Genomic DNA, 55,570 nt, shown 5'->3' with positions numbered 1-55,570 from the left:
ACTAAACATTCAAGTATAGAACTCTTCCACACTATCTTGGAGTCATATTTGTTACCTACTCCAGGTTCTAACAATTTGTATTTATCTCCAGGGGTCTGAATCCTTTTCGGAGTAGAAAGTCGCCTGGAGGACCTCAGGCGTGAAGAAAGTCTGATCAGTGGGCCCCAACCATTTCCATTGATCCTGTAACCTAAAAGCCTTTCCTTTAGCTTGTCCCCCTCTGTGTGTAAATAACTGAACCACTACAGGAACAATTGATTGATAACAAAGTCAGGTTATAGGCAAATACTAACATTTATGTGGAATTGTAATTAACTTCCCCTTCCCATGAAAAGAAACAGTGTGAAAGTGAAATAAAAAAAAAAAAAAAAAATTAACACCTCACCACAAATCAGTTAAATGCAATACATACAGTGAAAAGTGAAATAAATAGTAAGGGTATTTCAAAACATTCAAAGTGCGATAAAAAACAGTGGAAAGTGAAATAAATAATAAAGACTATTGTGGTTCCATGCCATATGGTAGCAGAAACCAGCTACATTTTGGTAGCTAAGAAAGAAAGAAAGAAAGAAAGAAGGCATAAAACACAAAACAAAACAAAAACATTACACAGCCGCTTATTTTGACGTTGGATTATTGCCTCATTAGATACTTCAATTTTGCAACTAAACGTAACTGTGCAATGTGTTGAGATTCAATATAATATTATTGTCTTTTTTATATTATACGTATGTGTCTACACAGTTATGAAAACATCTTATTAGGTTAATTGAAAGTTATCGACATGACACTAGGACCAAGCTTGAAGAAAAAGAGGTAAGAATAAAACATGCCTATTGTTGATTTCATATGAGGAATTTGCAGGGGAAAAACAATAAGAATTTCTGCTCGATTTAAATAGATATATATATGTTTTATTACTTTTGTTTAATGCTATTAGCCAATCTAACTGTTATTTAGCATACTGACCACATTTTTTCAATTCAATTTCCATTTTGGCTGCAGTATAGTAATAAAAGTGACAACCATGAAATTAAATCAGGTGCTACCAAATTTTTTTCAATTAGAAATACCTGAACTATGGAATATTAGGATATTTTATTTATAGGCTAGTTATTTACAATTAATTAATCATTCAGCCCAGATGTTACTGTTAGAACAGTAGCCTATCCCAGTGTTATATTTTATAAATACATAGCCTAGATTGTTTTTATTCACTAAGTTATAACCTTATTAATTTTTGTACTGGAATTTGAAACACATATGACATAATTTGGCTTAAGTAGTTATATCGAGGATTCTTTACTCTTAAATATCGATGATTCCATTTCAAATCAACAGGTAGAGTACGTTGCGCGGACCCGATTTTTATATTCCTTATTACAATCATCAATGGTAATTATCATATTAACCGCCGGGGCGGAAAAAATACGAGTTTTGCGTTCTTAACTTATTGGAATCGTCCTATATAAAAAAAAGTATACGGTTTGATAGGGTGGAAATGAGAAATAACGAAGTTCTAGAAAATAAAAAATTAAATAACTTTCCAGTAATATCTCCATGTTCTACATCCACGTCTAGCGTCACGTGACCTTTTGTGGCCAATGATTGAACCTCGTGATGACGTCATCGGTTTGCGCCGCCATCTTTGCAAACGTAAATGAGAAATTACAGAAATGAGCAGAATTTTTATCAAAATTAATAATGTTTTTCTTAATTTCGAGAAAAAAATTAATTACAAGTGCCTCCGGCCATCAGCGCGGGGCAGCACCGACGGTGCTGCCCCGCGCTGATGTCAATAAAAGAAAAACATCCCTCGAGATAGTACCTATCAGTAAAATATAAAATTCTAGAGGGGCTGATCAAAAATATAAATTGAAATGTAATGCAAAGGCAATTATGTAAAGTTTAAAAACTAAATAAATCATGAAAAACTCAAATATATAGATGGATATTAACAGAGAACACTTACCATTAGTGTGTTGGCGGATATAGCTAAACAGCAGCAACAAAAAAAGTGGTCTATCACAACGAAACGACACAGTCTCCCGGTTTAAAAACACCACTCGACCGCACGACGAACAAATACACTCATTTTTAAAAATGCCCTGTTCTATTAAAAAAGAGATAATTTCGTTTCGGTTAAAACGTAAGCTCTTTACGTGCCCTACGAAACACTCCGACACACACAATTCACTAGGGTTGGTTGAACTAGTGGATGGTTGATTCATCATTGTAAACTCACTCACTCAATCCGACCTACTGAACACGATATCTTGTGTAGAACTGACCTATGCCCCGGACAACTCAGATAACAGGTATGCTATCAGGCTGCTATCAGTCCCGGCCGCAGATAATATTCAAGTAAACAGATTATCCAGACACAGCACACAAACTGAACATTAAAACATTAGAAACTTTACCACTTATCAATATACCCCCTAAAATCATGTTATTTGTCATTTGCACCCCCTAGTACTATATATATTTTTTGTTCAGGAGGGTGAGCAGAATACGTTGGTAACGTCAAATTCGTGATTTGCCGCCCGGCGTTTAATCTTACTGGTACCTCATCAATACTTATATATATATATCAAATAACAGGACTATCAGTCGATATCAACATATCTGAACTGCTGAATTAAAGTCACATGTTTCAAATTAATAGAAATAGTTTAAACAATTATGTAATAATAAAGGGACCATAACCATTAATCAAACGAAAAAACAAAGACAGGTAATAAGAAAACTTAACAACAAAACAAACATCTTGAAACCGAGAAAGACACAGTAAATCATCTTTTAGTGTAATTTGGTATAGTTAGTTTGTATAGTTATTTAGTTTCTAAAGTTAACTATAGTTACAGAACAAATTGTGTTTAGAATATGAAAATGGGTGCAGATGATTTAGTTATTGTTCAAATTAAGTGGTTTATTATATCGATGGGTATATAATAATTAAATATCGTTTGATAAAATCAATATAAAAAACTGGGTCCGCCTATTGTACTCTCTACCCAAATCAACCTATGAAAAACTGATTTTGGACCTTGAACTCTCAGATTTTGGTGATTTATTTATATGAAAGTTGTAGCCTACATACCAAGACTAGTTAAAATGTCAAATTTTACGTTTTTCTGCCTTTTGAGTTACAGGCTTTTAAAAAATCCACAAAAAGGCATTTTAGTTGTGTCTCAGTGTTTTCCAAACACCAATTAAAAACCTATAAAAGCTAAAGAGCTCAAATTTTAAGTATTCTTTTCCATTTTAAGTGCTCTTTAATTTGGTATGTCACATTACTAGCCTAGGTTTTTATAAGAATTTTTTTGAAATCTCCCAAAAATGGCTTTAAAAAAAATCAAAAATACATTCCCTTCCATTCTTTTTTGAAAAGAATATATGTTATTCACACTAGAACTGACTAGATATACGCTAAATTTCAGAATGTAAAATAGCTTATCAGGTACTCACAGAACACTCAGATTTGTTACTGGGAGCAGGTATCGCTGAAAATCATAGATATCAAGCTGCACAATACAGAAATATAACCACAAATTTACATTTAAATTATTCAAAAACAGTTATTAGTGATTTCCACCCCCTAAAACCATAGATATTTTTATTTAGAAGGATGAGCAGAATACGTTAAGAAAGTTGAAATTTTGATTGACTATTCCGTTTGTTATCTTCACTATTACCAATCATTTGTATGGTATTTAACTAATAACAAAAGTTTATCCTTCAAAATATTAAAAATTAACTAAATATTACACTGTTTTGTTCATAACATTTTATAAAACACATACTCTAAATAGCTTTTTATTCATTATAAAATGGTTACTTTTTTGTGTATAAAAATATGAACTAGATATATTGAAATATGAAATACCTTTAACGTAATTTAGTTTGTTTTGGTAGCTTAGATTTATAACCATGAATATTGATGTTTAAATTGAGGTGGTGGTTGCTTATTACACTGAAACCTAAATTTTAGGTTAAAAATAACAAAAACTTGCCTAACAATAGGCCTATGTGTAAGTAACGTATTAAAAAATATAACAGAACTAGGCCTATAGACGATTGAACAAAAATAAGTGGCTACCTTATTTTATTGATGTATTGTTTTATTATTTCATCTTATTGTAATGAGCAAAGGTTATTTCAAGGGCAACCTGCCAGGGTGGCAGATTGGCCTTCAGATAGAATAGGTTGGAATGTCATAATTGAGGTGAAGGAAACAAAAAAAGTGCATGTTTTAGAGTTAGTGAAGTTAACACACAACACGGCGGTTGTGATTCCTGACATGCTATGGTGGAACAAAGGGACCTATGGAGGATAAAAGAAGAATTACTCCTGAAAAGATTTTCAAAAATGTACCAGGAATACAACCTAAGCAAAAGAGAAAAAATTACGCAAGATATAAGAAACAAATTATTAAAATACAGAGACAACTTTGCTCTCATTGATTTGAAGAGTGGCAACTTTCTTATTGGGGACCCTAACAAGAATTACCAGTGCGGCTTTGACGGAGCACATTTTGTAGATCTAACAAAGGGTGAACAATCAAAATTTTCCGCTGCCTCTAACGCTAGTGTAATTAATGACCTAATATTGGTATCTGATGACACACTACTAATGAATGACCTTAAATTATACAATAGTACAAAAAATACCAAGATCGATAACACATACTCTTCCAAGGCTAGGTTTAACTTAGTGCAAGGTGTGCCAGGATGTGGGAAAACATCCTTCATCTTGAAGAACTTCAAAATAGGAGACTTGGTCTTATATCCCACAAAAGAAGGAGCTACTGAATTCTCAAACCGGCTAAAGACAAGCCATCCTGAACTTCAAGATGATGTGAAGAACTACTGTAGAACTGTGCACTCATTTTTAATAAACTCGACAAACCACTTGAAAAATGGAGGAACTTATAACCGCTTGATAGTAGATGAAGCACTCATGGTGCATGCTGGCGAAATCTTATACGCAGTCGAACTTTCACAAGCCAAAGAGGTCATGATGGTGGGCGACATGAACCAAATCCCCTATATTAATCGGGTCACAGGCCACTCAACCCAGTTCCATGACATTACAAAAATCACTGAGATCTCACAGTATTTAAGTCACTCCTACAGATGTACGATGACAGTTGCCTGCATTCTTTCCAAATATTATTCAGAAGGTATGACAACAAGCAGCAATGTAAAAAGAGAGCTTGTAAAACATGTTTTTGACAACATCAATAGTATACCAGTCATGGTAAAAGACACCAAAATGCTGGTTTTTAAACAAACTGAAAAAGCACAACTTTTGAAATTAGGCCATAACGTCTCTACCATTCACGAATATCAAGGGAAGCAGGCTCCACACATCGTAGTAGTGAGGACATCATCCAACAACGAAGACATCTACAACTCAGTACCACACTGTCTTGTCGCCATATCTCGTCACACTCAGTCTTTCACGTACATTGCTCCAACTCAAGAGGATATCCTGACTAAATGGATACGTTATGGTCAGCAGTGTTCTGAAGTAGATCTTGCAAAACATCACAAAGAAATGGAAACAACCTGTAAAGAAAACAATTCTATAGGAAAGTATCCATTCCTACCTCACAGAAGCATGGAAAGGAAAGATGCTACGAAACTACCAAATAAAAGTGACATAGGTGGAGCCAGCCAAACCACCTCAACAAAAAAACTGAATTCTAATTTCATGACAGGTGGAGACAGTCAAACCACCTCAACAAAAAAACTGAATTCCAATTTCATGACAGGTGGAGACAGTCAAACCACCTCAACAAAAAAACTGAATTCCAATTTCATGACAGGTGGAGACAGTCAAACCACCTCAACAAAAAAACTGAATTCTAATTTCATGACAGGTGGAGACAGTCAAACCACCTCAACAAAAAAACTGAATTCCAATTTCATGACAGGTGAAGACAGTCAAACCACCTCAACAAAAAAACTGAATTCCAATTTCATGACAGGTGAAGACAGTCAAACCACCTCAACAAAAAAACTGAATTCCAATTTCATGACAGGTGGAGACAGTCAAACCACCTCAACAAAAAAACTGAATACTAACGCCATGACAGGTGGAGACAGTCAAACCACCTCAACAAAAAAACTGAATACTAACGCCATGACAGGTGGAGACAGCCAAACCACCTCAACAAAAAAACTGAATACTAATGACATGACAGGTGGAGACAACTATTTTTTAGGGTTGAGAGAGAAGCGAAGGCCCAAAACCTAAATTGCTGTTGCAAAACAATGGACAGGAAGGAAAATCTAAAAAAAAGGTAGCAAATTTGTAATCTACCATCAAAACATTGACAGAGTTCGAAATAAAATTGACACACTAAAACCACTTCCTACACTTTTCAAAACCTGACATACTTGTACTTACTGAGCATGGCCTCAGTGCTGTTTTATTGAAAAATGTCCGATTAATTAGCTATGTACTTATTGCAGAATATAGTAGGGAAATTGCACCAAAAAGGTGGTGTTGCAATATTCAAGAGAGTTAATCTGGACAATGAGGTGGAAAGTGTAAATCTTGATAGCAAAAGCATTGAACTTGTTTGTGAGATGACCGCTGTTAAAATCAATATAAACAAAAAAAAAATCATGTTTACATTCTGGGTGTATACCGACCACCAAGAAGCCACTGGATCATGCTCTTGAATTACTAAACTCGTCACTAGAAGAACTCCCCATAAACAATTCTGCAATTTGCAAATTGTTGGTGATCTCAATATTGACTGGCTCAGCACACTGATGGAAAGAGAAAACAATAAATTAAAACAACCTCCTATCTGAGTATAACCTGAATCGATGCCTCCTACCTGCTACCAGGATAACCCCTACAAGTGCTACATCAATTGATGTTTTTTGCACCAACTTGGCACCACATAGCTTCAATTTCGAAATCATTGAAAACGGCTCTCAGACCACACCGGACAACTTTACTTCATGGATTTCCCCTCCACATCAAGTAAACAATCTTCATCAAATGGAAGACGTCTCAGTCCAGATAACATCTCAAATTTAAAGGGGCTTATTGAAATTCAATCATGGGATCGGGTATACAACTCTCCAAGTGCAGAGGATGCCTACTCAAACTTCATTGGAACTCTGACTGCAGCATTAGACATTACATGCCCCCATACAACATCAAGAAAACAGATCCAGGAACCGAACTCAAGAATTTAACAACCCTGAAGTAAACATACTGCGGATGTCTTTCATACAAGCCCACGAGCGCTACTTAGCCAGTGGACAAATTGAGGCTAAAGAGGATGCTGCCCAGAAGAAAGAAATCCTACGACTTAAAACTAAAAAGTCTTAGAAGGGAAACAAACTCCAACTTCATCGCCGAAGCAAGCAACAAGAGCCAAAGCAGTCTGGAGCGTCATTAATAGCGAAAGAGCACCAAAGAGAGAAGCTTCAGAATCCACGTGGAAATTAAAAAATACTGACGATGACACCTACCTAGACGACATTTTTACCATAGCTGAACATTTTAATACCTATTTTACAACAATTGCAGAAGTAACTCTCGGTCATAACAATGCTCCTAGCGCCAAAGACGTTAACTTATGTTCAAACTTCACAGGAACAGGACTTAACATGTTCAATACTTACATCTAATGAGGAAGTATTCAACACTATAAATTCTCTAAAATCCTCTTCCTCCTCAGGCTATGATGACATTTCTTCAAAAATACTGAAGTATTGCAGCTCTGTAACCTGCCAACCCTTAACGGATATAATCAACAAGTCTCTGACTCAGGGATTATTTCCCTCAAAATTAAAAATGTCAAAGGTATATCCACTGCATAAGCAAGGGAGTAAGCACGACATCAAGAACTATAGACCAATCTCCCTTGTGCCCACTGTATCAAAAGTTTTGGAAAAAATAGTTCTCTCGAGACTGTTAGAGCACCTTCAGCGTAACAATCTGCTGCCAAAAGGACAACATGGGTTCATCCCGGGCAAATCGACTATCACCGCCCTTGCTGAGCTCATTGAGTGTATAATTGATTAATATTGAGTCTGAAAATACTGTAACAACTGTTTTTCTCGATATGAGTAAAGCAGCATTTGACTCACTGTATCATAAGCTTATTTTATACAAAATCAGAACCTTGGGTGTCAGCGGTATAGCCTGAAATGGTTCGAAAGCTACCTCTCTGGGCGACAGCAAATAGTTGAGCTGAAACACACAGCTAAGGGCTTGACGAAGGCTCTTCATTCACTTCCACAGTATGTTAGAAGAGGAGTTCCGCAAGGATCTGTGTTGGGACCCGTCCTATTCATTTTATTCACTAGTGATCTAGGTAAAAACACTCGAGGCTTTTAGTCATCCTGTATCATACGCAGATGACACAGCTCTTATCACCAGCAGTTCAACAGCGGAGTCACTAGAAATCAACACGTATATATCTGTTAGCATGGCCCAACAATATTGCCTAAATAACGACCTTGTTTTCAAACCCATCCAAAACAAAACTCCTTGCACTAGGCAGACATAAAGACCACATATCAGGCCCACCAGATCTAGAAAAAGTGGATGAGCTTAAACATTTAGGTATGATATTAGACCAAAATCTTACATGGAGTTGCCACATTGATTACCTTAGCTCAAAGCTCAGCTCTGCTCTCTTTGCTCTCAAAAGAATAAAAGCTACGGGCACAACATCTGCTCTAAAAATAGCCTACCACTTCTCTCTTTGAGAGCCATCTTCGGTATGGAATCATCCTTTGGGGGAGTTTCTTCAAATGGTAATCTCCAGAGGGTACTAATCTTGCAGAAGCGGGCCATAAGAATCATGGCCGACCTCTCTTCCCCGAGACAGCTGCAGAGAATCTTTTACTAAACTCGACATTCTCACTGTGACTTCAATCTACATCATCGAAGTCATCATATATGCTTCCAAGCAAAACTTCCCGAGAAACAGTGAGGTGCACAACTACTACACTAGACAGGCTCAAGCTCACCGTCTACCAGCTCATAGAACAACGCTCTCTTCACCAAAAAAAACCATCATTTGCTGGAATCAAGCTTCTGAACTCCCTTCCTGATGCCATCAAGACCGGAAACGCTAAAACTCTAAAAAGAAGACTACACAAGTGGCTGGTGAAGAACTCTATCTACAGTCTCGATGAGTTTTATGACATTCTCAACTCCTGACTTGTAATGTTTTTTGTTGTTAATTTTTGTTCTTTCCTTTCAATGTTATGTTTCATAACTTATTATTTTTTATTATTGATTGACAACTATTCTGTTCTTGATGATCATGAATAAAGCTTTCTGTATTCTGTATTCTATTCTGTATTGTATTCCCATAGGCGTGCTACAACACTTTGGTATGATTTGTATATTTTAACCTAGTTTGTAGTTGTGTATTTGGTTAGTTATTTACCTGAAGAAGAGATCAGATTGCAGATCTCGAAACGTAGTGTTACTGAATTTTTGTTCCACTGAACGATAACAAATGTCCGGAAAAATCCTGTTTCCTTCACAATCCTTCCATCGTCAAAAATAAACTTCAAACAAAGAATAATTGAGGTAGCCTACTTATATTACGTAAGATCTTTTTTTTATTTCCATTATATTTGCTCAGGCCAGAATAGGCTTTTATTACTGATATAACAAGATATGTGTGTTAGAATTATTCTAATCTTTCGGTTGTAATAATTTTTTAAAGATTTTAAATAAACATGTGGTCCTGCCTGATTGCAATGATTAAAAACAGAGGGATATCATCTACAAATAATTTATTGTCATTGACTCTTTAATTTGAATAGTTTTAAACAATTACATAAAATTCATATTAATGTCTATATATTTACTACAATTTTGGATTTGTATCTTTTTTAGTGCCAATCCACAAGGTGCTCGCTGTCAGAAGTGTTTGGAACATGGTCATTGGACTTACGAGTGTAAAGGAAAACGGAAGATTGTTGTCAGAGAATCAAGGATGAGCATGCTTAAAAAGAGAATGAAAATGGCTGCAGAAAATGCAAATGTTCATAGTCAGTAAGTATAATAATAAATTAAATTGTGTATTGTAAAAAAAATGTACTTAACTTTTTAAGTAAAGTAGCGTAGTCAATAGTAGTGATCCACCACAGCATATTGTAATGAGAGCCATTTTTTATGGTAATGCAGCTTTAAATTAATATGTTTCTATATAAAAACACCTTCTTAATTTGTGCTTACTTTTTGGTCTAAACATGCATTCCCTGCTTATTTCTGAACAGTACTTATGCTTGTATAGAAAAAGGAACAATACTTCTAAATTAATAGAACCTGAACTTTGGTTTTTTTTTTAAAAATGTGTGGAGATGTCCCTGGAATGTCTATTTACTTGTAATTTATTCACATATGCAATCAAATAATTGTTAATAGACTTAAGCTTTTAACTTTTTTATACAACAGATAAGCTATTTCTTTGTGTACTCAAAATTTCTATCATGTTTGTATCATATTTATACTTTCTTATAATTTTTGGTTAAGCCTTTTACTTAATAAACAGAGTTCTTAGAAGAGTAAGGAAAGATGGAAAAATTATGATTTAGAGAAGATAAGATGTACAGCAAAAATAACATAGTTATATGAGAAGTTGCACTAGTTGATAAAAAAAGTATAATTTTTAAATGATCTAGAATGTTATAGATTTTATGCAAAAGTAATCTTTCAGAAAGGATTGTCCAAAAACTATAAATAATATTTTATTAGAAAACTTGTTTGATCATGCTTTTGAACTGATAATGATTTAATGTGTTGTAAATATTTATTAAATATCATTATAAAAGCAACCTTAATGAACAAAAGCTGTAAATATTTCACATAAGTTACTTAAACTGTTGAGCTATATAGACATTATTATATGGCATTCATACACTAGCTTAGAACACTAACATGCCTCAACAATCAATTCTTTCCTAGATTACAGTCCCAAAAAATTCAAAACCTTACAAACAGTTATTTTGAAATGTTGCATGAACTTGGTAAGGATTACTCCCTTATATTGGAAGTTTATAGTATTTTCTTCTAGAGCATAAAAGGCTTCTAAGTTCAACGTATTTATGTGTATATTTTTAATTGGGACAATAAGGCATACTCAACTATGGCATTAACAATATCTTGGACCAAAACAAGAAGCATTTTGACCAATGTAGGTTACCAAGAACTACATCTGTATATATTTGTTTGATTGGAATAACAAGACACATTCATCTGTGACACTGTGTTCAAATGGTAGGAAGTAGGCTTCTCAGTCCTACGTATATATTTATATTTTTCTTTATTGGGACACCAAAACAAAACTCTACCATGGCATTGGAAATATTTTTGACTGAAAGTCAACACTTTTGGATCAGGTGTAAGTTTCCAAGAGTTATAAATATATATAAATAAATAAATAAATAAATAAATAAATATATATATATATATATATATATATATATATATATATATATTCTTGACCGAAGCAATAAGACAAACTAAACAATGGCCAAGTAAGTGAATTTAAAGGCTGGAAATATCTTAGACCCGAGGTATATGACAAGGTCTAGAAAGAAATGCCTTTTGACCATAGTAGGTTTCTGAGACCTATTTGTACTTTCTTGATCGGGGCAAAAAAGGAAACAGCTGTGGTATCGGAAATATAAATAGTTCAAACTAGAAATGCAACCACACTTGCAGAACGTGATATGAGTCAGTTTAAACTCTGATCCTCTTACCATGAACACTGAAATAATATGGAGGCTACCTTATGTACACCTACATATGCCTGAAAAATTGTATAAGGCTCCATAGTATTACATCTTAAGTGCTTTTACTAAGTAGTAGGCTAATAAGGATTTCGATTTTGAAAATTGTGTGGGAAGCCGTGGGTTAGGGCTAGTACATATATATTCATTAAATTTTTATTAACGGCAATAGCCTGATTTAATTTCAATTAAGATTGATACACAAAAAATATTTGCTCCGCCGGGACTCGAATCCAGATCTCGCACAGTTAGCTGACTACACCACAGAGTCCTTACTTTTTACGACTAAATTATTTTGCAATTGACTGTTTCTGTCACATATGTTTTTATAAAACCAAACTAAAATATTATCGAAAGACCAAATACGTATTAAATGACTTTTTAGTCATGAAATTTGACCAAACGGCAATAGGCTGATTTAATTTTAATGAAGATTTATTCACAAAAAGTACTTGCTCTGCTGGGACCTTACATATATTATAAGGTTCCTAAGAAAAAAAAGAATATAGTAGAATGTTGAGTATTGAGATAATTAAAGATCATTTTGGATTTTTACAACATTGCAGAATTGGATGATATACTTATAAATCTTTTGACTCAGAGTTTGAATTATTTTAGATTATGAGTAAGATAAAAAAAATAGTAACCAAGTATGAAATCTCATTTGTATTTCATGGTTATTGAAAGGAAGAAAAGATTAATAATATGTTGTTTTAATAATAGTCTAGGATCTTCATGTAATAATTTCTGCTAAATATAAAGAATTCTTACTTTATTTTTGATTATAAGGTTTAAAATTCTAGATTTTCCATTTGTGTTTTCGTTGAAATGAAAAAAGAAAACTTTATGTAGTTTAAATTGTTTAAATATTGTACCCAACCGCTAGATTGATTAACAGGGACTTGATGACATTACTTGCTCTATATGGTCTCTATGTTCACCCTATCTGATGTCATCTATCTTGATCTTAGGGGTAACTTGTGTCAGATATCAGCTGATCTAATCAATTTAAAAAACAGGATTGAAACAGGATTTGCAGCAAATACTCCATAAATATTATCAATGTATAGGAAGAATTTGTCTATTGATTCAATGTTTGATGCTCACATTGAATATTTGTAGAATAAAAAAAAAACACTAATTTTCTTGAGTTGTTATTTCATATGGTGTACTATATAATTGTGAGTCAAATTCAATGAATGCTATAATTGAGGCGGTAGCTGCTAAAAGGGCGTATAAGCAGAAACAGTGTTTTGAGTCAAATGAATTTGAAATATATCTTTAGTTGTATATTTGATGTTTGAAACAAATTTAACTTATATTTAAACTTTTCTTATTGCAAATTTAATAAGGAATAAATACATGTAGGACTTACAAACATTAATAACTAACATTATATACAATATCGATTTGTGTAACTTCGTGCATACGCCCTTCTTGCATAGACCAACTTTTTTATATGCCCTTTTTACAAAGATAAGTTAGTACAAAATAATATTTTAAATACAAATGTACCAAGTCAAGTACATTAGCCATTACCTATTAACATTTCCATTTTTATTACGATTACCTCATTACTATTAGTAAATAATACCAGGCTAGGAAATAAAATGCTTTGTAGTGAATAAAATTAAATGTTTATTGATTACGTATCAAATACATAATGGCAACATAAATCAAATAAGCATTTAAAGCCACTTAACGCAATAAAATTCACAAAATTATAAGGCCTGTTTACTTAATAGTTATTGTCAATGCCATCATCAGAATAATGTGATTCTTGGTCATCATTGTTGTCATCATGGGTCTGTTCCGAAGTTGTTGGCAGTTGGGCTCCAGGAGATGACTGCTCTAGTTCTTCATCTACAGTCTTGAAGTAATCGTTGTAGAACTGACGGTTTTAAAGACTTAAATGAGGCATTAAAGACAAAACGTCTGCTACTTTATTTGTTTTGATTGCAACACGTGGTGCATGAGATACCTCAATGTCTTTAGGGCGAGTTTTCATGTATTTAAAAGGTTGCATTACCTCATGGTAGGAATGAGAGCACAAAAAAGTACCACAACTTTTGTATTTAATAATAACAAACTGTTGAATACCAAATTTGGAGTTTTTACTTGAAGGATGCTTTAGGAAATACGGCTCTAAAGCACTTTTCCAATCATATAAGTGCATCACTACCATCAACCAATATGAAAGGTCAGGGGATTTGAGGGCATAAACGAATGTTGTCCAAATATGCCTGAGGGGTTTCCACTACTACTTCCTTCTTTATCCCTGTTTTCATTAAACAGAATTTTCGGTCACATTGACCGAAGGAATGCCCTCGCAAGGGAAACATTTGAATAACTTGAAGATTGAAGGTATAGGCATACCAGGAACAAAATCTTAGCATGTTATCATTTTTATTTTGGCCTCCAGCCGCATCAAATAGGAGCACTATTTCTGTAACGTTAGGGGAATTTATTTTTGATTTTTTACAAACAATCGTATAAGAAAGACACTACAGAGTCAGGCCCTTTCTTTGCCTGGCCTACCAAAAATGTGCAGTAATATGAAGAATCATCATTATGCACATGTATGTAGAAAACATACAACCAAAGAAGGTGCTTGTAAAATTGTTTTGTTACACTTAATTTGGGTAAAGGAAGATTTTGGCAATAATCAAACTCAAGGACTAGTTGTTTATCACTTTCTTTACATTTCTTGATGTATTCTCTTTTCAAAGTATTATGTTTTTCAACTTTCTTTTTATGGACATTGTACCGTGAAATGCATTCATCTTGAGGATTAACAGCCAATATTTTATTACACTCTGTGCAAAAATCACAAACATCTGTTTTAATTTGAGCTACAGTTAAAGTTTCAGTGTAACTAAAAAAATGCTTGTCAGAGAGAAACCAAATTTTGTAGGGATACCAATGAATAAGCAAAGAAAAGAATAAAATGATCTCCGCAAAAAGGGCGTATAAATCTATACGCCCTTTTTGCAGCTACTGCCTCAATGCCTTAATACCTCAATATTCATTTGGAATCACAGTATACTAGTTTACAAGGTTATGTAATATTAGAAAAACCTTGTTCCTGAATCTGTTTTCTGAGAAAAGATATTTGTTTACTTGAAAACAAATATTTGGAGTTTGGTTGAGTTCTAGGAATCCATAGATTATTAAAGTACTGTACGAGATTAATAGATTAGATGTATACATGACAATAAAAAAGAAAATTAATGATTAATCATAATTATGTTTTTAATTTTATGAATGAATGGATATTTTTGAAGGTTTGTGCCTCTGTAATTACGTATTCAGCATTTTCGTATTTTAAAGTTATTTGTTGTAAGCTGTTAGTAATAAATACATATTTACTGTATAACTCTTTTACTTGTACACAATCATGCAGTTTTCTAAAAAAACTTGATTTTTATAGATCGGAAGTGAAAGAGTCTTCAAAGCAAAAGAAGAAAAAGAAGGAAGAATCTAGTTCTGATTCAAGTAATAGCAGTTCTTCTGATTCCTCTTCGTCTGATAGTGACTCATCATCGGCTGATTCCTCTGATGATGATGAATCTTCCTCCTCTTCATCTTCGTCATCATCATCTGATTAAGAATCATTAATTTGTTTGTTCTTTGTATATATTTTATGTTTATAAATAAATGTATTTACTTTTATAATGTAAGTGTTAATATACTTGTTTTCTTTCCTTCAGCTGTACCAAATTGCAAGTAGGCTAGACAAAAATTTCGTAATGATTAAATAAAAGAATTATTATTTCCATTGTGGGCTTTGAGATTGTTATAAATATCAATAAAAGTTGATTGAAACATTACATAAATGACAAAAAATTAATTTCTATACATTTTTATAGGATCCAAACATGGAAAGAATCAAGAAAGAACATAATCTAATTTTTTAATCTTATATTTCTCTTTATTCAGTGCTCTTTTGATGAAATTAATTATACCTGAATTTAATACTTTGGCTACCAAGGAACTCAGTGTTTCTACAATTATTTGCTACAGTAAAATATGGTAGGGAACACTTAATTTTATTCATTAGGACAAAAAGCTGAGGAAAAAACCGTCATTACACATAGTCCTAAAAGGATCAGCAGGTGATAGAATTTTCAGGATTATAAGGTTGGTAGTATGGGCCACTTCCTGTGGTGGTCACTTGTACTCCATGTAGTTGAACTGGGAGGTGTAAGCCGGCCAGAAGTGAACCCTGCTGGAGTAATATGTTAATCTAGTTTTTTTTTACATGGTTGAAATAGGAAAATTAATTTTCTGCTGCAAATTGTACAGTTTATTATTATGATATATTATATATACTTATATTACTCGTATTTTAAGTAATAAAGTAATGGTGCTTTGAAGCTATGAAATAAACGTAATCTACATCTACTAAAATAGTAAGAAGATGAAAACTAAAGAAATAGTATGCTTTTAAAGTTTTATAGTTATTTTTTTACTGAAATTGTGTTTAGCGTACAGAGAACATAAAAACACTTTTATGCTAATGATAACTTTAATTACAAGTTTTATGGTCCTTTGAGAAGGTCACTTTGGATTTTCAAGTTTGTTTTGCATTGCCATTATGTAAACAGTAAAATTGTGTCACAGATTCTTTAAGGAAGAGCTAAGCTTCCTTTTATAATTACCATTGTCTAATATTTCCATACAAATATGTCTTTCTTTACTATCCATTAAAATTAGTAGGAGTAAATTACATTATCTATAAATATTCACTTTTTGACATATTTTCTAACTCAACATTTGTTATATCTGGTGGGAAATACAATTTACTCGAACCAAAAGAGCTCATACACATGTAAAGATTACAATATTGTGTGTGAAATTGTGGATTAATGCTAGTATAATTTATTTCTGTTGGCAATAACTTCCTTGAGTCTACCTTTGTTTTTGAGTAAAATACTGTATTCAGAATAGCATTTATTGAGAGACTAATGCGAGGTTTAGTCTCTATTTACTTTAATAAATTTACCTTTGAACACCCTAATACCAATGTCAGAATGATCTGGTGGAAATTAGTTTAAAGTAAGAGATGATATTATTTATGACTAGTTTGAGTCATAGGTTATTGTCAAACAAATACATTGCTTTCCAACTTTTGGATGATTTCTTTGTCATTTTGATATTTTTGAATCGTGTTTCTTAGGTAATCTTCAAATGAAGATGGCCAGACAATAATGTTATTTTCCGTAAGGTTATTAAATTAAGCTCTATTCAACACAAACCCCGTAGTCATTTTTAATGCTTGATTTGCAGTTCTAACTGATTGTCCTTTTGGTTTATTCGTGTCCTGATGGCGTCTTATGTAGTTTAATCTTTGATTCGAATTTTCACAATAAGCTCCCTGAAAATTTATAGCATGCAAATTGTAACATTATAAGCCATTCCAATTTATTTTTGTCTTTAGTAATTTTTAGATCCAATACAGGTTCTACATTGGGTCACAATGAGGGTTCATAACTTTCAAAAGAAGGGCTGATCTTTTTGGTGGTGAACTACTACATGGCGGCTTCTCCTCATTGACATTAAAAACTGCAGTGATTTTCGATAGTGACAAAAACAATAGCATTACTAAATAATGTAAGTCAAATTACTAGGTAGTGGTTTTGCTCCTAGTGCCCAATTATGCCATCTGCTGCTTTTTTGTAGGATTGAACTTACTAACAGGTAGGTCTATTAACTTGTCCATTCCGTCATAGCTGTACTGTATATTAGTTTCAATTAAGGCATTCTTGAAATGTAATTAGCCATATGAGAGTAACTTGAAATTTAGGGGCTGAAACCAGAAATATACCGATGAAATTGTATATAAAATTTAAAATAGTATGGTTTATTTTCATAGAATCTCTTTTTGTCTAGCAGAAAGTGATTTGAAAGCCATTGAACTATTTGTATTGCCTTATTTTCCTTATAAAATTTGATTCGTACAAAATGAGTTTTACTGCATTGTTTACTGTGGTTTTAGTATGTTAATAATTATTCTATGGAAACAACATGGGTACATTTATTTCATCCTCTTCGAAACAACATGTGCCAAAGTGCATGCAATTTTTAAAAACCAAGATTATATAAAAAAAAAATTAGTAAATCATTTTCTTATAGTCTTCTGGACTATTCCAAGCCATTATGATGATTTCTTTGAGAATTCTAATTATAACATGCTCTCTGTTCATTGAATTCCTTATCACTTTAAAATCTTATATTCCTGTCCTACTCGGCTATATTAAAATTACAACAAATTTGAAATGTCTTTAAATTAAGGCAAATTTGGTCTATGCTGAAAAAATTAAATTTAGTTAACGTTGCTACAAAATTACTCTATCCTCCAAATTTGAGATAGATGTGCTTCTTCAAGCACAAAACCTAAAATATGGGACAGTTAAAAAAAATTAAAAATAAATATTGCCCACTAACGTTTAAAAATAGATATATGCATACTAACGTTTAAAAAAATAGATGAATGCCAACTAACTTTAAAAAGATCTTGGGTTTTCATAATATTAAATCTCAAGTGCTTTCACTAAGAAGACTACGGTCTTCGATTATGAAAATAGCTTGCGAAGCCGAGGGTAGCTTATAGAATAACGTAATTATAAAACCGCAACGAATATGTGAACCCCCTATATTCTAATCTTATAATGCTTCTGTCATGTCATGAACGTAGTAGCACGGGTATTCAGAAAAATTGAGTAAATTGTGCATTGTGTCAACAGGCTTCATAATTGAAACATTAAAATATGGGACCATAGCGGTAGCTACGCTTTCTGATCAAAGATAAACCACCCACTTGGCTGGAATCCGAGATAAAGTTTCGTTACTCCTTGAGACACTTGTCGGCATCACAGCTGCTGTAATTAGTGAAAAGTAGTTGATAGCGGTGCCTGATAAGTTAGAACATATCTAAATATAGAAAAAAGACGCCGCAAGATGGATGGTGATTGTTTTAGGCACAATTGCATCGACCTACCATGCATTAGTCTCTTTTGTTCATAGTTAATTCACGAAAAGCTCAGATGAATCGTATAGTATAGACTATGTATTATATAGACCAACTGTTTTTTTTGTGAAGAAAGTCATTAATAAAGTTTGTTTATTTTAAGAAGATTTAAGTGCAATATTTACGATGGTACAGTCAAGCAAAGGTAAGACCTACTAGGTTGTAAAACACCGAAGTAAGTTTGGTAAATATTGAAATATTTCGTAGATACCGTATTTGTTGTAGAGAGGTTGGTTTGGTTAGTAATATGTTATTTAAATGGGCAGAAACAACCAAAATAACAAAAATAGCTAGAATACATTTAAAAATGAAATAATGTATTGTCTGTATCGATATGAATGCGTAGTTTGGTATAAAATAATTAAATGTAGTAATTTAAAACTATAAATAAAATTATTAAAATACAAAACTAATACAAAGTATTAATTTAATTAACTTAATATTCATTTTTAAAGTGAACTATGAACTATTTAGAAAAACGTTAATAGGCAGATGCAATTATTAATACATTATGATAAAAACACAAAAATGTAAACAATTATACGTAAGTTTGTTTTGTATTAACCAATAATATAAAGTTTTAACTAAAGACGACTATGTAGTGTTAACATTGAACTAAAATAACAGTGCCCTACCGTATCTTTCAATGTAGACAAAGATTAGTTGAATTCGTTCACTCATCTTAATGTTTGTATTTCAAGACGGTGTTTGTTTAATTTAAATCAATGACTATATTGCAAACACTCTCGCCATGCTTCCTGTTCTAGTACATGACATTAGAAAGGGTATATTCTGTAAAGTAGTATTATACTCTATAGCTCTTGATCTGGCAAGACACAAAAATACATCATGATGCATATAACCTATATTCAACGCCTTGTCAACAGTGAAGCTCATATAATCTTGTCTAATTCATGCAGATTTGTTAACAATATAGAAATATTCCTAACTGGGTTTTACTGCAATGTTACTTACTCAAACTTTAAAATGATCTATCTACATTCTTAAAATAATTTATTGATATTCGTGTGGCGAATTTGCTATCGAAAACTGTTACTTTATATACATATCAAATATAACTCGAAAGCTCTTACGCACTAGATGTGCCTTTTGTGGATTCGAAATGCACCCGACTATATAGGGCGTTTGCCCACATGCATCCAAAGTTCTAATGTTAATCTCATGGGGTATATTTGCTTAGTTTAAAACAGCTGATTATTAGGACACACGTTGGTCATTTCATATTTTATACTATTTTGATACCCTTTCTTTCCAACCAAAATTAGCATGGCTGACGATCGATTTGTTTCTTCTTCTATCCATTTCAAGAAAACCCATGTTATCTCTAAATATAAACGGCAATGTCGTTTGATTCCGATTTAGTGGCTGTACAACATTTTTACAAATATCGAGTAACATTAAATCATTATAATGATTATGTTTACAAACATAATTTTTCATTTTAACCAAGCCAAGTAAAAGCTATTAGAAACAAATGTGGATGCTAATAACGATTTTCATCGTAAAGTTCCAAGGTGATGTAGTTTACAATCATTTGAGTGTTACTATAGCTTGTTAAGGCTGTCCATGCCTTCTTTGTCCCTTTTCATTCCTCCCCTCCTGCCTTTTACATCGACACTACTTGCATTTCTGGCAATACAAACATTAAATAAAAAAATAAATAGCAGTGCATTACTTCATGACGAGGCGGTTCTTAATATGACCGACATTAGCCCTTTAAAGACCATAAGAAATGCGGCATGAAAAAAAAGTTTTTATTCTTGTAAAACATATTGCAGTTATGTAATTAAACTATTTATTTGTATTTAAAATAATTAGTACACCTAGTTTATTATATATGACATGGGACAAATGTGTCCCTCCGGACGGTAACGGAACTTGACAAAGATGCTGCAATGGCATATATTTGTCCCAAGCGGACTGTAGTAAAACCTAGTAAATTGAGTAGTTCACTATATTTCTGTAATTTTACAAGTCTTTGTAGGTTTATTTAGGTGATTGAAGTAAATATTATTTAATAAAAAGTTGTTTTATTTACAAAATTATGAAATTACAAAACTTACTCATCAATATACATGTTTGAAAACGTGTCAGTTTATTATAAAAAATAACAATAGAACATTATTCTTATGTTGATTAGTGAAACTTTTCAAAGCAGATTCTTTCATTGGTAAAGCATAAATGAACCTGACATATTACACATATACAGTTTGTTCGGTTTTCTACTTTATTCTTGGCTCATTCAACACATCGAGGTCTGATATTTGTCTTTTTCATTATATGTTCTGGCTTCAATGAGAGTCTAATTTTAGATTTCCTTGACAATGGAGTATTAGGAAGTGAACGCATTCTATTTATGTAGTCACCAATTAGAAATCGTGCTATCATTTGTCGGTACTCAAGAGATGTAACAGCTTTTGAGCTCTCAAATTTCATCTTGTTTTATGTAAAATAAACGTTGACTAACAGAATCCATCTCACAAACTTCAATTAAATACCCTAACTAACTAGTAAGAAGAATAAAATGGCATAACCTCAAAATCTAATTTGCCAAACTGAAGGAAACTGTAGTCAGCTGTTCTCAATAAGGCTAGCCAACCTAATTCCCTCACAGTCCATAGGGACATATGTGTCCCAACGAAAAAAAGTGTAATTATGAGCAAATAAAAAATAATATTATCAGATTTTCTTCCTAAATATATTGGTCATGTTGTATTATGATAATACATCAAGCAATTCATAAAAATTTGCATTAAGAATGTTTGTGCAAAAATAATAAAACTAAGAAACACATTTATAATTATATTGCATAATTAGATATTTTTAATCAAACAAAGGAGACTTTGCTTTACAATGGGAATATTTTTTAAATGCATTTCTAAGCTTTTTGAATCGATAATAATTAATATTTATGAATATTAACTTGACTGGCATATAGAAAAAAAATTATTTATTCTGGGGACACATGTGTCCCTTGGTCCTTAAAGGGTTAACGGCTCCACGGTATCTCAATTACAAGTATGTGTGTATCATTTACAGGAAGAATAGACTGGGGGTACAATGACTTGAAGGATCTGGCCCAGTTAGGTCGTGCAATCATCTCGGAGTTCCTCGGGACCGCAATTTTAGTGTGGCTAGCCACCGCTACCTGTGCACAGTTTCCTGGAAATGGAGAAACAGTCCACGTCTCTCTCACAGTCGGCTTCACTGTCGCCACTGTCATTCAGGTATTGTGAACTCTGACAATTCCAAATTGTAACGCTGACATTTTTTAAAAGTCCTATGTGGAGGACGACGAAGGTCCATATCGCTATGTTCCTTAATCTATTTATGTACCAGTACAAATTATATCTCAAAGCCATTTATGAATGGAGGTAGTCTAAAGAGAGATACGAATTAAAAGATCTGCTTGGTCCATTGAATTCATTTTCCGGATATATGCAATGTTCAGTTATACAAGAAATCAGTAACACTAAGTTTCAAGATCTGCAATCTGATCTCTTCATAACACATAACACATAATCTAGTATTAATCTATATTGTTATAAATTTTGTATATCTTTAATGTGATGCTCTTCAATTATTTTCTCTTTAACGGTGATATAACTGTAAAATAGGTGCAATTATTAAATATGATTTTTTTCGTTCTCTTACATACTTATTTTTATTATTATTAGTTGGTATGCGCGACAGAAGCCGAAAAAATAAAATGTTAATTTATTACGGAAGACTACTAATTTAAGTTGTAATTATGTTATAATTAAATTACCAAAATAACCACCGAATACTGGCAAATGGTGGTTATTTGCCTTTTCCAAGTCGTCATCTTATTATGTAATATAAATGAAAAAGATGGAAATAAATATATTCTATTCTATTCTAATATTAACATCAATTGTAAAAATAAAAAAAAACTTTTCGAAAGTATTTCACTGCTTTCTTTGATCTTATGAACAGAAGATGTACGCAACACCAAACGCTAGAAGTTTGAGTCCAAATAAGGAGACATAACTCGTACTTATTAAATTGGGATGGAAGCTTACAGCTGATCGAGAGAAGGATAACAAAACATTGATCGAGAAGGAAACAGATTTTTTCAGGATATATACCATGTTCAGTTATACAAAAAATCAGTAACACTAAGTTTCAAGATCTGCAATCTGGTCTCTTCCTCTGGTGAATAACTAACCTAACACATAAACACAGTCTAGGAATAAACAAATCATACCAGAGTGTTGTAGCACGTATTAGTCAGGAATTACAATAACCATGTTAACTAGTATGTCAACTTTATGCCCACTATATGGCAATTAGAAAATAATTACTCGACTTTTTACAAGATCAGCCATAACTTATGAATAAATAATTAGCATTTTAATATTGCAATGAAAAAAAAGCAGAATAAAGTGTCCTCTACCTTTTGAAGTCAACATAAAAATTATTACTAATAAGGTCAACATAGTGTAAAGAAGAAAATGAATGTTACTTACATATAATACTCTGGGAACATTGGACTCATTTAACAAATGCAAGTCATCGATTATCTAGCAGGACATTCAAAAGTTCACCTTTGAGTAACATTTAAGCTCGTAGTTTAAAACACCATTAATTTTTATAGATGGAGATTGGCGTGGCCATTAAGACAAGTCCAATTTCTGTTCTAATAGCTATTTTCCCCGTTACTTTTTAAATTGTGAGGAATTTAGTCATGCTTTGGCTAGACAACATTCAGACTCAGTTATATTCATTCAGACCGTACAATACATATATAACGTGTCATAACACCCCAATAAATTGTCATCCAATGAAGAAATCATCATTTTCGAACTAGGAGAAGGAAGGAAGCCATATTTGAGTGACGTCACAGGGCACCACTTTCAAGACAGCCTCCACAAACCACTACCAGAGTGTTTGTTGTTTGTGTGTGTTGTGTGAGTCTTTGTTGGGTGGCCTGTCTTGTGTTTTGGTTTGTTCAATATCTATGTTACTTCTTTAGTATGAGTGCGTTACTTTTCACAATTCCATTTTCATGACAATCCACATGTATTTTGTAGCTTACGCAATGACCTGCTATTAGATGCAAAAACACTAAAAACAATACTAGTTTTCTTTTTCTGTGTATGTACTCTTTGTAATGTATTTGTATATGAAGTTGTTTGTTTTGTTAGACCCTGGCTCACGTGGGGGGATGCCACATCAATCCTGCAGTCACTCTCGGCTTCGTGATAATGGGTAAAACGTCCGCTCTGAGAGCACTTCTGTACGTCATTGTTCAGTTGGCTGGTGCAGTGGCAGGTACAGAAATATACAAGGTAAGCCTTTATCATAGTTAAGTATATTCTTGATAAATGAAAAAACAACGAGATATAATGCTCATATCTTTACCTCCAGTAAAGGATCCCATGAAAGAACCTCTTGTTTATAAGAATGATTATTATTTTTGTCATTGCTGTTTTAGGCTTAGTCATTTCGTTTACCGTCGTCGCTATTCCATGTCTATATGAAGTTTGAGGTTAGGTAATATTTTTATCCGGGGCCGTGCCCGATTACTTAGTCAGAGAGCTTCAAGATAAGAACAGAAAATAGTTGTGACATTGTGCTGTTAGATTATGCCACTCCATTATCCTAGAAACAAGAGTGCGAGTTTTTATCCCATTTTTAATTTTTATTACTGAGCGTTTGATTTCTACCTCCAAAACATGGATTCTGGCAAAGCTAAATTGAATTGCTCTACTTCGTTCCACCTCTAGGTGTTTAAGGTGGCGTAATAAATTTTCGGTTAAGACCATTTTTTGAATAAAACAGTATTCACAGCTCTTTAAAATTTCTTCTATGGAGATAGAACAATAATATACGTGACTCCCTGTGTAAGTTTTCTGTACGTACAATAAATAATATATAAATAAATAATATATATATATATATATATATATATATATATATATATATATATATATAAAAACTACTAAGTTGAGACCTTAATCATAAATATTCACAACTTTAATTTTTAAAGTTTTTATAAATCATATATTGAGCAAATGATAAGTCACTAATGTTCAAAATTTATACAGAACTTGGAGATATTGCCTAATTTATTTTCAAATAAATTTCAATTGATCACTATATCTTTAACTCTGAAATAAAGAACCACTTTGAGCTTGTCTTTCAGAGAACAGAACATAGATATTTGCTCTATTAGTATGTCAATAGGATGGAATAATAGAATCTTCAATGAAGCTTAGATTTCCAAGATGGCATTGGTTGTAAAATTAGCTAAATTTCATGTTTGGTTTATGAGGTCTCAATGTAAAGGAGCTTATATTAAAACATAAGATTTTGTTTGATTCGGTTTTAGATGTTTGGAAGATATGTAAAGCTTCTAAAATATGCTAAAAGAAATTTATGGAAAAATGATGATAGGTTTTTTGGTACAGGATTGTATCCGTGCACAGAAAATGATTTTTTATTTTTTATGAAGTTTTAGATTTTTTAAATTAATTTTAGACTTTAAATCTTAAAATGAAATGTTTTATTCATTTACTGAACGCTCAAACCATTTAGTACACATGTTAATATTACATGTTAATATCATGTTATATAATGAATCAGGAGGAATCAACTTTATTGCTATGAGTGAAATCTGGATAACGGAGGCGGAAGTTAAGTTTTATCAGATCCCAGGGTTCTCTTGTTTTGCATGTTGTAATGAGACATACAGGGCGGGCGGGTCACTCGTGTACGTTAACACCAATATACCAGCTGCCCATGTCGTCTGCCGTCTAGAGACGGCTGATTGTACAGTGATTGAGTTCAATGTAAACAAAACTCCGTTCTCTCTTGCGGTAGTTTATAGATTGCAGGCGTTCAATTCTAAGCGTTTCCTTGATGAATTCTCTAATTTGCTTCCGTCACTTAGATGTAACTCTATGGTTGTAGGTGATTTCAATATTGATATTTCGTACGATTCTAATGATTTAGAAAAAGAAAACTATTTATCAACATTAAATAATAATGGTTTTGTTCAACTTGTAAATAAGCATACGCGAGTGACACAATTTTCGAAAACTTGTTTGGATCATATTTCTTTAAGATATCGTAATTTTGAGAACTTCGAAATTGCTATCTTTGATATTGGGTTAACGGACCACTGTGCAATCGGATTGTCTTTTTTGGCTGATAAAAACCGCAATGTAAATACAAGAGATATTAAAAATATTTTAAGTTCAAAAAGGGTTACCAATTTCGAAAAACTAGTAAACGACCTTCTTAGTGTTAAGTGGGATAGTTTGCTACAAAATAACAATATCGATGTTAGTTTTCAAAATTTTCTCAACAAAATTACTGATTGCATAAATTTAAGTACGCAAGTTACAACTATTAGTAATAAACTGGCTAAGGCCTGAGCAATTAGTCCCTGGATGAATGAGGCGCTACTTAATCGTTTAGAAAGAAGAAAATTGCTTTACAATCAGTTAAAACGCTCCCCTTACAATCAAATTCTTAGGAGCTACTTCACACGTTTTAAAAACAAACTAACAATTGACCTCGACCAGAGAAAAAAACCGGTACTATGCTGAGCTGTTTCACAAATGCGGTGGCCGTCCAGCGGAACAGTGGCGCTTGATAAACAGTTTATTAGGAAACAAAAAGCAACCAATTGGTAAAATTACTCTTCAAGATGGCCGCACTATTGAAAGTGAGGATGTTATAGCAAATGAATTTAACAACTATTTTTCGAGCACCAAATTTATTTATCAGAATCTAGGCCAAAGTAACGAAACGTTTACTAATTTACAAAGACAAAATCAATCTATGTTTCTTTTTCCTGTAGACAAAGATAAAGTGGAAAGTACAATTCGAAGTATTCAGAACAAAAAGTCTTCCGGCTTTGATAGCATTAATGTAATTCTTTTAAAGAAAATAAATCATGTAATTTCTGACCCCTTAGCCAAACTAATCAATATAAGCTTTGCTACCGGAGTGTTCCCTACGGTTTTAAAGAAATCAATAGTTGTGCCAATTTTCAAGGGCGGAAATCCAGAATTGTTAGAGCAGTATAGGCCAATCACACTGCTCTCAATTTTCTCGAAACTGCTGGAAAAACTTATGAGAACAAGATTTTTAAGTTTTCTTTATTCAAAAAATTTTTTTTCTAACAATCAATTCGGTTTTAAAAAAGGTAAAAGTACAGAGGACGCGATTGAAAAACTTATGCATATGGTTTATACAAATTTAAATTCTGGCACAAAAGTAACAGGCTTATTTATTGATTTCAGAAAAGCGTTTGACTTAGTCCGTCATGATTATCTTTTAACAAAACTAGAAGTAACCGGCATTAGAGGCCCTACACTAAATTGGTTTCTAACTTTTCTTCAAAATAGAGAACAACAAGTTCGGATACGCAACGATTTGAGTGACATAAATTTAGTAAATATAGTAAAGATCTCTTTTCCTTCTTTATTAATGATCTCTTATTAGAAAAGTTTCGTGGAGAAATCATAGCATTTGCCGATGATATTGCATTCGTGTATTCGTCTGAAAACTGGGCTACAATTAAAGAGTCGATAATTCATGACTTAGCTTTACTGAACAATTGGTGTAACAGGAATGCAATGGTAATAAATGCATCAAAAACAAAAATTTTAAACTTTGATTTGACTGGTTTTGAATTTGACTATGAGTTTAAGTACCACAACAATTGTTTAGGTGTACAAAATTGTAACTGCGAAGTTATTCAACAAACACCCGAAATTAAATACCTTGGAATTTTAATTGACAACAAAATAACGTGGAAAAGTCATATAAATAAATTACACGCCGAAATCAGGAAATCAATTCGAACATTCTATTTCTTAAGATATCTGTGACATAACTTGCTTAAGATCATTGTATTACGCGTTGATAAACTCCCGCCTTCAATATGGGCTGCAGTTTTGGGGTGGCGCTTATGATAACTTAATTAATAAACTTTTTGTGACCCAAAAACACTTTGTTAGAATTATGCTTTTTAAAAAACAGCGTGAACACACTGACTATCTTTTCAAACATCTGCAAATTTTACCTATAAAAAACCTTTTTGTGTTTAAAGTTCTTCAAGCATTTTTCAAAAATAGCGGCAACAGTGGAACTGAAAATGTGTTTTATTCAACTCGAAGCACAGTCCGCCGTTTTTTTGTTAGACCAAAGGTAAACAGATAATTCTTTGTAAAAACATTTGTATACTTAGGTCAAAAATGCTTCAATCTTTTACCTGATAATATAAAAAAAATTACTACTTTTAAATTGTTTTCCAAAAAGGTTAAAATTTGGCTCAATAATATTGAAGATTTAGGCATTTTACTGTTTATTGTTTCCTAACTTTGACTGTCTAGCTTACGATCTAATCTAGTATTAATCTATATTGTTATAAATTTTGTATATCTTTAATGTGATGCTCTTCAATTATTTTCTCATTAACGGTGATATAACTGTAAAATAGGTGCAATTATTAAATATGATTTTTTTCGTTCTCTTACATACTTATTTTTATTATTATTAGTTGGTATGCGCTACAGAAGCCGAAAAAATAAAATGTTAATTTATTACGGAAGACTACTAATTTAAGTTGTAATTATGTTATAATTAAATTACCAAAATAACCACCGAATACTGGCAAATGGTGGTTATTTGCCTTTTCCAAGTTGTCATCTTATCATGTAATATAAATGAAAAAGATGGAAATAAATATATTCTATTCTATTCTATTCTAATATTAACATCAATTGTAAAAATAAAAAAAACTTTTCGAAAGTATTTTACTGCTTTCTTTGATCTTATGAACAGAAGATGTACGCAACACCAAACGCTAGAAGTTTGAGTTCAAATAAGGAGACATAACTCGTACTTATTAAATTGGGATGGAAGCTTACAGCTGATCGAGAGAAGGATAACAAAACATTGATCGAGAAGGAAACAGATTTTTTCAGGATATATACCATGTTCAGTTATACAAGAAATCAGTAACACTAAGTTTCAAGATCTGCAATATGATCTCTTCCTCTGGTGAATAACTAACCTAACACATAAACACAGTCTAGAAATAAACAAATAATACCAGAGTGTTGTAGCACGTATTATTCAGGAATTACAATAACCATGTTAACTAGTAAGCATGTCAACTTTATGCCCACTATATGGCAATTAGAAAATAATTACTCGACTTTTTACAAGATCAGCCATAACTTATGAATCAATAATTAGCATTTTGATATTGTAATGATAAAATTGGTTTCCTAACCACTACAAAATCAAAGATAAAGTGCCCTCAACCTTTTGAAATCAACATATAAATTATTAATAATAAAGTCAACATAAAGAAGAAAATAATGTTTTAATTTAGGGTAAAGAAAGCAATTTTATGGTTTTTATCAACTATCTTATCTATTTAATGAATAAATCATTAGAGCAAGGCGAATTTCTAAAATTTGTAATAGACTTAAATTAAACTAATATTAGAGGATGGTAGTTTGAGGCCATTATCGAACTATTTGACTATTTTTATAAATTTGTTTATACAATTTTGTTTAGTTTTAAATTTAGAAAATGTTATATTGTTATCGATTTCTATTTAAAACAAATAAATCTACTGTTGACGATATTATAACTGTTAATAGTTACTATAAAATGGTCAAACACATTAAAAAAAAAGGAAAACGGCTGGTATAAGGATTTAGTTATGGTCAACACACACTTTTGAGACAGTAAAAGTTAAAGTCAATTATAGGTAAAGTCTAGTTTCTACTAAAAAATTTTATTCAAACATAAAATACATAGTTGATATCAGTAATTACAACACGAACATTTGTAACATTTCATTATAGATAACTACACCGGAGAACCTCAGAGGTATCGGCCTATGTTCGAATAGAGTAAACACAGCTGCAGGAGTGACGGTGCTGAACAGGCTCTGGTGGTGGAGATAGTTCTCACCTTCTGTCTAGTCCTGGTGATACTAGCAGTGAGTGACAAGAACAGGCGTCCTCATCACGGTGGAACTGGGCCCTTCATTGAGGGACTGACTGTGTGCGCTGCCTTCCTCATGGGGGTAAGTAGTATGAGGGATTGTAGAATAGTTGACAAAGGATTCCTTAATATAGTGAAACCTAATTATTCATCGAGGGACTGACTGTGTGCGTGGCCTTCCTCATGGGGGTAAGTAGTATGAGGGATTGAAGAATAGTTGTCAAAGGATTCCTTAAGACGGTAAAACCTAATTCTTCATTGAGGGACTGATTGTGTGCGCTGCCTTCCTAATGGGGGTAAGTCGTATGAGGGATTGTAGAATAGTTGACAAAGGATTCCTTAAGACAGTAAAACCTAATTCTTCATCGAGGGAGTGACTGTGTGCGCTGCCTTCTTCATGGGGGTATGCCGTATGAGGGATGGTAGAGTAGTGGGCACAGGATTCCGACAGTGAAACCTAATTCTTCATTGAGGGACTGACTGTGTGCGCTGCCTTCCTCATGGGGGTAAGTAGTATGAGGGGTTGTAGAATAGTTGACAAAGGATTTCTTAAGACAGTGAAACCTAATTCTTCATCGAGGGAGTGACTGTGTGCGCTGCCTTCTTCATGGGGGTAAATAGTATGAGGGATGGTAGAGTAGTTGACACAGGAATTCTTAATTGAAACCTAATTCTTCATCGAGGAACTGACTGTGTGCGCTGCCTTCCTCATGGGGGTAATTAGTATGAGGGATTGAAGAATAGTTGTCAAAGGATTCCTTAAGACGGTAAAACCTAATTCTTCATTGAGGGACTGATTGTGTGCGCTGCCTTCCTAATGGGGGTAAGTCGTATGAGGGATTGTAGAATAGTTGACAAAGGATTCCTTAAGACAGTAAAACCTAATTCTTCATCGAGGGAGTGACTGTGTGCGCTGCCTTCTTCATGGGGGTATGCCGTATGAGGGATGGTAGAGTAGTGGACACAGGATTCCGACAGTGAAACCTAATTCTTCATTGGGGGACTGACTGTGTGCGCTGCCTTCCTCATGGGGGTAAGTAGTATGAGGGATTGAAGAATAGTTGTCAAAGGATTCCTTAAGACGGTAAAACCTAATTCTTCATTGAGGGAGTGACTGTGTGCGCTGCCTTCTTCATGGGGGTAAATAGTATGAGGGATGGTAGAGTAGTTGACACAGGAATTCTTAATTGAAACCTAATTCTTCATCGAGGAACTGACTGTGTGCGCTGCCTTCCTCATGGGGGTAATTAGTATGAGGGATTGAAGAATAGTTGTCAAAGGATTCCTTAAGACGGTAAAACGTAATTCTTCACTGAGGGACTGATTGTGTGCGCTGCCTTCCTAATGGGGGTAAGTCGTATGAAGGATTGTAGAATAGTTGACAAAGGATTCCTTAAGACAGTAAAACCTAATTCTTCATCGAGGGAGTGACTGTGTGCGCTGCCTTCTTCATGGGGGTAAATAGTATGAGGGATGGTAGAGTAGTTGACACAGGAATTCTTAATTGAAACCTAATTCTTCATCGAGGAACTGACTGTGTGCGCTGCCTTCCTCATGGGAGTAAGTAGTATGAGGGATTGAAGAATAGTTGTCAAAGGATTCCTTAAGACGGTAAAACCTAAATCTTCATTGAGGGACTGATTGTGTGCGCTGCCTTCCTAATGGGGGTAAGTCGTATAAGGGATTGTAGAATAGTTGACAAAGGATTCCTTAAGACATTAAAACCTAATTCTTCATAGAGGAACTGACTGTGTGCGCTGCCTTCCTCATGGGGGTAAGTCGTATGAGGGATTGTAGAATAGTTGACAAAGGATTCCTTAAGACAGTAAAACCTAATTCTTCATCGAGGGAGTGACTGTGTGCGCTGCCTTCTTCATGGGGGTATGCCGTATGAGGGATGGTAGAGTAGTGGACACAGGATTCCGACAGTGAAACCTAATTCTTCATTGAGGGACTGATTGTGTGCGCTGCCTTCCTCATGGGGGTAAGTAGTATGAGGGGTTGTAGAATAGTTGACAAAGGATTTCTTAAGACAGTGAAACCTAATTCTTCATCGAGGGAGTGACTGTGTGCGCTGCCTTCTTCATGGGGGTAAATAGTATGAGGGATGGTAGAGTAGTTGACACAGGAATTCTTAATTGAAACCTAATTCTTCATCGAGGAACTGACTGTGTGCGCTGCCTTCCTCCTGGGGGTAAGTAGTATGAGGGATTGAAGAATGTCAAAGGATTCCTTAAGACGGTAAAACCTAATTCTTCATTGAGGGACTGATTGTGTGCGCTGCCTTCCTAATGGGGGTAATTAGTATGAGGGATTGAAGAATAGTTGTCAAAGGATTCCTTAAGACGGTAAATCCTAATTCTTCACTGAGGGACTGATTGTGTGCGCTGCCTTCCTAATGGGGGTAAGTCGTATGAGGGATTGTAGAATAGTTGACAAAGGATTCCTTAAGACAGTAAAACCTAATTCTTCATCGAGGAACTGACTGTGTGCGCTGCCTTCTTCATGGGGGTAAATAGTATGAGGGATGGTTGAATAGTTGACACAGGAATTCTTCATTGAAACCTAATTCTTCATCGAGGGACTGACTATGTGTGCTGCCTTCCTCATGGGGGCATGTCGTATGGAGTGATGGTAGAATACTTTACACAGGAATCCTTTAGTAAAACCTAATTCTTCATCGAGGGTGTGACTGTGTGTGCTGCCTTCCTCATGGGGATAAGTTGTATAAGGGATGGTAAAATAGTTGGCAAAAGAATCCTTAAGACAGTTAAACCAGTGTTCATCAAGAGACTGTGAAACCTACATTCCTTATTGGGGTAAGTCGTATGAGGATTGGCAGAATTGTTGACAAAGGAATCCTTAACACAACTAAACCTTATTCTTTGTCGAGGGAGTGACAGCGTGCGCTGCCTTCTTCATGGGGGGTAAGAAGTATGAAGGGTGGTAGAATAGTTGACAAAGGATTCCTTAAGAGAGTGAAACCTAATTATTCATCGTAAACTGACTGTGCGCGCGCTGCTTTCCACATGGCGCTAGGTTACTACATGAGTGATGGTAGAATAGTTGAGTATCAAGCACAGAAGTATTCAACACAGGTAACTTCGTCCTTTATCGAGTGCTTGAATGTGTTCGTTATTTCCCTTACAAAACACAGGTAACTTCGTCCTTTATCGAGTGCTTGATTGTGTTCGTTATTTCCCTTACAAGATGAGTAGGTGTGGATATTAGAATAGCTTATTGGCTAAAACAAGAATCCTCAAGGGAATAGGGAACTTGGTCCTTTACAAGTGCTAGATTTTATTTGCTACATTCTTTTCGTTACATTCAAGTAAAATTGTCTATGTATTAGTTTGTTGGAAATTCATTAATAATTTGGTGTACATATTTACAATTAAGTATCACTGAATTATTTTTATATATTGGTGTTAGGAATAATGTTTATTTGGTCTACTAATAAGCGCTTTAATTTTTCAGCTCAGATACAGTGGTGTTTCCTTAAACCCGGCACGATCGTTTGGTCCTGCTATATTAAGCGATTATTGGGAACACCATTGGGTAAAGTATTTCTTAAATTAGTATTATGTTACACTGTTATAATATTATCATTTAACATATACATTCAAAGTGACATTAATATTAGTTATATACCGAGTGCTATTGGAATCGCCTTGATCTAGGTTGTCAGTTACCAATAGTTTGATGAGCAGGAAATTCAATAAAAATGTACCAATGCTTAAAGCTAAATGTAAAAGGTAAAAAATTGCCTGAATAGCTGTGAGGACCACCCATTTGGCTGACTGACACCACAGCTGTGACGGGGGTTTAAAAATTGACGAATGATTAAGTCAAATGAATTTGCAATCATTATAAGCTTGAGTGAAGAAAATTGTGGTGTGCGTGTCAAAGCTATTAGTTGACTGTTACAATAACAATTGTTATTGTCTCCTGCAATAAAATAATTATATTCTATTGAATTTAGTTGCTGATAGGAGCAAAGTTGCTTACGTTGCACAGCTACATTCGTAGAGGTCCTCAATGAGAACAAGGCCAGTGCCACGATGCATGATTAGTCAAAATCTTTTTAAAAACAAAGAAAACAACAACTTTTTGTTGCTATAATAAAACTATAGATAGACTTTGTATAAATTATGGAGTGCTTCAATAGCTATGAAAATCACGACAGGATAAATTTGCCGATTGGGCGGAAATTGTATAGTACTAATTTGCATTGAGTTATATATGTCTGTATTGCTGTTATAATTTATTATATTGTTTTTAGTAGTTGAATAATGTAGTGTTAAAAACTGTATGTAACTTTTTAAAACTAAATGTCTGTTTTCTTCTTCCAGATATATTGGGTGGGACCATTGTCAGGAGCAGCTATAGCTGGCTACATGTACAGAAACTGGTTCAAAGCTCCCAAACCGCAAAAGGAGCAAAATACCAATACGTAAACAGAGGAGTAACTTTGAAGAAAAGACATTAAGATAGGAACATAACAAGTGTATCCCTTCAAGTGCTGCAGAAACATCAAGTGTAATATCATTGCTTTAGGTACCTACTTTACTTCAAGTCTAGTACTTCGAGAAAAACTGACTATGGGTAGTTCGAAATATATTTAAGAATATATTGTGTTTCTAAATGTATTACTGTTTTTTTATTTGTTCCTTTTTATACACAGTTATAAATCCTCCTATTTCATCTATACCAAAGTGTCTAGTTGAACAATGCCGAATTACGTATTTGCGTGACGAATTTAGTGAGCCATCCCGTATTTTGGGAAAGGATATTATTAGCTTGAATATTATTTGGTGTAGATTTTGAATACTTTTTATGCATATTTTATATAGTCAAGGTAATTAAACCTCACATACTATTTACTTAGGTGATGTAGTCCTCGACATACTTCATAATATTTACGAAAGAAATAAGTATATGGCAACATTTAAATTTTTACGAGCGAATAAATCTTTATTTATCAAACATGATAAAGATTTATAAATTTTTCATAATGGAGCATGAGCATGGAATGAGATCACGATTAAATAATGGTTAGATGGAGATATACATTGTTCCAATAGCTTCCAACATTTAATATAGAAATAGAACATTAATTTCTGCATTAAATTTATGTATATACATAAATTATGATAGAATAATAATACAAGTTCTTGGTTCAGCAATAATTTGCATTACGTATAACTTTAGTATTATGAAATATGTGGTAAAAACAACAAAAAAGAGTCAAATTGTATCCTAACCTGGGATTCTTACTTTTGTTTAAAGACTGTTTGGAATTAAGAGTTTTTACACCTTTAATCCCTTAAAATTGTGATTCCTCACTTAGATTTTTAATCCATTTTAAATTATTTTACACAACACACTAGGAGATACAAAACTTTTTTATTTTTACAAAAACCTGTACTTGGGCTAGTAATACTATATCTCAACACAAATAAATATTTAGTTTACTGTAGACAACTGAGATTTCAGAATTTAAATAAAATTTCTGATTATTCTAATCGTTCTTCAAAAACAACAACATTTATTGGTTTTACAAATTGTGGTTCAAATTTACACTTGCAGTAGTAGTAAAAATTTAAGAAAATAAAAATGTATATTATTATCTTGTTTATTAAAATATATATTGTAGGAGTTGTCACATTTCGTCAATGTTCCGTTGATACTTATTTATGATAGTAAAATAAATCTGGGTTTAAAAATAGAAGATTTAAAAATAAGTATAGTAGTGTAAACTAACAATGTTTAAATTTCGCTTAGTAACATATTTAATTATGACAAATATGCAATATTTGATATTTCTGGCATAATTGGGAGAGGTAAATAGAGTTTCATTAATTTATTATTCTTAATAACCTGCGAAATTGTTAAATGAATTTGGTTTTACTACATACACATTCTACTAAACCCGATAAGAAGTTTTGATTATTTATATTTAAATTTATTTTCCAGCACCCTTATGGTGCAGTAGCTCTTGAAGGTGAAATTATGATAGTGTTAAGAATAAAAATAGAACCTTTGTGTCTCAAAGTTTCCGAAGTAAAAAATCTTTAATTTTTAAAATTTTGGTTTGGTTTAGTGACTAAAACTTGTGATTATGAAACTATATGTGGGGGCTTATTTCTATATAAAAATAATTAAAAACCAATTCCTCAAAACACATTATGAACTGATGGGGCACATTGTGCACAAGAAGGCATTTTCAATTGAATCAACGTGTTTTTGGGCGATAGAGAACTTAAAGGTTTTAAAAGAATTGTCTTAGTAATTCAGTATTAGTGTGTATACAAGAGTGAAGAGAGATCAGTTTATGTGTGAAATGTATAGATTCTCAATTTTCTTTTGCTTGATGGAAGTCACTAAGAAATAACAATAAAAGTTATATTTCAGTAGGGCGAGGTGGCTTCGCTGGTCTTCGGATTCTAGTCTAGTCTCTTGGAGTTATTTGTGTGAAATTCTTTACAAAAAGAGTGCTGTATGCATTACTATCGCAAACGACTAGATACGTTTTATTGTTCTCTTAGGAGAAGTAGCTGAAAAATTGCACTTTGTTCTAAAAGGACCTTTACGCTGCTTACGGAGTGACATTGTATAATGGTTGGGTAAGGTTGGTGGTAGAGGCCACCTCCTGTCAAGATCCACGAGGAAGGATTTTTCTGAGTCGTGTCTCCATGGAAGAAGACGCCAGATGTAGCAGCTTCTCCAGCCAAAGTATGCAGGGGGTGGCACACCCTTATGTCCACGCTAGTAACAGACCTTAACACTTAGGGAGCCGTTACTACTCAACGGTCAACTCCCGCAGCACACTAAACCTATCGACCTACACTTCCAACCCAATATCTGGAGATTTGCTGTTAGTGATGTGCCGCTCCTGGGCATCCATGAGGTTGCCCAGATGTAAGTGACACTCCAGTTTTGCTGTACCCAGTGTAGGTTCAACTGAAAGGTATAACACAGAGGTGAACCCTCCTAGGGAGCCAGATAAGTTACTAAAGAGTTTTATAGAATCTTTTAGAAACATTAGGGCATAGTGATAAAATGAGATAGAAATTAAATCAAACTTGAAGAATAATAGTATTTCGGGCAATAGCCTTATTTAATGTTTTCAATAAACATTAAATCACAAAAAATACTTGCTCCGCCAGGACTCGAATCCGGGTCTCTCACTTGTCGGGTGAATGTGCTACCATTACACCACAGAGCCCTTACTTTTTAAGATTCAATTATATTGTATTTGGCCGTACTTGTCACATATGCGTTTTAAAAACTAAACTAACATATGATCGGAAGACCAAATACCTGTCAAACGACTTTTGTTTACATTAATTATATTTGTAGCAATGGCAATAGCCTTATTTAATTTTTTTCAATAAACATTGAATCGGTTTAATCAAATACAATATAATTGAATCTTAAAAAATAAGGGCTCTGTGGTGTAATGGTACCACATTCACCCGGCAAGTGAGAGATCCGGGTTCGAGTCCCGGCGGAGCAAGTATTTTTGTGATTCAATGTTTATTGAAAAAATTATATATATATATATATATATATATATATATATATATATATATATATATATATGTATATATATATATATTATAAATAGTATAATAAAACGCTGAGGTAGGTTACACCTGAAGAAGAGGGAGATTTCAATCCTGGAAACGTATTATACTTTGTGTAACGATGGCAAATAGCCTAAATCATACTATCTGTTCAAATCGTTTAGCATCAATAACAAACTTTAAACAAAGAAATAAAATTGTTGCCATGACTGTATATCGTACTGGCGTGACGATGTATATTGGAGAAGATATCACTGTTCATTCTGATAAATTCATAAAGAAATTGAATTAAATTTCCCTAAGGAAATCGTGTTATTTTAATTTATATTTAAGTTTTCTGTTTTTATTGTATCAGAAATTTCATAGTACAATTTCATTTCTTTGTATGGGAAATTCCTCTCATATTAGCTGGTTCTGTGTGTAATGTTTCCAATATTTTATAATGGTTTCGAATATATTTTTTGTTGTATAAAATATTTCCATGTTTGATTTGAGATACATTGAAAATTCTAATATTTATATTGATGGAGATATCACTATTTTATTATTTCTGAAAAGCTTTTGCATGAGTAATCTCTTGATTTTCCAAAACTAATTATATATTTCGATATTGGTATTTTAAATAATGGTTTTCTATGTGAATTTGATGCTCAATTTTACTGTAAGAAGTAAGCGAAAGTTTTAACCAGTTTGTAATTATGTATTAGGTTATTTCTTTACCTGAAGAAGAGATCAGATTGCAGATCTCGAAACATAGTGTTACTGATTTCTTGTTTCACTGAACGATGGCCAATGTCCGGTAAAATCCTGTTTCCTTCACAATCCTTCCATCGTCAAAAATAACCTTATAACAAAGAATGTATGTTAAGGCTCCTAAACAAGAAAATTAAAAAAGAACTTCCAAATCAAATAATTAAATTTCCAATCATAAAAATTTTAAAAAGTACCGTATAGTTTTATATCCAAAATTGTAAGATTCTTGGGTGTTTCAAGTTGGGTGCCAAGTTGGAATGGCGGTAGAAACTTGAAATTCTATATTCATATTTTTAATTTTCACCAAAAGGTAGGCAAAGTACCCATTTAATTGAGATAACAATTGTGGTTTGGTTAATGTGGACACTGCAGAATGGGTGTGCTATAGGAATTATCTGAACTAAAGTTGACATAGTGATTTTGAAGGTTGATTCAAGATCAATGCTTGATTTCAATAAAATATGACCAGAGGAGCGAAATCTTAGATGAAAGCTATGGTCTTACGAGTGCTGTGGTTCTCTCATCCAAGGCGTTTAGAGCCAAGGGGGCAACACCACACGATGGCATCAACAACGCTGTTCTGAAATTTATAACAATGATAAATAATTAAACAAATTACTTTGTTATTGCATAGATTTATTTTATGATTTATGATTTATTTTATTTCATAATATATTGTATGAAATTAATTATTCGATCATCATATTATTTAGCAGTGATTGGTTGAGCATGTTTCTTGTTTATGAGCAGAATTACGGTCTAGATGGGAGAGAGAAAATGGTAAGGACATTAAGGTGAGTCTTAGAAAAAAACAGCATACTTTCTTCTGGTATAATAAATGTGGCAAATAGAATTATGTTTAATGGAATTTATAAAAGATCATTTTAATTACATAAACATTCCGAATCACTCGGTATGCACATTCCAATGTTTAATTAAAATAGGAATTGAGAACAGAAGAGTCGCACAGGATGTTGCAGATTATTGGTGGATATCGAAATTAGTGCATTACTAAAAATAGTTGTCTGTTCGTTGTCACAGATATGACGAGATGATGTCACATTCCTCCAGTTATCTTTGTGTCGTCGTTAAGGATATGATGCTGCGATGACGGAGTCTTGTGTACCATTGGATTTAGATAACGATGATACGGACCACAACCCAACATTCCTTAACATCTACCTAATGACAACGATTGCGAACCTTAAATATTGAAAACATATTTTTATTTTTTCTATATATATCTACATTAATGATATGATAAAATACTATTTTTTTTAACCATGAAATCAAATAATTTCATCAAACACTGTGAAAATATTTTTAATTATGAAATAATCATTATTTCTAAAAAAATAATCATTATTTTTAATATATTAATTAGAAAATAGTTTAAAATATCGTACTTGACATTATTATCATCTTTGTAGAAAATGAGCTTCGAATTCATTGGTCAAGAATCAAACATTTTTTTCATCAGCTTATAATCCATTTGGTGGAATACTTGTATCTACGAGATATAAAAAATTCCCATTTTTTTCTCTTTTCTGTTTGGATTTTCTCGATGGTGGTTTATAGTACTTGATGGTTTATCGTTTTCTCTTTTCTGTTTGGATTTTCTCGATGGTGGTTTATAATACTTGATGGTTTATCGATACAATTTCACTCTGTTTAAAATGAGTCTTTCTGAATAAGTCTTTTTAGTAAGAGCTGAACTTGATCTTACATGTTAAGATTAAGATTAAGAGCTGACCATTTCTGTAATCTTACATCCTTATATGTAACATTACACAGATCTTTCCGATTCTATGAAGACCAGTTATTCGGAGAATTCACTAAATCAATGAGTACAATAGTTTAGATCTGTTATAACCTTCTGTGGCATATAATACACATTTAAGTGATGGAAGAGCATAGCTCCTATGTCAAAAGGTTACACATTTCCTAGCGAGATATCTTAAGATTCTGATCACGTCATCATTCGCCTTTTTTGGTAATGATTGATATCTTTTAATGCGGCGGATTGAGATAATAGTTTCATCAGCAAGATGTACAATTATACGTTATCACATCTCATAAAGACACATAATTATATCACACAATGTTGTGACACAAATAAACTCTTAGAGACGACACAAAGTGATCGGTTAGTTTTCGGGTCTTGTGTCTGCACTCGACTGTTTTTTTCGTTAGTGTGCAACAAGATCTGTTTATGTGTGAAGCATATTGACTTTAGAATATTTTTAGGACATGAAGAAAGAAGAAAAACGTAAGTAACGAATCACGAGTTTATGTTTAATGCTAAATTGAACAAACTTTGTATATATATATATAATTTTAATAAACATTGAATCACAAAAAGTACTTGCTCCGCCGGGACTCGAACCCGGATCACTCTCTTGCCGGGTGAATGTGCTACCATTACACCATAGAGCTCTTACATTTTACGATTCATTTATTTTGTATTTGGCCGTATCTGTCACGTATGCGTTTAAATAACCAAACTAACATATGAACAGAAGACCAAATATCTCTCAAACGAATTTTATTTACATTAATTAAATTTGTGTAAATGGCAATAGCCAAATGTAATTTACAGGGTGAATATAAAGTCAGGACCCCCCCCTCTACTTTTTTCTCTAGGTAATATAAGGAGATATCATTTGGGTAGTGGTGCAATATGGAAAGGAAGTTTCATTTTATGATATTGAAAATTTTTTTTGTCCCCCAAAAATGCGAAATTTTGGGGGCAACCCAAAAATTTCAAATGTAAACCCCTATCAAGTGACCCCTCATTTTAAAGAGCATGAAAAACTTAAATAGTAGTGAAAACCAGAGATTGCTATCTCTTTCCTAATCCGAAATAATAGCCAGTATTACCAAAACAATTTTAATAACTCACCACGTCACGAAGTCAAATCAAATGTTCAAACTGAAGCCCTCCTACTATTTGGCAGTGAGACAAGCGTAGGGTGAACGCCTCTCTGACGTTTATGAAAGTCTGAGGTGGTATTTGGTTGCAAGAATTAATAATCCTGTTTCTTAAATCTTCAATGTTTGCTACTGGTGTTTTGTAAATTGCGGATTTTATGTGACCCCATAGAAAAAAGTCCATGGGTGTAAGGTCCGGAGACCGTGCAGGCCATTCTATTACACCACGCCTACCAATCCACTGACCACGTAGCTGAGTTCCCAGGAAATGTCGTACAGCACGATGATAATGTGATGGGGCACCATCTTGCTGGAAATGAACGAGTTCTTCTTCAAATTCATGTTGATTCTCCCTAATAACAGTATTTATTACAGGAAAAATTGATTCTTGTAACATTTCCAAATACAGTTGACCATTGAGATTTCCATTAATAAAAAATGGTCCTATAATGTGATTCCCAAAAATCCCGGCCCAAACATTAACTTTTTCTGGGTACTGCGTGCGAGATTCACGGAAAACATGGGGATTTTCTGTGTCCCAGTACCTGCAGTTGTGTTTGTTCACATCTCCATTGACGAAAAAACTACATTCATCACAAAACACAACGTTTCGAACAAACAATGGATGAGCAGAAATGAGTGCTTCCATTTCTTCACAAAATTGTAGACGACGGTCTGGATCGTCTTCGTTTAACTCATGGATAAGCTTAGTTTTATAGGCGTGAAATTTATTTTTTTTCAGTAACTTTACCACAGACATTTGGGAAACATCACAAAGATTTGCTGCTAATCTGGTGGACTGCTGCGGATCTTCAACAAATTGTGCAACAATTTCGAACTGTTTGTCACCACCTAAAGGAGGCCGACCTGAGCGTGGGGCATCTTTGATGGAACCAAATTCTCGGAACTTATTTACTAAAGTTCTTAAGTATTTCCTTGTCACAGGTCTATCAGGATGTGCCAAATTAAACCGCCTTTCTGCCTCATGATAATTTTCATTCGAAGCCCCGAAAGTAAATATCATTTCTACTTTATCTTCGTGACTACGTGCCATTTTTACTCGTAATCAGTATTAGTTAGATAATATTATTTAAAACTCACAATGCGAAAGTGCATCTAAATAAATTATTGTAATAACACTAAAACACATATAACCTTCTCAAAATACTTCACGGAACAGTAACCACACAATACCACTGGATAATAATGTTCTACTAAGATAATAACTACTCGCTACCTTGGCTTGACAAGGTTCCAACTAATATTTTTATGAAAATTGAGTTTATTTTGCAATTATTCTATTTAAAACACTCTCTATCTAATGCACTAACTCTCATTGTCGTATGTTTCATAATAATAAAGATACGAAAGTGACAATGTTCCAGCTGCATGATCAGCTGTTGGTGTCAGCTCTACTGTCTATTATAAATAATAATGCATCAGCTGACTCATACTGCTTATTGTGTTCTGACGATTTATTTACATTGAGGTTATGTATACTGATGATAGTCCAGTTGATTTTGATGTGAATATTTCTTAATTTTTGAAATTAAAAAATGGCACAGAGTGATTTAGAAAGTAATTCATCCAGTGATTTATTTGGAGAAATAAAAAAAATATCATAAAGAAAGTATTACTTTCTGACTTAGAGAATGTCATTACATGTCCCAGAGCATCTATAAGTTCATTTTTCTATACAAGAAAGTTGAATGTGTACAATATGACAGCTTACAGTGTAACCAAGCAAGTATATTGTGCTATATGGAATGAGACAATGGCTGGAAGAAGTGGGAAAAACATTGCAAGCGCAAAAATATTCTTCTGGGAAAAGTTTTTGTGCACAATATATAAATAAATAAAAATAGTCTTAAATGGTTTCTGTTTACTTTACATCCTTCTGGAAATTCCTATCCCAAAAAGTTGAGAAATTATAGTTTGATAAGTTTTTAACTGCAAAATTGCATATCCAGAAATCAAGAAATTACTTAAATAATTTTATTTTACTAGTGGACAGGTGTAGCTATTGATTGACCTCAAGAACAAACCTACTGAAAATTACGCAATAATTACAATTAATGTACGTTTTGTACAATATCAAAACTTTGAACGAGATTTTCTCAAAATAAGCAAAAATGGACTAGTTTTTACTAACTGTATTTCGAACCGGGAAAGCCCAATCACTCATTGACAATAAACTCCTTATCAGTTTACTTTCTAGTATTGGATTCTTCATCCATTGCATGCCTCACTCATTGAGAACACAAACAACCAATAAAGCTGTTGGTTCCACGCAGATGGAAACTGTACCCAAACAAAATAAATTTAGGTGTAAAGACTTAATTACAATTTTTATTGGCTATGTTGTTGGAAAAGAGATAGCGATCTCTGGTTTTAACCACTTTTTAAGTTTTTTTCATGCTCTTTAAAATGAGGGGTCACTTGATAGGGGTTTACGTTTGAAATTTTTGGGTTGCCCCCAAAATTTCGCATTTTTGGGGGACCAAAAAAATTTTCAATGTCATAAAATGAAACTTCCTTTCCACATTGCACCACTACCCAAAGGATATCTCCTTATATTACCTATAGAAGAAAATAGAGGGGGGGTCCTGACTTTATATTCACCCTGTATATATATATATAAACGACTAATAACAAAAATGCAAAGTTTATATATATATATATATATATATATATATATATATACTACTAAACGATTTCGAGTATAAAGCCGTATTGAATCTCAAAATTATCTGGTATGAAAATCACATCAATATATTAATTAAAATTTGCAGTTAAGTTAGCTAGGGGCCACATTTTGTTTACTAAATTGTGTAAAGAAGCATTATTATATTCAGTAACGAAATTAACCAACATGATGCGATAAAAGTACTCAACAAAACTTTAAGTCGCTTTAAAATTACTTTTGGTACGAATGTAACATCTAAGTCAACATAACCTGGGCTTGACATTTTATATTATATAGTACGCAATACTTAAGTTTAATCCAAGTTAACTTAGTAGAAACTCATAGTTCATGTTTCCTTGTTGATGCAAAATGATGTGTGTAACATCGATGGATTGTATTGCTAATGCAATCGGAGTTTTGGTTGGGAAAATAATGTTATGTTTTAAATTCATAGCCTTTTAAGATAACTTTCCTGAAAACAGAACAGTTAAATAAAACATTATTTGATGTCATAATAGGAATGGTTAGGATAGGGGGTTTTAAGGACGGAAATATGTACAATTTTATAGTCAGGCCCACAATAAAAACGACTAATAATAAAAATGCAAAGTTTTTACAGAATAACTTATAAGTTAAGGAAGCGCCATAATTTGTAATTCATCTATGGAATAAGTAAATTACACATTTAAACATTAAATATAACGAAAGAAATTAACATATTTTTAGTATTTCTTTCGTCGAGAAAATTATATTAATTATAAATAAAAATAATGTCACTTTCTCTAGCCATCTTATTTACATAATATAAAAAGGTACATTTTTACTTTATCTTTCTTTGGGCCTAATTATAAGACATCCCAAGATGCATTCTTACTCCCTCTGGAATATTTAGAATAATGCAAAAGTGTTCTTTTATCACGTCTTCAGAAACGATATGTTAAAGAGCCATGACCTCAATTTTCTTGAAAATTAAAATAAATATTACAACTGAAAACTGTTCACAGAATTTTAAACGTAATGACATACGAGTATTTCTACTACTGATGGAAAGGTCAGTACATCTAATTAATCAAAGTTACTAAAGTTTAATAAATTAAAACAAAATAAATACTAAGCAATATTATTTATTAAGCTATTGTTCATTAACCAGACTTTCAATGTTTGTTAGTATTTGAGTTTACTGATTGCGCAGAATGCACAAGTACACTTCAGGAATCCAAGAAATGTTTATTAAACGATTTTTTTTAAACATATACCAATTATTAACGTTTTAAACATTGTGTACCGTTAAAATCTAGTCTTTATTGTATTTTCAATTTCATTAACACAGAAAATAGATGTTGTATGTGAACTTTGGGTTTATATCCGGTTCATTTTCTTCTTAGTGCAGCGTTTGGAATCTGACGCAGTTAGAGAATTGACTCAATCAGTAGCTGACAACCGGCATTGTAAGTAGGTATTGGCAGGAATGAGTGGGGTTTGAGAGCATACAATGTATTTTTGAATGGTGCTTCGATGTTGTGCGTTTGTAAAACATGTTAAACAACTAATTCTGATGATGCCATACATTATGTAATGTAAAGTAAAGTAATCTTATTTTGCCAGGCGAAGTAAGGGCTAAGAAGCTCTCTCTAACATGAAGACTAATGGCTTAAAGGTGACTTCCGACCCACCACCAATGACCGGACAGGCGAGCTGCTTGGAAGGACAGGATCGCTCAGCGGTCACCCATCCAAGCAGCAGCCACGCTCGATCTGCGATAACCGTTGTACCCGCTACACAACACTATTGGAAAATAACGTCTACGGCAATAAAATCTACGGTGACGAAGAAGCTCAAAATGAACTTTACACGTTTACACCGTTGCTATGTGTAGGAATTTGCTATGTACAAGATTATTTAAGAATCATTGTAATGTTTGAATGTTTAGGAACAACAGTAGCTTTCTGGGGGACTCACGAGGCTAAGGACACCCGCGAGCTATATCGGTGCCTGGCAGGCGAGGTCGTGGCCACAGCTATCCTGGTATGGCTGGCGACCACCAACTGTGCACAGTTCTCGGACAACACGGGCGTACTCAAGATCTCACTCACTGTCGGGACGACCATAGCTACAGTTGTTACGGTACTTTATTAGTAATAGATCTTAATGTAGACCAGTCAAGATTCTCTTGAGAGAAAAAAATTAAAAGCTTTCAGTGATGTAGGGCGATCTTCCCATGTACTCCAGCGTCAAATGAAAGTTATGCAAAATTATTTTGTTCCAAAGCAACTGGAAACTTATGGAGGCAGATACACTAAACGTAGACAAGTTGGGGTTTTTAAAATATGTCTTTCTTAGTATACTGTCTTTTCTGAAACCTTTCATGAAAATGTCTCAACTTTTAACACAGTTTCCGGAGCAATAGTAGGAGATATTTTAAATATTTTCACCAGTTCAAATGACTCGGCAGTCTTGAATCTTACACTTTCAGTGGCAAATAAAGCAATTATTTAACGTTCATGGTACAATCGCCATGTCTCAAAAATTTATAATTTCAATTTGTTGACACAACATGGCTTTAGTATTAGTAGCATTATCGAGAATTTGGGCAAAAAGGGTTTCTGAGAAAAATATTTTGAAATGTTTATCTAGGAAGCTATTAACACAATTTGATGTTTACAATGACGGAAGTAAAGCTAGCTCTACATTTCTAAAGCTTCCATATTTCCAGGAGAAAAGTGATGAAAAAATTAGATGATTTAAGAGTACTCTATAGAACTAAAAAAGTGAATTAAACAAGTTTAGAATATAGAAGAGCTAGAAGAAAGTTAAAAGTTAAAAACAAAGAGATAAGGAAGAAGATAGTTACGTTATTGATTGTTTCTTAGTTGTAGATTGAAAATGTTAACTAAACATTTCCAAAACCTGTGTTTTTTACCGTTTCCTTCAAAACTCAAAAACTATGTAATGCTGCTGCTACCAAGTTTTTATTGATAAATAAATCTAAAATTTTATCTGCTATTGAGTGAACTAAGTTACAAGATTTTCATTTCATATACAATTTAAAACACTACAACAAATATTATATTTTAAGTAATTAAACAATTATTTACAATAAGAAAGAATTGAGCATAGTCTATATTGTTCTGTAAGTAATCTGAATCAAAAAGCAATTTAGATCATTTAGCAAAATATATTATGATGAAAAAGATATTAAATTATAATTTTCAAAGTTGGTAAAACTCTTTCCAAATTTTATTACAGATAACGAGGACAAGGTTGCTAGTTTTATAGGAATCAGACACAATTTGAAGTTACTATAGAGGACCTATTTTTCTATAAAACTATTATGTGTAACTTCTATATTGGATTTTATATATTTTTGTGGATTCTTAGATCTTTGCGCCGGTGAGTGGAAGTCATGTCAACCCTGCGATCACTCTTGGGTTTCTCATCGTAGGTCGTATCTCTGCTCTCAAAGCCCTTCTATACTTCCCCGCCCAGATCCTGGGTGTTATAATAGGAACGCTAATATACGAGGTAATTTATTTTTAATTTATAGGTATTACTATCTTAATTGGCTGATCGACATGTCACTCCATGGGATTTAGTTGAGCCTTAAGTAATATTTTTTACCCTTTTTTAGGGGTAACCACAATGGAAATGAGAAAATGCAGAATAAATAAATTTTAAACAAACGAAGAACAATCATATAAGATATTGACATGTGCATCATATTAATGCTCGTAGCTTATTCATAGAGTAAAAGAAACAATATAATCGAGTGGAAAATCAATATTAAAATTTGATGACAACATTTTATGTCAGCGCGTTGTAATAACCTCCCTAACCCACCAGAGTTTTTATTATTAAAACACAGGAAACAATATAACTCAATAAATAAATAAGATAATGTATCATGTGGCAAGACATTTTGAGAAAAAAGTCAATCCCTAGACTTTAATTTTGTGTAAAAATTAATTTCTACGTAGATAGAATGAGTTATGTGAATGTCCAACCTTGGAATTTAGCTGAGCGTCATTGAAGCCTATCACTCAGTAGCTTGACACAAAATCTCCTTTTAGAGCCGTAAGATGTCTATCTAAAAGTCCGCAGTATATCTTGAGAATGAAATGAGTTATAGACTTGCAACCTCAGCAACCTGAATTACAGCGGTCTTCTTATAGAACCTTCGCGAAGCCTGGTACGTGAAACGTGGTGTGGTGTGCACCTACTTTGCATGTAGCTCAGAACACCAAAGGAACATTTGTGGTCAAAATGACAGAATTAGAATTCAGGATATTAGCTCCCCTAATCCAATAGTTGTAATGAATTGACCTTTTATTATTTTTGCAGGTTTCAACACCTGATAATGTCCAAGGGGACAATCTCTGTTCCAATGGCATCAACGAGGCTGCTGGAGTCACTGTAGAAGAGGCTTTAATGGTGGAAGTGGTGCTAACTTTTATCCTGATGTATCTGATTTTAACCATAAGCGACAAAAACGTACACCCTCACCCTGGTAGCTTAGGGATCACCGTTTGCGGATTGTATGCTACATCTGCTTTTCTTATGGGGGTTAGTATGAACAAATTTTTGTTTACTTGTTGAGTATGAATGTGGAAAAGATCATGAAACCAAAACCAATGTTTTTTTACACATATAATACAATATCTTTACAAATACAAGTTTGCAGACAAAGGTAATTACTATAACAATATAACATTGTAATGTGACTCATTTGCTATGCATGTTTAGCTCAGATACAGTGGTGTGGCCCTCAACCCTGCCCGGTCCATAGGTTTAGCTATTCTGGAACACATAGTGTGGGACTCCATTTGGGTAAGTTGGCTAACTAGTTATGTAATATTATAGGTATCTTACAATTGTAAATATTAATATGTAACGTGGTAAGTAAAAGTTACCTTCGTAATCAAGTTTAGAAATTTTATTTACACAAATACTTGAAGTATTATTTAGAAATAAAAAATGAAATCCGACATTAAATATAAATGTATATTTAATCCCTAGAATAATTCCATATAGAGTGTAATTCCATACAAAATGCTATGAGGCTATTTATTATTAAAGTTTCCATAATTTTTTTAATCTCAAATATTCATAATGATATTATAATTGCATAGTTAAAACTTGAATGAAGTAAAGAAGTAGAGCAAGCACTGGTAGAACAAACCCCATACTCTACTTGTATTCAAGAAATACTCTCGGTCTAGTACCCCACACGTTATTTGCACTCTATAGTCACAAAAACTGATTTTCTTGATATCGATAGAGCAACTTTTCCTAAGCAAGAAATCGATGATGAAGGTTAAAAATGGGAGGCATATAAAAGGGTTAAAAATCTGAAATTGTAATTTTGTTTTCAGATTATATTTTTGTAGCTCGACACACTTAAAACCGGTTTTTAGAAACACAAATCAATAAAGGAAAGATTTATTTCAAACAGCACCAATAATAAAAATAAAAATGTCAATTTACTAAAAAATTGGAAATTGACTAATCACGTAATCAGTAATGTGGTCTGTTTTTATAAAATACAATTAAAAAAGGAATATTATTTTGAGCCCAACACCACCAAAATAAAGTTTTGTATTTTGTACTATACAGTTACAAATTAAAAAACAAAACTATGGGCTTTACAATGTTTTTGCAAAAAATAATTCATTATTATTTTATCATATTGCTTCAGCAGACAATGTTTAAAACGTTCCAAAATTCATTTAATCTTTTCTTATGCTTTACATTATATGGCAACTAATTGAATTTTTTAGGTGCAAGAGTACCTATAATGGATTTATTAACTTTAAGTGCTCTAACATTACCCGCTGAACAGCTCAATTAAAGACAAAACATGTTGGAAAGGCTAATAATAGTTATATCATCGTGAGAAAACTGGACAAAGAGACTGAAAGTCGACACTATATATGGTCAGCTGATGATGATTTAACATGACGTATTTACGTGGCTGACGGGTAGTTTTAAGTGTGTCACGCTAAAAAAAATCTTGATTTGAAGTAAAAAACTACAGTTTAATATTTTTAACCCTTTTGATACTTTCCATTTATGACTCCATTCAAAACTAGCACGGTTGCCGATAATTTTTTGCTTACGGGAAATTCTTGAATGGATTTACAGAAAAACCAGGTTGTGTGATATACAGGACAAATTGGCTCTCGATTTCTCACTTATCATTGTTGCAACATTTCTGCAAATTGGGAAAGCGATTGTTTTGACTGTGCCTAGATTTAATGTCTGGCTTGAGTAATTGAACATAATCAAACTTTAAGAGCATTATAAAAGTTTTAACTCATAATTCCAATTCATTAGACTGTAGCCTAAACCTTTAAAATGGTTTTATGCATTTGTAATTTTACGTAATATTACGTAAGATACATAATGTAGTTTCATATAATATTACACTTTCTCGTACAAATTGTATTACAATTAAATACAGCCTGTAAATTAATTTTTTGTAAACAAAGAAAAATATTTAAAACCATTAATAGACACACTTGAATATAACTATATATATATATATATATATATATATATATATATATATATATATATATAGTTTTTAATTCTGAGATTATATACACTTTTTGTATCCTTTTTGATAACGACAATAACAGTCGAAATATTAAAGGGTTTATGTGAAGTCTTTTTCTTTTATTCTTTATATATATGTACACACACACACACACACACACACACACACACACACACACACACACACACACACACACACACCACACACACACACACACACACACACACACACACACACACACACACACACACACACACACACACACACACACACACACACACACACACACACACACACACACACACACACACACACACACACACACACACACACACACACACACACACACACACACACACACACACACACACACACACACACACACACACACACACAAAACAAATTAGTTTAGAAGATTGCTATACCATCAAAGATATATATATATATATATATATATATATATATATATATATATATATATATATATACGTACGTATATAAGATTCCTGAAAATTAAATGAAAACCTTAATAGACTGAAATTGAAAAATAGTTAAACTGGACACCAATTGGTACTTTCATATTAGTTGTAAATATTTATACAGTATAGGTTATATTCATCTGCAGAGGTTTTACCTATATACATGAACATCCATAAATGTTTTGAACATCATGCTGTAGTTCTTTTTCTTAAATTGTTAGAAGAGAATAACCTGTTTCTGTTGACACACACACACACACACTTAGTCTATGGTATTATATATGATTTAATTTCCTAACTTGACACTCCTGTTTGCAGGTGTACTGGGTAGGTCCGATGCTAGGAGCAGCACTTGCAGGAATTATCTACAGAAACTGGTTTGACGTCGCATTCCAGCAAGACTTAGCAACGCCTTAATAATATTTCTGCAACTGCATACTTCGCCGATTTTATTTGTATACACAATGAACCTTACGTTCCGCCACCAGGAGCTCAGAATTACTAGATAATAATATAGATAATGAGTTTGGAGTAAATGTACATATAACAGTTTTTGTCCTTACACAAATGACGTCCCTTCACACATTAAATCTCATTAAATAGTAGTAAAATGAAGCAATACAAGAATGAAACTTATTAAGCATCAGCCATGAATTAAAAATTGACTACTCGGCTGAAAATGACAAGTTATTTATCTCGTAAGATGATAGCGATATACGGGTGTTCATAAAGTCCACACCGGCTTAATATTTTATGAAAAAACCACAGATAAAGCAATAAAACTTGCTACACGATTAATATACTTTTTGAGGTAACAACCAGTTTTCTCTCAAATCATAAGAACGATCCCCAAGAAGTCAGAAGATTCGTAAATGTGAGCATAGGTCAAGAAGTACATAATATTATGAGGGTCTATCAAGAAAATATAACAATGCCACAAATCCTACCTCAAAAGGTTCAACCTTTAAAAAATAGCACTGGTTTACGTAAAAAAGTTGCGATGATGCAACTTTCTACGTCCCCTGTATTAGAAAGTTTAATACTCATTGCTAGGCTAAAATTAGGAACGTTATGCTTCGTAAACGCATACTGGACCTCAGAAACAATTGTTTATTGTAGTTAGTGGATCTTCTCATCCAATGGAGGATGGTCCACAAAGAGTTCTACAAACGTATTGAACGTAAGCATACGTCAAGGCACAATCACAGGCCAGGTACATAACTTTAAAAGGTTTATCTAGCAGAGATGAATACAACAGGCAGCACTTAAAAAGTGCGTAAGCGTAGTACGAAATAAGAGCATTACATCTGGAGCGTATCAGGACTTAGAACTTGGACTTTTAAGTTGTATGTATTTTATGTTTGTATAAAAACAAAACAAATATTTTATAAAGATTATTTTTAAAGCATTCTTGAGAGTTTCAAGCAAACTGTAAAATACGTTTCTCAACATACATTTTGTTTTGAAACTATTAGTGCACTAAAAGCTGTTGTTATACTTCAAGGCTGCTTTAACCTACACTCACTCCCACAGCTGATATCCGTAATTCTTATCACCCGTGAGCTGAGTTATCAACTGGAACAATCACGTTTTGAAGTGAATGTAAAGTTTAGCTCCAGTTTACCTTGCTCTTCGTGCAGCGTCTGGAATCTTGGCTTGACTCCTGGAATCTGGAGCGTTGCTAGTCTGAAGAAATCCAAAAAGTCAGCGAAGAAAAATCTCAAAATGAACTATTTACATCGTTTTGACTTAAAGTTAATCAAACATTTAGCTTCAGATTACAGAAGCTCTTTTATTAGTTCAAGAAGCACATTCCTTTTCGCATTTTCTGTTGCGCCGTTGTCTTTTAAACAAGTGTATCTCTCTTTGCCATTAGTATTATTTAGTACAAACAGTACACGTTCTGTTGATACAAAACTACACCAGTCATAAAGTAAAAAGTTGTAAGTAAAAACGTTTTTTTAAAGGCATATATTAGTGCATTGTCTCAGCGTTTTAGAGATTGTAAACAATACTTAATAATTTATGAGTTTAATAATTAATGATATTTAATAATTAGCCTTTTTAATAGTTAATACACATTGTTTCATATTTATAATTTATTTATATTCGACGAGTAGATCTATTTGCTAATGAATCTCGTATTTAAGTTATTTGCATAGTAATTTATATATAAGAAATTTAGTCGCTTTTAGATTTTCTATTAGTTTTAAAGTTCCCAAAGCATACTGACTTTGACGCCGGTGCTAACATTTCATTGTCAGAAGTGCAAGTAATGTTTGAAGTACAAATGTCTTTATTATGAAAATTATTCTCAATTTTATTTGTTTAGTTTCTTCAAAATATTCCTAAAGAGCATGTGACTGAAATTTAAATAAAAAACAAAACTGTACTTTTATTGAAGCTTACAAATATTGTCAATTACGTTCTTCTCGCTCTTAGGAAGAGTCTTGAAAATTGAATGTTTTTGTGAAATTTCATGCTTGTAGTATCAATTCTATGGAATATACAAGCACACAATGACTTAATCTAATGTTATTTAATTATATTTGACATAAAAGACATACATGACATACATGTAAATTAGTGTTTATCGATGAAAATGGTGTTTGATCTACCAATTTAAACTTGAAATATAATCAAGTATGTTTTTACAAATGTTTAATTTTTGATACATACTATAACGGAAACGTATTATAAAATAGCATTTTTAAATCACTCTTTTAGATTTTTAATTAAGAGTATTCTTTTAATATAAGATGAGTATCTTAATTTAAAAGAATCTTTAGTCTTTGACCAAAGGGCCTATTCGCTTGCCAGTAGTAGCCCGCCTAATAATAGAATATGGATTTTATCATGAAATTGACTGGTTTGAAATGAGAGGGATGTGCAGTTTTCCGTAGTAAAAATGTGCATTTATATATTTTCATTATGTGATTGTACAAAACAAAAACTATTAATTATCACGTATGTTTATTGTCTTGTAATATAAAATTTAACTTGGTATTAGTACCAGATACATTTAATATTTAAAATAAATAGTGATAGTTTAAATCAGCAAGGTAAAATGTATTATTCGGGGTTTGTAATGTTTAGGTGCACATTAAGTCCTTTTAGAAGTATTCAAACTAAGATCATATAAAAGCTAGTTATTAAATGGTAATAGGAACAGTTTTTCAAAGATTTTCAAAGATTTAAAACAATGAAAAAAAAATAGGCAAATATATTTAGTCCTGAAATATAATGTAACAGGCTGATTCCATGCACAGGAAAATGTATCTTACTCAAATAGTTTAGCAAAAATTCATTTCGTTTATATTTGGAGACCTCTTTTGATCTAAAGAGTATAGCGTATAAGGTTGACTGGTTATAACTGTAAAATAGTATTTTCAATGGCAAAATATTATGCTAATCTATTTTACAAATCAGTTGTGTTTTACTAAATTCCCTTCTCCAAAATGAAACGTTACACCATTTAATTTATGAGACCCACAAATCAGTTCCAAAAGTTAAAACAAAGTATAATTGCTTGTGATCTGTTGAAGATTTTTTATTTTCTGTAAAATTGGAACTTTAAGGCCAAACTAACCTTTTTTCTTTTTACAAAACCAAATCCACAAAATAACTTAAGCACGTTCGTCAGTAACCTACTGAAAACTGTAGTAAACATCATAATACACGCCGATGTTTTTTTCCACTAATTCGATTGTAATTAATAATACTTTACAATTCTGTAACAATTATAAATAGGTTGCGCACGATTTTCCGAGCACAAAACATCATGCCATCCGATCTCTGAGGCCCAAAAGCAGTATTATAATATATATGTTTACGTAAAATACTTCCGCTGGTTGTCACTATTTAGCTGAACTAGCTCTTATTAGTATACAAATGTAATATAGATATACTGTAGCTCATATTAGCATGTAGGATAGGACAAAATGAGTTGTAGGCGTACGCCACACCACTTGTAGTTAACGGTTCAAAACGGCATGTCTATAACTCATTTCGTCCTTGAAATGTCCTGCTGACAGACATATAGGCAATCAAACAAAGAATTAATTTTTACATTCTCCTTCAGACAGAAGAGGAATTGTATCCTCGTTTCCTTAGTTTTAGATCAATATCTATTGTAATAACAACAAATTATAGAACTTAATTGGAATTATGTTATTCAAGATGTATTACATAACAGAGATTCACCTATATACACTGTGTTGTAATCTTCACTTTGTACTAGACTATCTTTATCAGTATTCTAAAGACTGCTAGATGCACTTAAAAATCAGTTATGTTATGATAAACGATGATAAGATTTAATAATCAAAAGTGGCTATTAACTCAAAACGTTGATAAGCTTCTTAGTAATAGTTCACGTTATCTAAATTAAATCTGTTAAAATGCGGGTGATATGACTTTTTCTATTTGAAAAGCAACTTTTTACTATGCCGAGATATCTTTGTTGGCTTTTATCTGTTTTCCTATCTAGTATACAGTAGTATCTGTGTGTGTAAACTAAAATAGATAGCGCAGGGAAAATGCTGGTCAAGAATTATTTAGTTTTTTGTCTAAATGGGGTGGTAGGATATATTAATAGCTTGAATGCGAGGTGCTTAAATCTTATTAACTGTACAGAACAAGCTGTGACTTTGGTCTCCAGTATTATAGTGTCCTAAATAGTCTGCACTTCCAAAGCCACATCTGATCCTCAGGGCCACAACAGTCCAAAAGCCAC

The 55,570-nt window shown here is 32.9% G+C and overlaps 3 protein-coding genes across 3 annotated transcripts; all 3 read left to right on the top strand.

Annotated features, from left to right (window-relative positions):
- Nucleotides 1–449: 449 nt before the first annotated feature.
- On the top strand, nt 450–15,472 carry LOC124360221 (zinc finger CCHC domain-containing protein 10-like). Its single transcript, XM_046813639.1, has 3 exons — nt 450–816; nt 9,895–10,053; nt 15,223–15,472. Exons 1-3 carry the CDS (start codon nt 785–787, stop codon nt 15,398–15,400), a joined length of 369 nt encoding a protein of 122 aa, XP_046669595.1. The 5' UTR covers nt 450–784; the 3' UTR covers nt 15,401–15,472.
- Nucleotides 15,473–18,746: 3,274 nt separating this feature from the next.
- On the top strand, nt 18,747–34,493 carry LOC124360220 (aquaporin AQPcic-like). The gene is given in 7 exon segments (XM_046813638.1): nt 18,747–18,967; nt 21,883–22,070; nt 24,012–24,155; nt 29,703–29,774; nt 29,777–29,926; nt 33,322–33,402; nt 34,197–34,493. Coding segments are annotated over 7 exon segments (759 nt in total). The 5' UTR covers nt 18,747–18,948; the 3' UTR covers nt 34,302–34,493.
- A 5,826-nt stretch (nt 34,494–40,319) lies between these two features.
- Nucleotides 40,320–52,884, top strand: LOC124360218 (aquaporin AQPcic-like). The gene is made up of 6 exons (XM_046813636.1): nt 40,320–40,455; nt 45,734–45,927; nt 47,182–47,325; nt 48,142–48,363; nt 48,544–48,627; nt 51,154–52,884. The coding sequence occupies exons 1-6, from the start codon at nt 40,437–40,439 to the stop codon at nt 51,250–51,252; spliced, it is 762 nt and encodes a 253-aa protein (XP_046669592.1). The 5' UTR covers nt 40,320–40,436; the 3' UTR covers nt 51,253–52,884.
- The last annotated feature ends 2,686 nt before the right edge of the window (nt 52,885–55,570 follow it).

Source organism: Homalodisca vitripennis, chromosome 4 (genome assembly GCF_021130785.1).
Source record: "Homalodisca vitripennis isolate AUS2020 chromosome 4, UT_GWSS_2.1, whole genome shotgun sequence".
Lineage (NCBI taxonomy): Eukaryota > Metazoa > Arthropoda > Insecta > Hemiptera > Cicadellidae > Homalodisca > Homalodisca vitripennis.
Note: the sequence above shows the minus strand (reverse complement) of the source record. Positions and strands in the feature narration are given on the sequence as shown.

What these genes read in the sequence shown, in the direction of transcription:
- LOC124360218 (XM_046813636.1), top strand. An exon ending in CCATAGCTACAGTTGTTACG is followed by an intron (nt 45,928 to 47,181) that starts GTACTTTATTAG and finishes GTGGATTCTTAG; the next exon opens with ATCTTTGCGCCGGTGAGTGG. An exon ending in CATCTGCTTTTCTTATGGGG is followed by an intron (nt 48,364 to 48,543) that starts GTTAGTATGAAC and finishes ATGCATGTTTAG; the next exon opens with CTCAGATACAGTGGTGTGGC.
- LOC124360221 (XM_046813639.1), top strand. Translation starts at nt 785, where the DNA reads ATGACACTAGGACCAAGCTTGAAGAAAAAGAG. An exon ending in CCAAGCTTGAAGAAAAAGAG is followed by an intron (nt 817 to 9,894) that starts GTAAGAATAAAA and finishes TATCTTTTTTAG; the next exon opens with TGCCAATCCACAAGGTGCTC. An exon ending in AATGCAAATGTTCATAGTCA is followed by an intron (nt 10,054 to 15,222) that starts GTAAGTATAATA and finishes TGATTTTTATAG; the next exon opens with ATCGGAAGTGAAAGAGTCTT.